The 60,948-nt window shown below is 41.0% G+C and overlaps 4 protein-coding genes across 5 annotated transcripts; 3 read left to right on the top strand and 1 right to left on the bottom strand.

The window, feature by feature from the left end:
- The first annotated feature begins 639 nt into the window (after positions 1–639).
- Positions 640–2,751, top strand: LOC120566989. The gene is made up of 6 exons (XM_039813757.1): positions 640–682; positions 828–1,157; positions 1,688–2,044; positions 2,131–2,260; positions 2,473–2,524; positions 2,629–2,751. Exons 1-6 carry the CDS (start codon positions 640–642, stop codon positions 2,749–2,751), a joined length of 1,035 nt encoding a protein of 344 aa, XP_039669691.1.
- Positions 2,752–10,726: 7,975 nt separating this feature from the next.
- Positions 10,727–13,097, top strand: LOC120566987. Its single transcript, XM_039813755.1, has 6 exons — positions 10,727–10,769; positions 10,915–11,244; positions 11,780–12,148; positions 12,235–12,360; positions 12,675–12,736; positions 12,833–13,097. The coding sequence occupies exons 1-6, from the start codon at positions 10,727–10,729 to the stop codon at positions 12,953–12,955; spliced, it is 1,053 nt and encodes a 350-aa protein (XP_039669689.1). The 3' UTR covers positions 12,956–13,097.
- A 4,114-nt stretch (positions 13,098–17,211) lies between these two features.
- On the top strand, positions 17,212–19,255 carry LOC120566982. The gene is made up of 6 exons (XM_039813751.1): positions 17,212–17,254; positions 17,414–17,740; positions 17,873–18,229; positions 18,316–18,432; positions 18,814–18,875; positions 18,979–19,255. The coding sequence occupies exons 1-6, from the start codon at positions 17,212–17,214 to the stop codon at positions 19,093–19,095; spliced, it is 1,023 nt and encodes a 340-aa protein (XP_039669685.1). The 3' UTR covers positions 19,096–19,255.
- A 3,853-nt stretch (positions 19,256–23,108) lies between these two features.
- Positions 23,109–36,108, bottom strand: LOC120566981. Of its 2 annotated transcripts, XM_039813749.1 has the most exons (9): positions 35,898–36,108; positions 35,720–35,789; positions 35,136–35,240; positions 31,022–31,169; positions 30,469–30,813; positions 30,045–30,383; positions 27,630–27,746; positions 26,725–26,771; positions 23,109–23,514 (listed from the first exon to the last, which is right to left on the bottom strand). In XM_039813749.1, the coding sequence occupies exons 4-9, from the start codon at positions 31,062–31,064 to the stop codon at positions 23,389–23,391; spliced, it is 1,017 nt and encodes a 338-aa protein (XP_039669683.1). In that variant the 5' UTR covers positions 31,065–31,169; positions 35,136–35,240; positions 35,720–35,789; positions 35,898–36,108; the 3' UTR covers positions 23,109–23,388. The 2 variants fall into 2 exon arrangements, with proteins under 2 accessions (XP_039669683.1, XP_039669684.1); XM_039813750.1 differs by lacking the exon at positions 35,136–35,240 and having other exon boundaries at positions 26,725–26,768.
- Between the last annotated feature and the right edge of the window lie 24,840 nt (positions 36,109–60,948).

The following is a 60,948-nucleotide window of genomic DNA, read 5'->3' as shown; positions in this document are numbered from 1 at the left end:
AATCTTGCCCAACGCATATTACAAAAAAGACTAAAACTAACACTAAAACTAAGCATTTTCAAAAATAAAAACTAAACTAAACTAGGAAAACCGCTTTAAAAACTAATTAAAACTAAACTGAATTTGAAAACAAAAAGTAAAAATGAAATAAAAATAAAAACAAATGAAAAATGCAAAACTATAATAACCTTGCTGGTGATGCTTTGTTTTCTGACATGAAGCACAATGTAACTCATTTGACAGCTAGTCTATGCTTTTGTAAATCCAGTTTCCTTTTTACACATTTTACAATACCTTTGGTCCAACACCTTTTAATGGAGTTTCATCATTTTTTGATTTGTTATACCTATCATGGAATTTGTTGTCAAATACAATTTCACAATTGTATCCAGTAAAAACTACTAAGGCAATCTGCTGTCTTTAACCTTTATTGGAAGTGTGTGAAGAGAAGAATGAGGTGAAATGCTTTACAAAGGTCAGGATGAGACCAATGTGACAGGAAGTGCACTTTTGAATATTTATTCTGTGATAACCAATCAGATGCATTTGACAGTGTGACATACATTATCATGGCACTGAGACATCACCCTTTTTCTCACTGAAATGCCAACAATTATTCTAACAAGACCCAATGTCAAGATGATCCTGTTATGGGTTACACTGCTTGTTCTTCATCAAGGATGTAAGTGCTACTTTATTCTGTGCAAGTATTCAGTTAAAAATGTGCATGCCAACTAGCATATGGAGGTTTTGCATGATACATGTTATACATCATCCACTAATTGTCATTTATTTTTTCATGTATTGTATGTTTTCATTTATTTTAGATGCGCTAGTTCCAGTTACCACAGTTCGACTTGGTGAACCTGCAACCTTCACGTGTGCTCTCCATTATGAGGAGATTTACCATCAACAGCTCAACTGGTACAAACAGAGTGCCGGGGAAACTCTGAAATTAATTGTGACAAAGCGTGAATCTACAAAACCTGAGTATGCACCAGAGTTTTCTGAATCAAGATTGGAAATAAAAAATGATAACAATTTTAGCAACCTGACCATTCTGAGGACAATCCAAGAAGATGAGGGAATGTATCACTGTGCAGCCACAGAGTGGTTTACAAGTCCTGTATGGAGTGGGACATATTTGTTAATAAAAGGTAATTATGATCTACTTTTCTGGAGTTTGGCAAATGCCTCAGACACTGATCCAAACCTTCACTGTGGTAATGTTTAAGAAAAATAACTGTTGAAGGATCACAAACCTGTTTTGAAAGAATCTAAAAACTTCCCATGTCAATCCAAGACACAGGTCATCTAATTATTTCCAAATGTTTGTGAATACCTGATTGTCGCTGTGTTTGTGTTGTATTAATTATTTGACGAAATAATCTTTTCAACCACTTAACACTAAACATGTTCCTGTGTTTTGTCCAAAACATCCTCATATCTAAACGTCCAAATTCAGAATAGGTTGATTGTCAATGACTCCCGTAGGTCCAATCATTGTTTCAACAACCGTATTTTACTCTGAGAACACATGCACTGGACTAAAAGGGCTCCAAATTTTCTATATTTCAGCAAAATATCATGTCAAACTACTAAAGTCGCATTTGAGATATGCTTAAATTCTACTTTGCCTTCCAAAATGTGCTTTGAAATCCTTTTAACACAGTTTTGTATGACGCAGGAAACACTCAGAGGACATCATACTATACTGTTGTTCAGTGGCCGACAGTATCTGATCCAGTCCGTCCAGGAGACTCTGTGACTCTCCAGTGTTCAGTCCTCTCCGACTCTGGGAACAAGACGTGTCCAGGAGATGACAGTGTGTTCTGGTTCAGAGTCGGATCAAATAAATCTTATCCGGACATCATCTACACTGATCGAAGAAGACATAATGAATGTAACAAGAGATCTGACACTCAGAAGAGTTGTGTTTATCGCTTCTCTAAGAACATCAGCTCCTCTGATGCCGGGACTTACTACTGTGCTGTGGCCACATGTGGGGAGATATTATTTGGAGATGGAATTAAACTGCAAATCGGTATGATTCTGTGTTCAACACTGGAGGTGATATTCAAAAATTGTTAATAACATCTTCACTAATAGGTTTTTTAATTTGTTTTCTAGAGCGAACAGCAAGTGTTGAATTTATTGCGCTGGTGATAGCAACAGTCTGCTTGGTCATTTCTATGACTGGAAACATTGTTTTCATCTGTTACCGAACTTCAACACCAGTATGTTCACAATTTAAAGGTAAGTTGTGTTGACTGAGTCAGGAATTTTTATTCGCCGATGGTCTTACTTAAAAAGTTTATATAGTGTAGAAAGTGTAACAGACAGGACATGACGAACCTCAACTTCATGTTGTTGGATTAAATAATAGATAACAGTAGAAGTCAGTTATTTTCACACATTATTATATTATTATTATTAGTATATAAGATTTCTTTTATCATTTGGAATAGAAAGCGCCTCTTCCCAAGCAAGACATGACAACTCAAGTCAATCAGTACACGATATTGTAAGTAACGATACCAAATGACATTTGTTGGTATTTCATGAACATAATTACTCACAGCACCATTTAACAACATTAATACAATCATCCTTTTATTTGCTGCACAGACTGAAGATGGACCTGATCTGAACTACACTGCATTGCATTTCTCTGGAAAAAAACCTACAAGAGGAAGAAAGAAGACAGAGTTGAAAACTGAAGAAAGTGTGTACTCTCAAGTTAAATGCTGAATATGAATGTGTCTATAAAATCGTAAAGGTTGGTTTAGAGTACTGACCTCTTACAATGATGATAATTTTAAACGTTGTGGGTTCCCCTCTAACTTTTTTGAGAGTGAGGTGTTTTATACATTTACCATTATTTGATCATTGCATAATTGTATGTGTCTGTATGTGTTGTCATTCTTCTATCTTGGAAATGTTAACCTTTAAAGAGTAAGATCCTTTTTGTTAACATGAAACAGCCCTGAAATTACTATCGCCAAACCCACTGTTCCAACAATAACCATGCTGATTTGGTTGAAATAACACCTTGATTCACATTTATTTATTTATTACACATAAATGTTAAGCACTAAAGAGTCACCATATTTTTGTTGTACTACACATTGCTGCAGCTCCTCTTTTCACCCTGTGTGTTCAGGTCTCTATTTTAGCTACAGAGTGAGACATCTCACTTCTGTACTATCTTTGTTGGAATTCGCACATGCGCAGTAGCTAGGTAAGGATCACATCAGCTAGCTAGCTGTTTCTCTAACTTCAGTCAGTACAAGGCAGGATTAGCCGGGAGACTTCTTCTAAACAAGGGCCCCACTTCCAACTTTGCGTGGAATACCTGCAGAACAGGGACATGTAAGTGGTTCTTTTGTAGATTATGGTGAACTGTGTATTATGTGTGTTGTAGCAGTATTTTGCCATTGAGAACGAGGGGGCTAACCGCTAGAATGCTAGCACTAACATACATTCAGAAACCTGTATCTCACTCAAAACAGCATGGATGGTTTTTTTTCAAAGTTTGTATGCGTGTGGAAGCACAAAGACACAAAATAACACCCCAAATCTCAGAAAAAGTGATTTTTTTTTCATAATATGGGCACTTTAAAGTCCTCTTGAGTATTTCCTGCATCAAACAAAACTGTGTTAAAATAGAATAGAATGCCTTTAATTGTCATTATACACATGTACAACAAGATTAAAAGCAACTCCTTTTCCAGAGTCCACATGTACGTAAAAGAAATGTAACAACGTGGAATAAAATATGGTTTTATATAGAGTGTAATATGCAGTGTGAAGTAATAATATTGCACAGTAATGAAATTGCACAGAATTATAAAAAGTTTACGATCTCAACAAATTTTAAAATATTAATAAGGTTTTAAGAATAGTTCAAATGTAACATGGATTTGATGTAATACGCAGAAATATTAACAAATACATTTTCCAGGACATTAATTAGATAGTTAACCTCAACATTGACTAAACAGAGTAATATACCTAACACAACATTTTGATTGGATATTTGAAATGTATTGTACATTGTATGATGAATTTAGAAATCTTCTCCAAAAATGCTTGGTGACACAAATTCAAGTTGTTTTTCTTAAGAAACATAAACACAGTAAGCCAGGGGTCCCCAAACTTTTTTCTGTGAGGGCCAAATCATTTTCTATTTCTCTAATGGGTGGCCGGGTCGGTCTGTGACAAAAAGTTACATGGGCAGGAGTGACTAACAGTATTATTGTGGAGATTCTATTATGATTTTAAATATATTTAGTATGCCTCCTAAATCTAGATTAATGTTAGATTATTATTTTGTTATACACTGTACAGACAAATGAACATTACTTTTCAAGAGATATATAGCCTATTAAAAGAGCATTATTACTATCATAATGAAATTGTTTCATATTTATTGCTATTGAAATCAAAACATACTTACATTTAGTGTGAACTGTGGGCTTGCTTCTGGCTGGTGAGATGTCCAATGTCAGGTTCAATTCCTGTCACAGCCAGTCTCAAAGACTGATGCAAATGTTTATCAGTTAGTCTTGATCTCAGGGGAGTTTTCATCAGTTTCATACGTGAAAAGGTTTGCTCACAGATATACGTGCTGCCAAAAAGTGTGGACATCTTCACTGCATGCCTTTTGATTTTTATTTATTTATTTATTTATTTATTTATTCGGGACAATGCACATTAATGAACAATCTAACATTTCTGTAAAGACTGTAAATGAGCCAGGTTATAGCATAAATGCTAATTTTCACCTGTAGTCCCGAGGCAGGAAAACAACAACATGCCGATAATACATAGGTGAGAATATGACAATATACAATATCAAACAAGGAACACATTAGCACACATTCAGACAGATTACATTACATCAATAAAATTAGTCAAAGTGATGACATAACTGGGAACTCTTAAGAAATAGTTTAAAGTGCTTTTTAAATGTGCAATAAGTTGGACATTCTCTAATGTTTGTTGGGATGCTGTTCCAAAAGTGACCTCCTCTGATAGACAGAACAGTTTGTGCAAAGGTAGTTTTTCTAAGCGGGATCTCTAAATCTCCTCTAAATGAGGCTCTGGTACAATATCCTCTGTCAGACCTAGGTTTAATGAATGTAGAAAGCGAAGGTGGAGCAAGTCCATGAAAAACTTTATAAATTAGACAACAGTTTTTAAAATGAATAAAATTTCCAAAATTGAGCATATTGTATTTTCCCAAAATATTACACTGATATTTGGGTATGTCTCGTTAGGGACGGCAGCATAGAATTCAATGAGACTGTTGGGTTTAAATGTGTCTTTCAAAACATCACAATTCTGTAACTCAGCCAACTCAAAATGAAAAGAAAGCGGGGCTTTGTCAATGTCGACAGCAAAGGGGTTCTGGAAAAGGCGGATTTCTTTAGCGTGGAAATGTAGCTCACACTATCGCACAACAAACTCCGCCTTAAGAATTTCCAGCGCTTCCACGGACTTTTCACCTGGGAATGGGGCCTCTGGTTTCTCAGCTGAGAGGCGTTGGGTAGTAGGGAGATGGGTGAAGTCTTGTTTTTGCACTTGTCCCACCAGCAGTGCTAGTTTCACCTCCAACGCTTTTATGTGGGCATACATGTTGCATACTAGTTTCCCCTTGCCTTGGAGCTGCACGTTGAAGCCGTTTAACATTTCTGTCACGTATGTTAAAAAGGCAAGGTCCCATTTCCATTCTGTATCGATCAGTTCTGGGACAGTTTTGCCCTTTGTCAGAAGAAAGGCGTTGATTTTGGGTAGCAGCTCGTAAAAAACGCCTCAAAACTCTGCCCTGGCTTAACCATCAGACTTGTGTGTGGTAAAGCACATCTCCGTGCGCAGACTCCAGCTCGGAGAGAACTGCTTGGAACTGCTTGTGTTTAAGTCTGTTTGCTCTGATAAAGTTTATACAGACACTAGCACATTCATGACAGATTCCCACTTTAGAACTTTGCAGCACAGAAGCTAACCGTACAGGGGATGGATGTATGGATACAGGGCCAGGCAGCATGATGGAGACAACCGTAGGACAGAGAACACTACAGGCGTGCTTTCACCTGCGACCCGATAGCTGCTGGTTAGTAAATACGCAGGAACATCAAAAGTGTGAGAAGGTGTGGAATAAAATGTGTATTGATACTGGGATGTCTGCGTGAGTCGATTGACTTCAAAAAGTTCGTAATTTTTCTCGAAGCGAAGTTCAAAACACCTGTTCATTTATGTCTTCTTTTTTTAAAATCAACTTTTTATTATTATTATTTTTTTGAACATACAGAACAGACAAATACTACTGAACAAGAACAACAACCCTCTCCCACCCCACCCTCTGTGGTCTCAATAAAACAAAAACAAACAAATAAACAAAAACAAAAAATTGAAATCACACCTTGCCTAGTCGCTCTCCTCTACTTCTTGTGATGCATTTTTCCATAGGTCTATAGTCGATGATTTGGCTTTGTTAATCCTTGCTGTAGAGAGCTCCAGCATAACTACTGTATGTCCAGAAAATACGCCAGCCACTGTTTTACACAAAGCATGTGGGGGGGAGCCAGCCCTGAGCTATCATTTTTTTTGGTCGCAGTTGATCCGGCTAGCCACATTTTTTTCTGTCTCCCAGGTAGGTGTAATTTAGAGTCATCATTAAGTAACAAAACAATCGGGTCAGTAAGAAGTCAACATCCAATCACATCAGATATTATTGATGTTGTTTTATTCCAAAACTCATGCACCTGTTCACACTCCCAGACCATGTGCAGGAAAGTTCCAGTTTGTTCAGGTTGCCAGAACGTGCAATAGGGAGTAGGAATGGCTTTAGAGACGTATCTCTTCTGAGGCGTCCAATATGTCCTATGGCATATATGTTGAAGTGGATCTGCTGGTGATTTGGGTTCTTGGAACAGGTGGGAAATGTTGTCCCAAACTGTCTCCCAATTAATTACGTTCCCCTCCGAGCTCAGCTCTCGCTCCCATTTCTTTACTACTGGGAGTTCTCCTACGGTTACTTGCATCAGTTTAGCATACAGTGCCTTGCGAAAGTATTCGGCCCCTTGAACTTTTCGACCTTTTGCCACATTTCAGGCCTCAAACATAGAGATATAAAACTGTAATTTTTTGTGAAGAATAAACAACAAGTGGGACACAATCATGAAGTGGAACGAAATTTATTGGATATTTCAAACCTTTTAAACAAATAAAAAACTGGAAATATTGGGCGTGCAAAATTATTCAGCCCCCTTAAGTTAATTAATACCTTTGTAGCGCCACCTTTTGCTGCGATTACAGCTGTAAGTCGCTTGGGGTATGTCTCTATCAGTTTTGCACATCGAGAGACTGACATTTTTGCCCATTCCTCCTTGCAAAACAGCTCGAGCTCAGTGAGGTTGGATGGAGAGCGTTTGTGAACAGCAGTTTTCCGTTCTTTCCACAGATTCTCGATTGGATTCAGGTCTGGACTTTGACTTGGCCATTCTAACACCTGGATATGTTTATTTGTGAACCATTCCATTGTAGATTTTGCTTTATGTTTTGGATCATTGTCTTGTTGGAAGACAAATCCCGTCCCAGTCTCAGGTCTTTTGCAGACTCCATCAGGTTTTCTTCCAGAATGGTCCTGTATTTGGCTCCATCCATCTTCCCATCAATTTTAACCATCTTCCCTGTCCCTGCTGAAGAAAAGCAGGCCCAAACCATGATGCTGCCACCACCATGTTTGACAGTGGGGATGGTGTGTTCAGGGTGATGAGCTGTGTTGCTTTTACGCCAAACATAACGTTTTGCATTGTTGCCAAAAGTTCGGATTTGGTTTCATCTGACCACAGCACCTTCTTCCACATGTTTGGTGTGTCTCCCAGGTGGCTTTTGGCAAACTTTAAACGACGCTTTTTATGGATATCTTTAAGAAATGGCTTTCTTCTTGCCACTCTTCCATAAAGGCCAGATTTGTGCAGTATACACTGATTGTTGTCCTATGGACAGAGTCTCCCACCTCAGCTGTAGATCTCTGCAGTTCATCCAGAGTGATCATGGGCCTCTTGGCTGCATCTCTGATCAGTCTTCTCATTGTATGAGCTGAAAGTTTAGAGGGACGGCCGGGTCTACGTAGATTTGTAGTGGTCTGATACTCCTTCCATTTCAATATTATCGCTTACACAGTGCTCCTTTGGATGTTTAAAGCTTGGGAAATCTTTTTGTATCCAATCCGGCTTTAAACTTCTCCACAACAGTATCTCGGACCTGCCTGGTGTGTTCCTTGTTCTTCATGATGCGCTCTTGCGCTTTACACGGACCTCTGAGACTATCACAGAGCAGGTGCATTTATACCGGAGACTTGATTACACACAGCTGGATTCTATTTATCATCATTAGTCATTTAGGTCAACATTGGATCATTCAGAGATCCTCACTGAACTTCTGAGAGAGTTTGCTGCACTGAAAGTTAAGGGGCTGAATAATTTTGCAGCCACTTTTTCAGTTTTTATTTGTTAAAAAGTTTGAAATAGCCAATGAATTTCGTTCCACTTCATAATTGGGACCCACTTGTTGTTATGTGTTGATTCTTCACAAAAAAAATAACAGTTTTATATCTTTATGTTTGAGGCCTGAAATGTGGCAAAAGGTCGAAACGTTCAAGGGGGCCGACATATTTCGCAAGGCACTGTATATCCTGGACACTAATCCTCTCACAGGAGAATCAACAAGCCATTCAATGATTGGGTGCATCTCAAGACTGTTTCCCCATGGTACTCTATAACATTTTAGGGCTGATCTTAAGCGAAGATAAAGGAAAAAGGATGTCCTAGGGACCTCAAAGCTAGCGCTCAGGCCTTCAAAACTTAACATACCCTTCATCATTGAATAACTGGTCTACAGTATAAATACCTCAGTCACTCCACTGGTTATAAACAAAAGATTTGTTACCAGACATTAAGTGTATGTTGTGCCAAATTGGGGTATTCAAATGCCACTTATTGGTGTAGTGTAGTTGCTCCTCCACCTGTTTAAAGTTGGTCAATGTGTTGGTGATAATAGGGCCATAGGCTAGCATACACTTTTTTGGACACACACCTGTGAAGGGAAGGTCTTGCAGTCTTAGACTTCCAGTGAGGTTTTGCTCTATATCTCTCCATGGGACTGCAGATGAGGGGTCCATCCACACTCTGAGGGCCCATAGCTGAAAGGCTCTGTTATATACTTTAAGGTTAGGGAGGGCCAGGCCTCCCATGTTTGCAGTACGTTGCATGGTAGAATATTTTAGGCTGGGTTGTTTATATTTTAGGCTGGGTTGTTTATTATTCCAAATTTACTGCCGAATTACAGTATCAAGTTTCTTCCAGAAATTTATTGGTGGGGGTAAGGGGATCATTGTACTTAAGAAATTCACAGGAGGAACTATGTTCATTTTAACCACAGCAATCCTGGACCGTAGTGATGCCGGCAGTGCAGACCAATTGCCTAGATCCCTTTGAACACTACTTAGTATAGATTCATAGTTGTCCTGGACAACTCGCTGTAGCGATGCGTGAATGGTGATGCCCAAATATGTAATTTTGCTTTGGGTTGGTATTGTGTCAGTAATAACTGATGTCACATGTCTGTTGTTCAAGGTTCAAGAGAGATTGCAAATAGCACAGGAGATAGCAGGCATCCCTGTCTCGAGCCCCGCGCGATGGGGAATGGCTGTGAATGCAGGCCATTGATTGAGACTATGGTTGTGGGATTCGCATATAAAGTACGTACCATGTCAATGAATTTGGCTCCCAAACCAAGCCTCTCCATTACTTGCCACAAGTAGTTCCACTCTAGGCGGTCAAAAGCCTTTTCCGTGTCCAGTGACAAAACTGCTGCCGTTGTTGGAAGGTTTTTGACTTCTTCTATTACATGGAGTAGTCTGCGTATATTGTCTGCAGCTTGAAGCTTTGGTATACATGTATGTCTGCACTTACTGCAGAGTCTTGTGTAGACTGTTTGCATATTTGTGCTCACCATCTGTACATTTTATGTACTGGTGTTATTGTTGAATACATTGTGAATACATATTTCTAAAATTGTATGATGTTTTTGTTGAGTTATTATTACACAATACTTTTTCTGACCTTTTTGAATCTTGCCCCTGACAAATAACCCATATTACAAAAAAGACTAAAACTGACACTAAAACTAAGCATTTAAAAAAAAAACTAGAAAAACCGCTTTCAAATTAAAACTAAACTGAATTTGAAACAAAAAATACAAAAAATAAAAACTAATGCAAAACTATAATAACCTTGCTGGTGATGCTTTGTTTTCTGACATGAAGCACAATGTAACTCATTTGACAGCTAGTCTATGCTTTTGTAAATCCAGTTTCCTTTTTACACATTTTACAATACCTTTGGTCCAACACCTTTAAATGGAATGTCATCCTTTTTTATGTTATACCTATTATGGAATTTGTTGTCCAATACTGTCGTCACAATTTCACAATTGTATCAAGTAAAAACTACGAAGTGTGTGAAGAGAAGAATGAGGTGAAATGCTTCTCAAAGGCCAGGATGAGACCAATGTGACAGGAAGTGCACTTTTGAATATTTATTCTGTGATAACCAATCAGATGCATTTGACAGTGTGACATACATTATAATGGCCCTGTGACATCACCCCTTTTCTCACTGAAATGCCAACAATTTTTCTAACAAGACACAATGTCAAGATGATCCTGTTATGGGTTACACTGCTTGTTCTTCATCAAGGATGTAAGTGCTACTTTATTCTGTGCAAGTATTCAGTTAAGAATTTGCATGCCAACTAGCATATGGAGGTTTTGCATGATACATGTTATACATCATACACTAACTGTCATTTATTTTTTCATGTATGGTATGTTTTCATTTATTTTAGATTCGCTAGTTCCAGTTACCACAGTTAGACTTGGTGAACCTGCAACCTTCACGTGTGCTCTCCATTATAAGAAGATTGGCCGTCCACACCTCGACTGGTACAAGCAGAGGGCCGGGGAAACTCTGAAATTAATTGTGACAAAGCGTGAATCTTCAAAACCTGAGTATGCACCAGAGTTTTCTGAATCAAGATTGGAAATAAAAAATGATAACAATTTTAGCAACTTGACCATTCTGAGGACAATCCAAGAAGATGAGGGAATGTATCACTGTGCATCCACGGAGCTGTATACAAGTCCTGTATGGAGTGGAACATATTTGTTAATAAAAGGTAATTATGATCTACTTTTATAGAGTTTGGCAAATGCCTCAGACACAGATCCAAAACTTCACTGTGGTAATGTTTAAAAAAAATAACTGTTTAAGGATCACAAGCCTGTTTTGAAAAAAATCTAAAAACTTCCCATGTCAATCCAATTAAATATACAGACACAGGTCATCTTATTATTTCCAAATGTTTGTGAATACCTGATTGTCGCTTTGTTTGTGTTGTCTTAATTATTTGACAAAATAATCTTTTCAACCACTTAACACTAAACATGTTCCTGTGTTTTTTCCAACACATCCTCATATCTAAATGACAGAATAGGTTGATTGTCAATGACTCCCGTAGGTCCAATCAATGTTTCAACAACCGTATTTTACTCTGAGAACACATGCACTGGACTAAAAGGGCTCCAAATTTGCTACATTTCAGCAGAGTATCATGTCAAACTACTAAAGTCACATTTGAGATATACTTAAATTCTACTTTGGCTTTCAAAATGTGCTTGGAAATCCTTTTAACACAGTTTTGTATGACGCAGGAAACACTCAGAGGACATCAAACTACACTGTTGTTCAGTGGCTGACAGTATCAGATCCAGTCCGTCCAGGAGACTCTGTGACTCTCCAGTGTTCAGTCCTCTCCGACTCTGGGAACAAGACGTGTCCAGGAGATGACAGTGTGTTCTGGTTCAGAGCCAGATCAAATAAATCTTATCCGGACATCATCTACACTGATGGAAGAAGACATAATGAATGTGACAAGAGATCTGACACTCAAGACACTCAACACAAGAGTTGTGTTTATCGCTTCTCTAAGAACATCAGCTCCTCTGATGCCGGGACTTACTACTGTGCTGTGGCCACGTGTGGGGAGATATTATTTGGAGATGGAACTAAACTACAAATCGGTATGATTCTGTGTTCAACACTGGAGGTGATATTCAAAAAAATTGAATTGCATCTTCATTGATACATTTTTTACTTTGTTATCTAGAGCGAACAGCAAGTGTTGAATTTATTGCACTGGTGATAGCAACAGTCTGCTTGGTCATTTCTATGACTGGAAACATTGTTTTCATCTGTTACCGAACTTCAACACCAGTATGTTCACAATTTAAAGGTAAGTTGTGTTGACTGAGTCAGAAAGTTTAATTCGCTGATGGTCCTACTTAAAAACTTGATATAGTGTAGAATGTGTAACAGAATTATAGATATCAGTAGAAGTCAGTTATTTTCGCACATTATTAATACATTAATGTATGAGCAGACGTGTGTTACGTTGAGCTTTACCTTTGCAGTACACAACATCATTAATGAAAGATAGTTTACAGTTTTATTCATTTCTTTTTATTAATTAAAACCTGTTGCCAGCTGAGGAACTTTATTGAAAACTTAGATTCAGTATATAAGATTTCTGTTTTCTTTTATCATTAGGAATAGAAAGTGCCTCTTCCAAAGCAAGACATGACAACTCAAGACAATCAGTACATGATAATGTAAGTAATGATACCAAATGACATTTGTTGGTATTTCATGAACATAATTACTCACAGCACCATTTAACAACATTAAGCCTTTTATTTGATGCACAGCCTGAAGATGGATTTGATCTGAACTACGCTGCGTTGCATTTCTCTGGAAAAAAACCTACAAGAGAAAGGAAGAAGACAGAGTTGAAAACTGAAGAAAGTGTGTACTCTCAAGTTAAATGCTGAATGTGAATGTGTCTATAAAATCGTAAAGGTTGGTTTAGAGTACTGACCTCTTACAATGATGATCATTTTAAACGTCTAACCTTTTTGAGAGTGAGGTGTTTTTTTAAATCATAGCATTTACCATTATTTGATCCTTGCATCATGTTATGTATCTGTATTTGTTGTCATTTTTTTTTATTCGAAATGTTAACCTTTAAAGAGTAAGATCCTTTTTGTTAACATGAAACAGCCCTGAAATTACTATTGCCAAACCCACTGTTCCAACAATCACCACACTGATTTGGTTGAAATAACACCTTGATACACCCATTTTAATGTGAAAATATGCTGGCTCTATACACATTTATTACACATAAATGTTAATCACTAGAGAGTCATCGAGTCTCCTGGACGGACTGGATCTGATACTTTTGGCCACTGCACAACAGTATAGTTTAAAGTCCTCTTGAGTTTTTCCTGCGTCAAACAAAACTGTTAAAAGTTTACAATCTCCACACATTTTTAAATATTAAAAAGATTTTAAGAATAGTTCAAATGTAACATGGATTTGATGTAATACTTTGCAGAAATATTAACAAATACATTTCCAGGAAATTTAGATAGTTAACCTCCACATTGACAAAACAGAGTCATATACCTAACAAAACATTCCGATTGGATATTTGAAATGTATTGTATATTGTATAATGAATTTAGAAATCCTCTCCAAAAATGCTTGGTGACACAAAGTCAAGTTGTTTTTCTTAAGAAACATTAACACAGTAAGCGATTCCAAAAGATTTTAAATAACAGATCACATATTACCTTTTAATGACAAATAGGTGCTGCTCCAAGTAATCTCAGTCCAGTCTTTGAGTGCACAGTGATACATTCCCTCATCTTCTTAAATTGTCTTAAAATCATCAGATTGCTGTTACTTTTCAACTATTACATCCAATCTCAAGGCAGAAAACTGTGGTCCATACGCTCTGGTTTACATGTTTCTGCAGTTTCACAATTAATTTCAGAGTCTCCCCAGCACTCTGCTTGTACCACAGGTGTCTATCGTTGAAGTAATTATCAGGCAAAACACGTGAAGGTTGCAGGTTCACCAAGTTGAACTGTAGCCACTGAAATAATAAATGACAATAATGTATAAAGAAGCAACAAGGTCAATACGTGAACTATCACACATCCAGTTTGAGTGCAAATATAACATGAGAAAATATTTAGATTCAATAGCACACTCACATCCTTGATGAAGGAGAAGCAACGTAACACAGAACCCAATCATCTTGACACTGTATCTTGATAGGAAACTTGGTATTTCAGGGAGTAAAGGTGAGATTATCCTGTGAGTCAGAGCATCAAATGCATCTTATTGGTTAACACAGAATAACAGTCAAAGTTCATTTCCTGTCACACTGGTCTAATGTATAGCATATTACCTCTTCTCTCTCTCATCCATTCAATAAACTATATGATGTTCATAAAGATTCCCGTTTTTCTGAATTTCAGGACCAAACAAGTTATTTAAATTTTTACCAATTCATGCAAATACAGTATGTCCTGTTAACTGCTGTTATGCTAAATCATAAATGCTACATCACTGCTCCTGCAATGACAGATATCCCTTCTTACTGAAGAAAACAATACAGAGTCTACAGCCATGCCAGCAGCTATGTGAGGTTGTACATGCATGCGTTGAAAACATATACATCTGTCATGCTGCCGTCAGATTCCTGCACTGATTTAATGAACAGAGGAAGAAGACTTTAATCTAATATTATGCAGCTGTGAATATGAGATACTGTTGCACAAGAATCAGACAGGATTCTGAGATGTCTTTTCGGTGCAACGTCTGAGACTCCACCAAAGTGGGTGAGTGTCCACCAAAAATACCGACAACTTGGTTTGCACCAACTCATTTAAATCAACTGTTTCTGTCTCTCCTCTGGCCTGGGCACTTTGCACTGAAGTACTACACAGCTAGGAAATGCAAATTTCAAGGTTAGCAAAGTACCAAACTGTCAGAGTGCTACTTTGGCTGGACGTTGTACTGCCACAAAAAAAAAAGCCCTAAGTAGTGGCATGGTTCTATGGATGGCAGTGTCAAACTTAGTTTTCACAGTATAGACTAGCTATATAAAAGAAGTGGACGTGGTCACCGTGAGGTCACCCATTGGTTTGTGGACTACTGTTTTTTAAGCCTTGTATGCCATTATTGGCGTGTTATAAAGACGCATACTCACTTTTTAGTGTGTTTATCAACGCCGTTTGGCCTCAATTGACTTACATTACCTTGCGTTTTGCATGTGAATGTAGTAGTATGAAAGGACACAGGACTTTCACCCAGGAGAGCGGGGATTGCGTCCCGCATGTGGCATTTCCTCGCTCTGTTGTTTGTGTAAACCCAACCCCGTTCTTCTTTTCTTAAACTCAAGCCCATTCTTCTTTTCCTAAAACTCAACCGTCGCTTTCTTCTTTTACTAAAGCCAACCCCGTTTTTCTTTCCTAAACCCAACTGGTTCTTCTTTTCCTAAACTCAACCATAGCTTTCTTCTCGCGATAACACGTTGTTCTCCCGATAACACGGCAAGACGGCGATAACACGCCACACGGCATGTATGTTTACGGCCACTGTATACAGCGTAGACATACACACGGATAGCTCAAAATGCGTACAGATAACACGCCACTTGGCATAAGAAAATCAACGTGTATGTTTACGCGAAGTCATGATGTCATGTTGTGAGTTTAGCCATATTTGGACGAGAGGGTGGAGCTGAGGAGGAGCAAGGGGTGGATCTGGCTGGGAACCCAAGGACACTGTAGTGACTTGTCACTAACAAAGTAGCCACGCCCTAAAACATACCCTTCTATATTGCATATTTTACTTTTAAATTGGAATTATAATTTACAAAATGAGCATCATGCATTTTTTAAGACTTCAAATTAGAGATTAAAACCATAAACTCATTAGGAAAATGTTTACTAAGGTAATAAATCAAGTGAGAAGTAGGGTCATTTTCTCGTAGATTTCTACTGTATACAATCAGACTTTTTTTTGCACAAAGACCTTCAAAGCACACATCAATATAGGTTGTTTATTCCTACCCTCTAAAACGACCCATAGGAGCGTTTCATAAATAAGCACCCCTAGAGGGAACAGGAAATACGACTGACAGGAGCACTTTCCATCCTCAACCACAGAAAGTAACGGCTTTTGAACGCGTCATTAGCGTGAGTTGTGGTTGGGTTAAGGCACAAAAAAAAAATCATGGTTTGGGTTAAATCATTGACATTTATTACGTTACTTTACTTCAGGTTATGCACTTTACGCAGAACGTGACAAAGTTTCCTTTTTTCTGTAAAGTAAAAAAATGTACTGTTCACAGGAATTAAACCCCGGTCTCCTAGGTGAAATTCCCGTTATCACTGCCCCAACATACCTTATGCAGAATTGGGCACGCTTTACTTCGTCACCTCACGTCTTGTTGCTTTGCTCCCATCATAATTACTTTGTCACTGGAGGGCGCCACCACGGGCAGTCTCTTTTGCAACAAGTGGAGTTGCTCCTTGCTGGCCATTAAAAAGAATGCAGCAATAGCGGGACATATTAGCAAGAATTGGTATACATTGATTTGTACTGTATAGGTAGGCAGTGGTATCCACGAGTGACTACCTTTTTAAAGGGTGTACATGCAGTTGGCATACAGCCACAATATATATAAACAGCATGCCAGTAAGAATCATACATGCTGGTCAATCTTGGAGCTGATGCTTAATAGAGATGCAACAGAGGATACCAAGAAAATAACTTTAAATATGTCTTGCAACAGTCAAAGTCAAAGTTGATTCAGAAAAAAACAGAAGAAGCACTTGGTACCACAAGCAGCAATAGCAACCATGTTAGTGCTGTTAGTGCACCATACATAATACTACATTTTATTAACACTAAAGGAAAGGAAAATTATCGTTTCAGATTCAAAATGCTAAGTGACTATGCCTTCTAGAAATAAAACGCGAAATAATGTTGAATGTTAAATAAAGAAAACATTTACATCAAATAGTTGATGGATGAGAATGAGAGGTATTACACTTCACACAGACCAGGTCAAAGCCAGTGTGGCAGGAAATCCATTTTGATCTTATGTCTGTTATAGCCAATCAGACACAAGATGCATTTGATGAACTGACCTATCAGATTCATCTCAACTCCTTCACTCATAAAATAACCAACAAGTCTCCTCACAAGACACAATGTCAAGATGATGATGATCCTGTTGTGGGTCACACTGCTTCTCCTTCACCAGGGATGTAAGTGCTATACAATAACTGAATATTTTATAATTCATCTGTATCTACATGCAATCTATGTACAGTATTGTACTTTGTGTATGAACACTTTACATTTTTTTTAGATCTTTACACATATCATTTACTGTTTAATGTCTTGTACATTTTAATTTAATCTAGATACGCTGACTCCAGTGACCACAGTTCATCTTGGTGAACCTGTCACCTTCACATGTGTTTTCTCTAATAAAGAGTTGAGCAGCAAAAAACTCCACTGGTACAAGCAGAGTGCCGGGGAAACTCTGAAAGCTATTGTGACACTGTGGAAATCTACACAACCTCAGTATGCACCAGATGTTTCTGAATCACGATTGGAGGTACATTATGAGAAGAATGTTAGCAACCTGACCATTCTGAGGACAACCAAAGAAGATGAGGGAATGTACCACTGTGTTGTAATGGAGTGGAATGATAATCAGTGGAGTGGGACATATTTGTTAGTAAAAGGTAATAATGTGATCTACTTTTATAAAGTGCCATCAAGCGTGTTGGATTTATATTTGAGATATACTGTACCTCAATGCTTCTTAAGCTTTCAAAAGAGATCCCAAACTTTTAACACAGTTTTGTATTACACAGGAAACACTCAGAGGACATCAAACTATACTGTTGTTCAGCGGCGGACAGTATCTGATCCAGTCCGGCCTGGAGACTCTGTGTCTCTTCAGTGTTCAATCCTCTCCGACTCTGAGGACAAGACGTGTCCAGGAGATGACAGTGTGTTCTGGTTCAGAGCCGGATCAGATAAATCTCATCCGGACATCATCTACACTGATGGAAGAAGACATAATGAATGTGACAAGAGATCTGACACTCAGAAGAGTTGTGTTTATCGCTTCTCTAAGAACATCAGCTCCTCTGATGCCGGGACTTACTACTGTGCTGTGGCCACATGTGGGGAGATATTATTTGGAGATGGAACTAAAGTGGAAATTGGTATGACCTGGCATTTAGTAATGGAAGTAATCCTCAAAATATGTCAATTACATCAGGATTGATATGTTTTTTTCTTCTTTTTCTAGTGCAAAGAACACATTCCGAATTTGTTGCAATGGGGATGTTAATAGTCTGCTTGGTCATTTCTGTTGTTGGAAATGTTGTCCTCGTCTGTAACCGAAAAGTACATGAACAATATAAAGGTAAGTCTTGTAAGAGTATAACATTGTTGCAAAAATCAAATTCTCCTGTTACATTTTAAACATGTTGATCATATGTTACATTTACTTGTGCATTTTATGTACAAGATCGGACAAGCTTTTACAATAGAGGTTAGGGCCAATGGAGTTTTACATGAACAATGGCAGCACTTTTTCTAAAGAAAAATATGTAAGTTTCCATCGTGCTTATTGTTTATTTGTGTACATCATTAAACTCAGCCTCTAGCTATATTTTATTCAAATAATTAAAGTAATTTTTTTACCCTTAGGGTTTTTATTTTATTATATTATACTTGTACTGTATTAAGTGAATGTATCTCTTAAATATTTAATAGTATGATTTATTTTATTTATTTCATTTAGGAATTGAAAGTGCTAATTTAGAAGAACGACATGACAACTTGCGCCAACCAGTACATGATACAGTACGTGATGATACCAAATTAATTATTCCATTAAAATATTGTATATTTATATCACTATATACAGTATATATACATAACCGTAACTATTTTATATTCTGCACAGACTGGAGATGACGACAGATTAAACTACGCTGCGCTGAATTTCTCCGGGAAAAAAACGAGAGGAAGAAACAAGAGAGAGTTTGCTGAGGACAGTGTGTACTCTCAAGTTAAATGCTGATACTGTTTATAATGTTGAGCATTGACTCTGAACCTTACATCATGTTAGGTTATGTGCTCACATTTGTTTTTTGTTGTTCTACCATCTCACCCTAAATATTAAGCCAGCTCAATTGCTTTATTATTGACGATATTAGTAATATCAAAGTGTTGCATTTGATACATATAATCACATCGCAGGCTTTTAATTGTGTTAACATCAAATTTACTGTTTGTCAAATGCTCATTGTGTTAATCTGAAAATATTTGTAAATTTATGCAAACAAAAATGTTTCAATTAAACAGCTCAAACCGTTTTCATGTGTAAATTTGGTTGAAACCAACTTATGAATGCCAGCAACCGGAGAGAGACAGAAGAGCTAACTTAAAGTGCCTAGGTACTGCACATGTGCAACTCCCAACAAAGATGGAACAGCAGTGAGATGTCTCACTCTGTAGCTAAAACAGAGAGCTCAACACACAGGGTGAAAAGAGGAGCTGCAGCAATGTGCAGTACAACAAACATATTCTGGTATAACCTCTAAATACAATAATGAACCTGTAAATGAGCATAATATGAGGACTTTAAGGAGAAATCTGCTAAAAGACTAAAACACATTCATTTTGGCAAAATAAAAAAAAACATGTATTTGAAAATGGCAGCATTTGGCAGACTATAATATAGACAATGTAGAATGAGAAAGCAAAGTATTATCATGATCCTGATGTCTGTATAAAAGATAAAACTTGACAAAATTGCTACAAAAACTCTGTTGCCCTTTGAAACATAAACCAGATTGAATGCTTATCTTAAAATTAGGTTATCATGGTTTCATTTCTAAAACAAATTAATATAATTTTTTGGACCTAGATACATCCTCCCTACTTAATAACCCTAATTTTATGAGTGAAAAACACAGCTACATTGTCTGTTACACCTGCATTAAAATGATTCTTTCCTCTAAATTGCTGTCATGTAATGTCATGTGAAATGGGTTAAGTGATAATCTATAGAAAATGATCAGTCAAATAGCAAATAGCTGTGTAGAGCATTTTATAGTCTTCGGCCATTTTCTGTATGGTTCAGTCACATCTATATTACGTTTTAGTGAATAACCAACAGCAGCTAATTAACCTACTGTCCATTGCACATCACCTGTAAGGTTTCTTGACTGGATGACACACACACACACACACACACACACACTCATAAGGTGAAAAACAATACCAGCACCACTGTCGCAGCTGGTAAAAAAGAGTGGATGCTAAACTTACACTCACCATGCTAATGCTCTGTTAGATTAGTCAGTTGGCCAAAACAATCAATTACAGGTTTAAGGGGACTTCCATGGTGCATTATCTCTACACAAGCTAGTGTTAAAGGTGCACTGTGTAATACTGACAGCTAGTGTTTAAAAAAGTTACTGCAGTACAAATTCAAAATACAGGAGAGAGTCGTCCCCCCAGACTCAAAGTTCATGGAGGTTGCCAGGCTGAGACCGCAGCATCCATAGTCTCGCTTTGCTAGACCCTCCTCCAAAGTGTGCTGAAGAAGTATCCACAACAATGTGGCTAGACGCTTGTCTCACATAGCCAGACATTACTTCACAGCACAGCAGAGTAGCTAACGTTAGATGCTGGCTATATTGACAGCCATAGAAGCCTGTGCTGCTCACGCGGAGCTCTGTACCCAACTGACAGACACACAACAACCTCGCCATCCTCTCCACCCGACAGTCAGACACACTTCCTCGTCTTAGAGTTACGGTAGGAACCGCTAAAAATAAGACTACCTTGCTGTCCTCTCGACCTGACTGAACACACTTTATTGGCTTAGAATTACGGCAACAATCGCTAAACACACTGCAAACTCACGGTCCTCTCTTCCCGATTTACAGCCCCCTCTCTTGGCTTAAAATAACTCACCGTTGTCGGCTACAGCTGCTGAACAGGCTACACGTCGTAAACAGCCGTGGCCCGCTTGCCTGGTCCTCCGGTAACATTAGCAGGGTTAGCATGGCAGCAACCCGATCCTGGCTGTCAAACTGGGCAGTCGATAACAACACACAGGCCAAAACACACAAACTGGCATTAGCATTTTTGTCAGAAAAGATAGTATTTCAACTTAGCGTGTTTCCTTAAATCTGATGACACATTAGGGTCATTTGGGGATTTATTACAGTAAATATATTACAACTTGGACCTTTAAGTAATTGTTTATTTTTTTATTTTTTGTTGTCGAGTTTGTTTTTAAAGCTGAACCTATACCTAACTGTTGAACCGTAATAATCTTTTCCTCTATCCCTCCCTCTTAATCCTTTGTTTCCGTCAGTGCGTTGAAGTCTCCCTTGAGAAATGTGAAGATTTTCTGCTTGACTTTGTGAGCAAATCTAAGTGGCTTAGTATTTATATCCCTCCCGTATCCATACAACTCCATATTACCGACTTAGTCCACTCCAGTTTTGACTAAATCCAGTGCTTACCTTAGAAAAGTAAGGTTCCCATATGAAATCATCATGTTGGTCGCAAAGTTCTTGCTCATTAGACATGATGACAAAGCAAAAGGTCGTCTTTTTTCCTCTCCTGTTGATTATGTATGTTGCATTATTTCCTTGATATTAGATTTTACCTCAGGCTTAATTAACAGAACTCTGTTCGTAAATTTGCTCTGATATTAAGAATTGTTTGGGCAGTATGCCTACACCCTTCCACATACACGGGTAACAAAAGGAAAGTAGTACTATGCCAGGTATACGTTTGTTAAATAAGTAGTAGCAATACAGATCTGCTGCATTTTGTTTATTTCTATTATTATTATTATATTGTGCCTGCGGAACCATTGACTTAGTGTATTTTATGAACAATGATGTCTCCTTTGTTTCGTTTTATGTCCTAACAGTCTGCTGCCGATTGTGTGTATGTATGCATGTGTATGTGTGTCTGTAAAAAGGACGCTGACGCACCCAACTTCCCATTGTAAGCCAAATCTACCTTCGGGTATAAATAAAGTTACCTTGACCTTGGTTCATTCAGGGTCTCGTTCGGTGGGTACTATCTAGCATCTACCGTAGGAGAGCGGATGCAGCTCCAGAGCCGCAGGCAGGGAGGAAAAAAATCCTCTCCAAATTGTTACTCATCTGGCGATTCTTTCCTATGCTGTGACACAAGTGTGTGGATTAAACATTAAATTGTCAAATTTGACCTTTTCAGCTGTTGGCTCTTTTTGCTTTGTAATGTTACTTTACTGCTTGCTTGGCTATTACTGAAACACCTCAACACAGTGAGTCCACGACTTTCCGTAAATTGGTTAATACGGAAATTTATACAGACGTTAGCCTTTTGCAACGGCAATGGTAAACATAAAAATGTCCGCAGCTCTGACCATCCTGCTATGTTGATTTCAGTAGTAATGTCCTATTCTATATGGTTTGTTTATTCTACTTCCTACCATTGTTGCTCTCACTACATCATCTTACAGCGCAGGTGACTCAGCTTACCAATGGATGACAACGGCCTACTGGTCCAACTAGAAGTGGTTAAGAAGCGAGCTTGGGACCGGGAGATCACCGGTTCAATCCCCAGACCGACAGGAAAAAAATCTGGGTGCGGAAAGTGAATGAGCAGTGCTTGTCCCTCCCTCATTACCACCACTGAGGTGCCCTTGAGCAAGGCCCTTAACCCCCAACCGCTCCAGAGGAGCTGCTCAGTGGCCAGCAGATCAGACTGTGGTTGTACTGGGCAGCTTCCAGGTATGAATGTGTAACTGTGTGAATGTCACAGGTCGTCGTCGTTGGAAATGATAAGTTGTTCTCAATCTACTTACCTGGATAAATAAAAAAAAGTGGAATAGGGCCCCACTGCCTCATATCTATGGTAGTGATAACAACTGATAACACCCATTCAATCGGCTGATAACATTCAAAGCAGGCAGATGATCTTCTTTGTCCTTGCATATTAACCCAACATAAGCCTGACCCTCCTACTAATTGAACATCAGGTGTATATTCTGTCTCTAAAATCACAGTATGAAGAACATAGATGGATTTTCTCTTTAATGGTACACATATTTTGAGTGATTATTCAAGATTAACCTCACAAGTAATAATAATAAAACAAACAAAATATTAAGAATAATGATAAAAAAAATGTTTTTGGTTCATCCAGGCAACATCACAAAGCATAAGTGCTGTCTCTATCCTTAACAAATCTCACTTATTAAACTATTAACAATATAATTACTACAAATATCTCTCTTCTCATCTCATACACCTAAACACAAATCAAAGCTGCATGAAAATCATTTGGTTATAGTACTTCACTGAAAGTCTGCTGTGCCAGAGTACAGACAGTCTTGTGGTAACTCCCTGGTATTCTTCAATCTTTTAGCATTTCTTGAGGGGAAATCCAGTGCTACGTAGTTCAGTGCTGCCGCTTCAAAATCCTACAGAGGATAATTAAAATTGTTAGATGTTAAAGCTGTTTTACCACAACCAATAATAATTGGATTTAATATAACCATTAAAAGCTGTGGCATCTACTAGGGGTGAAGGAAAAAATAAAAAATAAAAATCGATATAGCATAGTACGCAATATTTTCCATGGCAATACTATATTGATACACAGACGCCAAGTATCGATCTTTTATTATATATGTGTTGGTCAGTTTGTCCGCTTGACAATCCCATTTTTCAGCAATAAAATTGAAGTGAGATGGTCAAACAGAGAAATGTATCTTTTTAGATAAAACAGATGTTGACAAAGTTTCCTTTTGGGGACATAATTTGAAATTGGGAAAATTTGAAGTTGGAAAAAAAGGTATTAAATTGCAATATATCGCAGAATATTGCAATATGTTTAAAATGGCAACAATATCATATCGTGACAAAAGTATCGTGATGATATCATATCGTGAGGCCTCTGGTGATTAGAGTTTCAATTCTCTGCCCGAGCCCGAGCCCGAGCCCGAGCCCGACACGGGCTTTCCGCCACTATCCTCGGGCCGGGCCGGGCCGCGGACCCTTGATCAAGCATTTGTGTTTTTTTAATCATTACTTTAGCCTAATTGGGTGGGGAGAAAGCTATGCCATAATCAGAACTAGTATCTATTTAGGCCAAAGTAACAAATGTGTCCAAAAAGTTACACAAGTTGGACTACAGTTACAAAATGCAACATGTGTCATGCGCGGAGTCTCCTCCTCTCGCACACATCACACCGGGGCTGCGGGCTGTATTGTGGAGCTTCAGTGCAACATGGAGCTTGAGGATGTAAAGAAAAAAAGAAAAACGGGAGAATTACCTTTTGAGCAAGTTTGGAGGAAAGGGTGAGGCAAGCGGGCAAGCCCTCACAGAGAAATACGTTGAGTTTTTTACGTTTCTTCATTCAGATCCATTTGCGATCCGTTCCATTCTGATTAAACAAACAGCGCAGTTTACATGCTTCGCTCCTGTTGCATTATTCATTAAGATCATTTTAAACAGATTTCTGCAGTTCAAACAACTCTGAATTGTAGTTGAGAACGTCAGTTATAACGGCCCACGGATTAAAAAAAGTGTCGGGTTGAAATCGGGCTAGGGCTCATAATTCCAGTTAATGTGTCGGGCCGGGCTCGGACACAACGTGCACGGGCTCGGGCAGGGTCGGGCTTGATTTTTTGGGCCCGAACGAAGCTCTACTGGTGATTCCCAGTGTCCAATGTGCTGTAAAGGATCCAAAGATTGTTGATTTATGTTCTAACCAAATTGGTGAACCAGGAACACATCTTTAATTAACAAGCTGCAATTTACATTAATTTACAACAAATATTTGATGGCTAGAGACTGCCCTCCCAAACAAAAAGAGGATCAGACCTTTTAGCAAGTGCACAAAAACAACATAATGTTTATATTCAACTGACAAAGCCTTCCAGCAGATGCAGTATTTATGACTGCTTTCCATCAGGAGCAAAGGAGGAAGTAGAGTGATGTTTAAGAGCCACAGTCTGCAGATGGAGGAGATCACAATGTTCATTTCCCATTTCCAACAAACAGTCATTGACTACGTTTACAAGCTTTCGGGTTATGGTCGGGTTAAGGTCACTATTCGGGTTTCTGAAACATTCAGAATAACCCGTTTACATGCGTGAGCAGAGAGAGTTACTCCTACATGGAATTTGTAATCAATTGGCAAAATCCCGACGTAAACGGTTAGCGTCTGGACGTAGCCTACGGACAACCTTAAGACGCAATAACTTCTCGGTCACCTTCTTATAAATCTCACTATTTCGGTACTTTCTGCCGTCAACAAAAGACATTATATTCATGGTTTTTACCACACTAATAAAGAAATTGGTTTCCCCCCGGGCCAAAAGTGTGCGTGCTGTGCGCGCGCCCTGCAATGTTTACCTCTACTTCTTGTTTACTTCCGGTATACTGCGCGCAGGTTTTCTGCATTGACATATATATAACTATATTATTATAGTATATAATTATTATTATAACTATGTTTTCTGGCGCATACAAGAAGTTCCTCTACTCAAAAGACCAAGATTCCTTGCGAATAGAACATGCGCAGAACACAAATCAATGTTCCTTTTGATGGGGATATGCCGATACGCGTTTACATGACCAAAATTTCGGGTTAGAAAAGGGGTAACCCAGGTAGCATATTCGGGGTTTTGCCGGTGTTTACATTGCCGTGCGCGACCGGGTTATTGCTAATACTCCGGTTTTGAACGGGTTATTGGATGCATGTAAACGTAGTCAATGTTATTGTCTTTTTAACTATAACTAAGATAGTTCCATAATATTATCCATGTGTTTATAATTTTAATTATGACAACAAAAGGTCCCCTATGACCTTAACTTTGGAGGCCTACTAATTTAAACTCAAACCAACTCGAACAAAGTTGTTTTAGTGGCTTAAACTTACCAAACCTTACCACAAGATCAGAAAACCTTGTTATTTCCTAAACTGTGATGTTCAGAAAATAGATGTCTCGTTATGAAGGCCATGCACCAATCATATAGTCCTTTGATTTAAGGGACTTTTTGAATAGATGCTAGGTGTGATTAGTTCCTGGACAATAATTTGATACCCCTTCCAGCCCTTTCCAGAGATCATTTATTTATTTATTGTAGCTCAGACCACAAGATTGGTGGTTCCATCCCCGGCTCCTCCAGTCACATGTCAAAGTGGCTTCGAGCAAGACACTGAACCCCAAGTTGCTGCAGAGATTGAATTTCACTTCTACTGTACGATTGAAAGTGAAGAATAATAGTTTCTTCTTCTCAAACTTTAAACAAAAATGAATGGGAGCTGCCCATCTCACCATGTTCTGTGTGGCTTTTTTTTTGATTATTTTTTGGGCTTTTCCACCTTTAATTTTTGACAGGACAGCTAGGTGAGAAAGGGGAGAGAGAGAGGGGGGGGGAAGACCTGCAGGAAATCGTCACAGGTTGGATTTGAATTCTGGACCTCTGCGTCGAGGCATAAACCTCTTGGTACATGTGCACCTGCTCTACCACTGAGCCAACCCGACCACGTTCTGTGTGTTTTTAATCCTGTAAATCAGCCTTCACTTTGCCATCCATGACATGTATCCAGTGTAGAATAACCACACAGGCTATTATGATTCAATTCTAGTCATGCATTAGATATTAAAATTATATTTACCACATTCCTTGGTTGATCCTCATATTGAGCATGATTGGAAGCTTCTACTGTTAATAAAAAAACAAAACAAGACATTACTAGAAATAAAATGATTGTTGTCTTCTTACTTTAATGTTCCTCAGGACCGCCAACTACCCAGTAACAAGCTGGTCACAAAACATTCAACATGTTACTGGCTTTCATTGCATTACTGAGTGTAGTTTAAAGGTGCCCTGCCACACGTATTTCATTACTTTGTGGTAATGTCTGAAGTTCTACCATGGACTCTGTAACATTTTTGTGGAAAAAATGCCTTGGTTACCTTGTTTCAAGCCATTCTAGCGTGGTATAGAAAGGCTACAGGAAGACTCAGCTCGATTTCTGCCAGTTCTCATTAATATTCAACGACCTAAGCTGCTTGACTCTGATTGGCTAACAGCTAGCCAATGAGAGCCTGGCTGTCAGAATCCTTTACCTAGCCCAACTGGGCGAGCTAATGAATAGTAATGAGCTCAGGCAATATGATGTCAGACTGACCAGCTTTTGTAATTGGCCTGATTTCTCTGCTTATTTATTTTCAGTGGCTAGAGCTGACAAAGGAGGTAGCAGTTCATTTTCACATTCACAACATAACACAAATGGACCTAACATATTTAAGAAAATGCAAGTAAAAACGTTTTTGTATGGCAGGGCACCTTTAAAAAACACACACAAGGACATAGTAGTAACCCTGATGCTTATTTAAACATGCAACTGTAAACAACCTATCAGTGCTGGCACCTGACTTTGTTATCACACACACACACACACACACACACACACACACACACACACACACACACACACACACACACACACACACACACACACACACACACACACACACACACACACACACACACACACACACACACACACACACACACCTTTGCAATGTTTACAAACTGGCTTTTGCTTTCTGAAGATGATTAGGGCAGCAATCACAATCACACAGCCCGCCAGCACCGTTCCAAGCACAATGACGAATGGGCACAGCTCTTGTCCTAGAATGAGAAAAACAAATGCACAAAAGAGAAACGTAATTACTATTAACAAAAATGTTATGTAATTGTTTTTACGTGGTTATTATTAATTGCAGTTGTAATTCACTACAGAGTAATTTTTATTCAGATAGTGATAAACTGATAAGCTTCACTTAACTACTTATTTTGTATTTTGAGGACTTGTTTGCATGACATTTCTTTCTATAACAGGAAAAAACTGAAAGCAAAACCAACCAATTGTTCCACAGCACCAATGACTTATTGTCCAATTGACAAATGTTACTTTTAGCTACACTAGCAGCATGGCTCTATAGATGGTAATGTCGGTCTGTTGGTTCATTGGTAAGCCTACACCACTTTGGTTCAGCCTGAAACATCTCAACAACTGTTGGATGGATTGCCATGAGATTCTGTACATTTCATGGTATCAGGAACCATGTAAGGGTGGCTGTGTCTCAGGAGGCAGAGTGGATCATCCATTCATTGCAGGGAAAGTCTATATCCACGATGTTTCACTTCCGGGATTGTTCCGTTGCCGACGGAAATTCCGCCAGATTTCACTCTTTTCAGCCAGATGTCCGTGTTTGTGTTGGAATTTTAATCTTCAGTTGATTTATGAGGACTATGGTTAACTGCTCCTCAGATATCTGCAAGGTAAATCCAGACAGCTAGCTAGACTATATGTCCAATCTGAGTGTTCTGTTAAACGACCAGGGCCTGAAATTAACACCCAACAACCAGCCAAATGCGGGTGAATTTTGCAATTGGCGGTAACATTGTAACACTGTCAATCTACCTGCCACATTGACAGGTAGCCAATCAGGGGCCCGCATCACTGGAATACATTGATTGACAGCCGGGGCCCCCTATTGCATTTTCATTACTCGCGACAATCAGTCCCACGTGCACCCCCTGACCAAGCGGGAATGAGAACGGGTCAAATAAATTTCCTTGTTTCTGTTATGAAGATGAGACATGTGTGAATCGAACATCTCACATTTACAAACAAAACATACAGCGAAAGACCGTGCAAAACATTTCAGACCGTCCTGCCAACATGTATACATTTTTACATCAATGTACGCTGTAACGATTTTTCACTATAAAGTCGCTGTTTCAATCCTGTCGGCTCTCTGCAGCGGGCGGGTCTGCTGCTCCGTTCTCCCCGCGACTGGCGCGCCCACGCACTCTCACTCTCTCACTCACACACACACGGTAGATGCAGGAAAAACCGCAGATGAGACGTACAGGATGACCTAAATTGAGGACAGCTACGTTATTGTAAGTGCAATGATAAGTTAAAGTCCAATAAGTACTTTATCAAACCGTATGAATGTGTCCCAGCCCAGGTGTGTGTGTGTGTGTGTGTGTGTGTGTGTGTGTGTGTGTGTGTGTGTGTGTGTGTGTGTGTGTCCCAGGCCAGGAATTAACTAACAATGTCAAGATCAACAAGCCACTGACAGTGACAGATACAGTATGTTCATATTTGATTCATTCAATAAATTATAATTTTTTGTCTTATATCCACCAGCCATTTTCATATTATACCAACATTTGCAGCATCCTGAGCTTTTTTGGTAAGGTTCCTAGGAAATCTCAGCCAGAGTAATTAATTGATAGTAATAATTATTATTCGCCCCAAAACAAGTTTCCTTTTTATTTTTAAAGAACTATACAAAAAATGTAAAATTTTTGCAACTTTCACTGTCTATGTGAATCCCTATGCAGGATTATCAGTAGTAGGCTACCATGAATAGGACAGGATAGAATCATAGAGACACAGCAAGTCCTGTTTTTCACCTTTATGAGGCAAAAAAAAACAAAAAAACTGGCTGGTAAAAAATCCACCTGCCACAGTGGCTGGTGGTCAAAAAAGTTAACTTAGTACCGCAGGAAATGGAGAGAAAACACACAAACACACATACAGAAATAACAAAGACAGGAAGTGTGGTGGCAGCTAAACCCCAACCAAAGGACAGCTCTATGTACAGTGGGTGTTGCCATTACAAGTCCGCCGCAAGTATCCTGTAAATACTATGAACAATTCAGTGGTTTGTGACCCTTTGAAACTCACCACCCTTCATCAAACATGCATACAGTATTTCTAACTGAGAGCCCTTCAAGCTGATCTAATCTGAATCATTTATTTAGAGGCCTGAAGAAAAAAAAAGGCCTAAAATACATTTTACAGGCAGAAGAATGTTCTTGTTTCTCTTTCCTATTACAAACACTATACTTAGAAAGCAACAGAAAAATAATCAGTTGATGCATTATGATTTAAATAATTTAAAAACATACTTGTCTCCACTTTAGTTCCTTCACCAAACAGGATCTCTCCACACGTGACCACAGCACAGTAGTAAGTCCCAGTATCAGAGGAGTTCTGTATAGTTTTGGACAGACTGTAGACACAACTTCTTTCCTCTTCTTCATCACTGTGAGTGTAAATGATGCCTGGATGAGATTCCCCTGATCCAGATCTGAACCAGTACACACTGTGTTCACCTGGACACTGATCTATGTTTCCTTTTGTCTTGGAGAGAAGGGAACACTGGAGAGTCACTGAGTCGCCCGGCTGGACCGACTCTGTCTCCGGACTTTGTTTCACATAGACAGCTTTCTGCAGGTTTTTATGATCTGTGTGATTCACAAAAAGGCGGTTAATGGATATTTTAGTATCTACAAAGCAGCAAACAAGGTCACAGAAATGAACATACTTTACCATTCACAGCCAAAAGTATGCCGTTAATAAATTCCATTTGGTATGCCGATCCTGCTTGACACAAGTATGTTGCTTCATCTTCTTTGCTTACATTTGTGATGTTGAGAACATGCTGATTGTTCACAGTTGTTACTGTGAATCTTGAGTTGGTAAATGGTTCTTGAAGTGTTATTTTGTCAAAAGTTCCTGCTGCAACTGTTTGGACCATATGTCCAAACTTCAGCTTATACCAGTAAAACAACCCGGCTTCAATCCCAGAGACTGAACATGTCAGAGACAAACTATCTCCAAGTTCAATCACAGTCAAAGAGATCTGATCAGGAACCTCTGCAGTTTGAATCAGGGCTAAAGAAAAGAGACAAAAACTATGAAAAATGTAACAGAAGACAATTAAACACAAATAGAACTTACAGTACAAATGTACAAAAGGAAAATAAGAAAGTACATAAATACAATCCAAAAATAGCATTTTGTCATATTTGTACACATTATTCAAAACAAACTTTTTGACAATAGTACTCATCTTAAAGTAGAAAACTAAAGTTCCACTTACACAATGTACTTAGAAGAATCAAAGCAGTCAGTCTTCCGATCATTGTGGTACAGAGCTCTTCTCTTGCACAACTGATGTCTTCCCACTCAAATGGAAGATTTAGTCACAAGGTGATCAAGGTTTACAAAATGGAAATCTTACTGATTGGCTGAAACATAGAAAATGCACTTCCTGTCAAATTTTCAGTGAATCTAATATGTACAGTTTGTTGTTTTACACGGATAGACTAGCTAATAAAGCAACATAAGCATGACTGAAAAATTTATTATATATGATTATATATAGTAAAACTGTATTATCTATGATTTTTTTATGCTAATAGCCAACGGAAAATAGCCTGGAGTTGTAGACACTAGAGACGTCTGCTTGTATTCATATTGTATTATATATGCATAACACTAATTATTTATTCCTACAAAGTCATAGAGTAGTATCATAGCAAAGGCAGCAATGGGATGAATTAAAAACTAAAGACAGGATATTTATAGTACTCATAATGATTTCAACTGATTACATTAAACAATAATTTGATGGATGATGCATATTCTTCATGTTGAGATTTTGTTTTGAGTTTTTTAGTCAAACCAATGTGATGGGGTTTAGAGAGCTCAGGTTAAAAAAAAAAAAAAAAAAAAAGAAAAAGCACAAAGCCGCCTGGAAGAAATGCATGTTTAACATTTAGAGTAACGCTCTGCTCTGCATGTTACTTAATATCTCTACTCCACTACATTTATGTGACAGCTACAGTTACTAGTTACTTTACAGATTAAGATTTTGAATACAAACCATTTGATCACTTTAAAAATGTGGGCATGAATCTATAATAATGATCCAATAATACAGTACCCTTTGTTGCTAATAGTTACGTACTTTTACTTAAGTCCTATTTGATAATGACTTACTTAAGGAGTATTTTTACAGTGTGGTATCGCTATTTTTATCTTTGTAAATGATCTTAATACTTCTTCCACCACTACTGCTGCGAGCAGGACGGCGACCTAAACTTCCGCCACCCTTGTTTGAACTATACAGAGATCTCTGATCTCTAAAGCCAAAATGAAATACAAACACCTAATTTGTTAGCTAACATGTGTCTGGCTTGACATTTGCAGTCAAACACTTACAGTAAGTCTCATCTACAGATGAAGCCACAAGTACTAAAGCAATTCTGAGACGTGAGAAATGGTGGTGGAGGGAGAAAGAAAATAGGCCGCCAAGTGCACAGATTTTCAGAGTGCAGACATATGCTTTATGCAATTTAAAGTAGCAATGTGGAACACAGCTTGGTGATATAGTGTTGATGCCTTTTGAAATAATACACCCTAGCCTAAAATACGGGTCACAATTTCCACACAGTCAGTAGGGCAACAGACTGGGCCGGTATTTTATCTCTACGTTAGCGGCATGGCTTTGAGGATGGCAATATCGGTCAGTCCACTACTTTGGTTCAGACTGAAATAGCTCAACAGCTATTGGACAGATTGCCATTACGTTTTAGACACACATTCAGTCCCAAGGGAATGAAACCTATCAACTTTGGTCATTTGACTTTATCTCTAGCGCCACCATCAGGTCAAAATTATATAATAAATAATTTGTCCAGTACTTTAGGGTTAATCTTACGAGATTCCCATCAGCCTCAGTTGTAGCCTACTGTGTTTTGTGCTAGAAAATGTGCCGCTAGGGGTCTCTCAATCAAAACAATGGATGTAAACACAGACTTTTGAGGACGTCGTGAAGTAGCATTATGGGGAGTTGTAGTTTTCATTGTTTAACACAATTGCAGATTAAAATATATCTGTTCATGGATGGGTTTATCCATTACAGTTTTATCCACATTACGTTTATTCATTTCATTCTGATAAAATAGCTGCAGTTTCCCCCACATAATTACGTTTTCTTGATTCGATTTGTGGTTGGTAGCTAGCTAGCTAGTGGACCAGTTAGCAAACAAGCAAGTCAACATTAGCCAGCAGCTAAAACCACAATATCATTTTATATTTCACATTCGTGTCACTTTTTGGATGTTTTCAGCACCGGGGGGGAAAAGGGTTTTTGTGACATTACTCAACATCTTCGAGGCTGGCCGCCAAGTATCAAGGTGAATTTCAGCACAACACTGAAGCCAGCCAGACTCCAGGGCGTCGGAGTCACTTTGTTACTGCAGTTAGCATCATTATCACCTGGCGCTGGAGTTTGTGCTGGCTGGGTTCGGATTGCTGTAAGTTAATAATAGTGGCTGGCTGCTGGATATGTCATGTCCCTGGGGCTGTTGTCCACTCTCAACCCGAGTGAAGTCCCTTAGCGGCAGGGAGTGAGGCCGAAAAACCAGGGTTGGAGAGCTGGCTAAATAAGCATTAGATTTGTGATCAAAACAATTATATTTAAAATAACTTGTAACAATGTTGTAACCTTATAAGTTAACATTCCCCACCGTGCATTAGCATCAACATGAATCAAATTTATTAATAAATAAGATCCCAGCTGTATTACTGTTGTAAGTGGCATGTAATCAATGACAAAATTATGCTGTGTAGCAGAAAGCTGTAATACGGTTACTGAGTATTATTCTGTGACATTGTATGATTTACAATTACTTTCAAACGTATCATCTGGGTTCCCGTGTTTCGACGGAAGTTAGAGGAACCAGAGGGGTCAAAGCTTTTAGGACGCCACTGACAGGCGACTAAATGAACATCCCATGTCATTAAAATAAAATAGATTTCTCTGGGTTTGAACATTGTTGGAAACATTGAGTGTTAGTACACAACTCAACAAAATAACAAAAGTATAGTCGTTTTTAGACATTTTAATGCAGAAATGTTACATATTGTACCTTTAAAGGGGTGGTTCAGAATTTTGGACATAGGACCTCATTTCCAAGTTAGCCAGTGTTTTATTTATCAATGGAGACAGTTTAACACTTTTCATCCAGTCCTTCCAGTTGCAGAGTTCGCTGGTGTCAAGCTAGTGCAAGTCAACAGTATCTGCTAGCCTGCCATTAAAAGCGGTGTTACACATTCCACAGTACACCTGAGGCAAATAAATTATAACGCCAGACTATCGATGTAAATGTTTGTTGAGAAAATAATGTTAGAAATAAACTACCCTTGCATCTCAATGATCGCATTACATTTTGAGGGACTAGTTTCTCAGCAGCGGTGGAATTTTACTTAGCTCCGGTTAGTAGTACTGCGGCAAAAAGTAAACAAGCGCACTCCAGTCGGGAAACCTAGTAGTAGCCTAGTAAATTGGCATTGAAGAATTTGATTGGAAACTAAGGACTAGGAAATTATGTGATTTGGTGTGCATTTAGAAATTGTAAAATTAAATCAAACAGATGGGCACAAAAAAGTTTCCACAAATTTCCATTGCGAGATCCACAAAAGGAACCAACTGTGGCTTCTTGCTGCTGGCTTGGACATCAAGACACCGGTGGAGACTACTCAAGTGGCAAATTTGTAGTGATCATTTCAGACCACTTTAAAAAAAAAAAAAACACGCAATCTAAAGGACCACAAGTCACTGACCACGAATGCGATTCCATCTGTCTTTCTAGATGCACCAACAGCTACTGATGAACAGGTAATAACTTTTGGTAGGCTAGTCTAGCTAATAAAGCTAGCCCCCTTTTCATAACACTTAAGCACCACTGTAACTAGATACAGCCTCACACAGCTGCTAGCATGGTTGTAGACTAGCTTTATTGTTAACTACACAATCCGTCACTTTTCTTAATCATTTTTATTTCAAAAATGACAATGTACATGTGGCGGCGTGGAGGCTCTCAATGTGAATCTTAGGTTGCTCGACAACGCCACCTTGGGAATTGCACCCAAGGAATAATTTTTACACTGATCAAAAAACACAGGTTCGTTCCACTCAACAGGCAAGACACGTGGTTCCCAGTTTACAAAAATAAAAAAATAAAATAGTAAAAAATATATATTTTTTTTTTTTTTATCATAAAAATTTGCATTCATCCCAAATAAAAAGAAAAGGAACCTAATCAGGGGCTGATGCCTACTGGTGGGAAAGAGCAGGTGAAGGGGAATTGATAAAACTAAATTAAAGAAAAAAAGGGTTCACCCAGACACACGTGACAGTCACACACAGTGATATCAATACATCCATGGATATCACCAAATCCAAGGAAGCAGGGCACACAAGGAGGGACACCACCACCCACGTCCCCAGCACCACCACCAGACTGCAGCCACTGAGAAGGACAAACAAAGGAAGTTACAACAAAAATTAACCCCAAAATATATACAACAAAACAGGAAATGGTTCACAAAATCACCTTAACAAAACAATTCACTTAATCAAAACAATAAAGTAAAGAAAAAATAAAATAAAAATACAAACTAAGGGATTAACTCCACAGTCATTCGGCTAAAATTAAAGAAATAAACTGGTTAAACGTGTGGTGTCGGCAGTCCACCATGCTAGCAAACTGTAGCCCAAAAGCCAACAACAGCAGCGCCACCAAGCAGTAGAGACACGCTGTGTAGTTAGCGGCAAAGACAAAGCTTTATATTTAGCAGCAGAGACAAAGCTGAGTAGTTAGCAGCCGAGACACAACACCACCTATAGATTTCGGCCAGCTGATGAGCGTTCCCGGTCAATAAACGTAAAATTAGCATAGCTAAGCTACATTAATCAAGGCTTTTAGGGGCTAGATTTAAGGCAGCATACCTGTTTTCAAAGTCAAACCTGCACAGGGAGAGGAAGGGAGAGAAAGACCCACACGGCAGCGGACATCTACCTGTGACCACACTAGCATTAGCTACAGGATAGCATTCGGTGTAACACAGAGAGAGAGAGAGAGAGAGAGAGAGAGAGAGAGAGAGAGAGAGAGAGAGAGGACACTTACCACCGCTCGAGAGAACCAGGAAATAAACGGAGCACGGAGCACTCGGTCGCTGCTCTGCAGTGAAAACACGCAGGCTTTAAGCATGAGGACACAGTGATAAATAAAACGAAACGAAGCAATAGCCGCAGCAGTGGCGCGGCGCATTACCTGCACAGACAAACACCTGACCCACAAATTATGCATCAGTCGGAGCGCGAGAAGGAGGGCCGTACTTATCTACTGCCGCCCTAGTGGTCAGCAGGCACAATTAACTGCATCAAGACAACCCTATTTCTATGCTGCTACATACATAACATTCAAAACAAATCAAAATGTACCCAAGTTAACTAAAAGGCTAGTTTTCATCGGGCAGTCCCCTTGGCTGATGTTGTTAGGCATCCTAGAATAATAAAAATATGCTAAATATTTAAAAACAAACGGCATATAGATATAATAGGCTACAATAAAAAAAAAAAAAACATGAGCTGACAAAATCCAAATAGCAGATGATTCAATCACAGTATGAGTACACTAATGTTAAAGGTGGCTAAAAATAGTATCCCTGTTGACATGTCGGTATGTGCCGTGACACCCCAGACTTCACCATGCAGGTGCTCCGACCAACCTTAAGGTTGTCGTGACAACAACATGATCCCTCACTGGCTTCCCATTATACAATGAATTTTAATAATATAATGCACGGCCAGCAGAAAACATACAGCAAACAGAACATAAGTCACTGTTTTTGTGGGCAGCTGCTTTTTCCCTAGCCCCCTCTGTCTAACCTGAGAAGGCCTGAGTTTAATATACATGTTATTTAAGATTAATTGATTTGGTTCTTGATTTGGTAAATTTGTCAATATCCTCATAATAATTGTTTCTAAAATTACGGCTATGCAGGGGACTATGGTACAGATACTCTTCCAGTATCAATATATAACATTTTTAGAACAACTCACACGCTACATACTGTATGTGGTCTAAATAGAAATTTGTCCTTGTAGGACTCAATCACATAAAGTTAAAATGATGTTTCTGTTGAGGATTCCTTTTGAAATAGAAAGCATGCAATGAACACAGAGACCTGGGATTTTCGTTTTACCTCACACCTATAAAAGCACGTAGCTTGTGCTTTGATGATAAAAGGCCGTTGTATATGCGTCCGTTGGTGGGCTTTACCACTTCAGAGCAGATATGTCATCTTCTCATCTCAGGAACTAAGAGAGATGCAAGACTCTGCCTACATGTTACATAAAGTATATGATAGCACAAGATCAGTATTTTTACTCTGATCTGTGATTTTTAAATTACACTTAACTTATCATGTTTACACAGTAATTGAATATATAAATGTCAAGTCTTATACTTGTACTGTATGAGGCAGAATTTTCAATATACTGTCAGTTGAGTAAAATGTATAACTGGGCCTGGATTAAAGTGAATCAGTTGCCCAGTACACGATACTTGTTTCCATATACAGGTGATTTGAACCAAACTGCTGTAAATTTGTGCACAAGATGTATTTTAGATTTAGATTACTTATTTTGCTACAAGGGCACAATGACAAAGCAAACAACAGTGCTGTACAGTTGAAAGTAAAATAAATGCACAAAAATTATTTTGCTTTAACAGCACAAAATGTAAAACGTCGTTTATGTTATCCAGTTTCTCCTATTGAAATACAATAAATAGTAATTGGGTCAATAAGGAAATGTGATTTGTTCTTATCGCACAAGAAAGATTAGTGGCTTCCTGTATAGGTGCATTAGAATACTGCAGCTTTTATTTTTTGGTGGAAACAAAAGAGCTTTGGAAATAGCTTCTAAAATGTTAAAAATAGATTTCACATGTAGCTATTCAAAAGTAGTTTGTTTGAATCAACACAAGTCTTTTATTCGCATCACTGGATGCCTGTGAAACAACAAGCAAAGCCACATGCAGCAGCTGAGCTGTGAGATGTAGGCTGCGGCCGGCAATTTCTTTGCTTTGACAGACCGCCAAGCATGTTTACTCAGAGTGTACATGAGTTTGGGCATCAACAGGATGTGTAGCTAGGGCACAAAAAGCCTCCGTAAGCTAAATTTAGTGCAAACTGTTAACATGATAGTTTTGGTTTCTTCCTTCCTGGATGTGCACTCGTTTAGTTCAATCAATGTCTAAAAAATAACCGCTCAACTCCATGCAATCACAATGTTTTTAGATTGTAAATCAATGTATAAACTTTTTTTTTTATTAAAAATAAATTTGAACCAAGTTCAGCATCACAAATATTTCATGATACGTTTTGTAACGTTTTGTTATGTGATCAAAGTCCTAAAGTGGAGGTTAAAGTAAACAACATTTAACATGTGAAATAGAAACAATTGAACTTGATGTCACTGGGGTCTCAAACGATGATATTCACTAACCTTTTATTGTATGTGGTTGAGCAGATAAGAGAGAGGACAAGACCAACGATACCACCCACCAGGCTAAATACTGGCCGATGTGGTGGGACACAAAAAAAACGTCTTCAAACCAGACACTTGGTTAAACTGAAGAACTTTAGTTTCATTCAGTATTTAAACTAGGTTATCATAAACCCTTTCGTTACTAGGCCTGGCAAACTCGATTCCTTCATTCTGGTTATTCTGATTCACTCACTAAACTGATCCGGGTTGTGTGAGTCACTTGAGTCACTAGAGTCACTATTGAGCTATAGGCGAGCTTGCAATGTTTCAGACTGTCTGCTTGACCTAATTGCATTTTAACATACTACATTTATACACCAAACCTACAGTAGGCCTAGCTAGGCTACGTGCAGAACATTGTATGTTATTTCAGAAGTGAAAGAATGGCTTTTGTTGTTGATTTGCTTTACCATGAGCTCGAGGAGAGACTTCACTCGCTCGTCTGAATCAGATCCACTCATTACAGCGTAGCCAGCTGATACGTGGGATTGACTGACTCCCACGAGAACTCACGAGTCATCGACAACTCATGAGTTGTCTGAGAGGCGATTCGAGGCGAGCTTGCAATGTTTCAGACTGTCTGCTCGACCTAATTGCATTTTAACATACTATATTCATACACCAAACCTACAGTAGGCCTAGCTAGGCTACGTGCAGAACATTGTATGTTATTTCAGAAGTGAAAGAATGGCTTTTATTGTTGATCTTGACTGTTATCATTTTAGATTGAATTGTAGTAGGACTCAACTGATCCGAGGTAATGATACTAGAGACTCGCGACTCAAACAGGTTTATTCGTTACTCTGTCCCAAAGTTAATGTCCTTTCCTGGACATAAACATGAGTCTCCACAAAATGTATGGCTTCCAAAGCTCCAGGTTGTAGACTGGGCAGTTTAAACTTTGTATCGTAAACTTTGATCATAAATATTAAGCTACAGCCAGCAACCAGCTTAAGCCCAAAGACTGGAAACAGGGAAACACAACCAGCCTGACTCTGTACAAAGGTTAATAAAATCTGTCTACCAGTACCTCTAAAGTTTGTTAATTAACAGAATATGAAGTGTAGCTGGCTCTTTCCCCCTGTTTCCAGTCATTGTGCTATGCTAAGCAAAGCTAACCGACTGCCGGATGTAGCTTCATATTTACAATACACATATGGTTATAAATCTTCCATTGAACTCTCTGCAAGAAAGCAAATAAACATATTTCACAAAATGTCAAACTTTTTCTTTGACTGTTTCACATTATTACTGCAAGTTCAATAATATTATTTATACAACTAAAAGGGCATTCAGAGAGCGCAGACCTTCGCAAAGACCTGCAACCGCAACCACTATAGGCCAATATATCTGGATATATTTCCAAAACTATAAGAACTATTTTTTTCTTCGCCAATTTATTTAGCCCCCTTCCGACAAACTAGCATTACATGATTGGTACCAATAGATTCTTTCGGTCCTTAGGTCGGTAAAACTGAGCCCACTACAGCCTCTCAAAGACAATAATGAATGTTTTGACCACTATTTAACTAACCTATTTACCAGAAAAAACAGCAGTCAGAACCACAACGTATGTTGCAACCACCATTAAACTTATTGCATAATGCACAGTTTGAGGGTGACGCTGTGTAACACTAATACTATAAATACAACGTGATAATCACACAAACTGAACGTCGCCACTAAGGCTATGTTTACACGGAAACGATCTGAAGAGAAGCAAAAATGTGCGTTCGCGTTATCACTTTTATTCTGCGTTTCGAGGCGTTATGGAGGGGAATATCACGCACACAGATGTATGGACACACAGATGCACAACTCAGGTAGTACGTAAAATGTCACAAAAACAGTTTATTGGAGACTCACAAAACTCACAAGCAGGAATTTTCAAATCGGCAGGCAAACGGGGTAATCCAAAAACAGGCAGAGGTCAAAATCCAGGGAAACAACTAATTCACAAACAGGACACTAGGAAAACGCTTTGAAGGCTGAACACAAAAGGAAGCAGACGATCTCGCGACTGGGGTAAGGGAAAGACTGACCTTAAATACACAAAACAGGAGAGACAATGAGACACAGGTGTAGCACATTAGGGCGGGGACATGTAATCACAATGGAGGGAAAAAAAGACAAACAGGAAGTAACTAAGAACACTAACAGAAACCTTCAAAATAAAACCGGGACATGGAAAGAATCTACAACAATGAGAACCAAAACGTAAAATAACTTGACACAGGAGCAGGCATGACAGTACCCCTCCCTCAAGAGCCGACACCCGACGGCCCAAGATCCGCGAGGATGGAGGTGATGAAAGTCACGAATGAGATCAGGGTCCAAGATGTTGCTGGACAACCCATGATCTCTCTTCTGGTCCATAGCCCTCCCAGTCCACAAGGTACTGACGCACCCCTGCCGCGTTCCCCTGACGGCCAGAAGTTTCTTAACCGTATACAGGACCCCCATCGATGATGCGAGGAGGAGGAGGGCCGGAGCCTCAGGAACCAGCGGACTCGCCAGAACCGGCTTGATTCGGCTCACATGGAAGGTGGGATGCACCTTCATGGTCCTAGGAAGTGTTAGCCTCACAGAAACAGGATGAATAACTTTCCTCACAGGAAATGGACCAACAAAACGGTGTGCCAACATACGGCTCTCGACGCGGAGGGGAAGGTCCCGGTACTGAGCCAAACTTTCTGACCTTGAGTGTAGGTAGGAGCCTTGGATCTCCGACGATCCGCAGCCGCCTTTGTACTCGGAAGACTTGTGAAGCAAAACTTGGCGCCGCCCTGGTCCACGTCCCCCCGACAACGGCGAACCACGGCTTGGCTGCCGGAACCCCCACCTCACGTGTTCCAGCGCAGAAAAGATGGGGGTTGGTATCCGTAGACACACTCGGAATGGAGTAAGACCGGTAGAGGAGCAGGGCAGGGTGTTGTGGGCGTATTCCACCCAAATCAGTTGCTTGCTCCAGCTAGCTGGATTCCTGGAGGACAGGCAGCGAAGACCCACCTCCAACTCCTGGTTCAGCCGTTCAGTCTGTCCGTTGGACTGTGGATGATAGCCAGATGAGAGACTCACGGTGGCCCCAATGATACTGCAGAACGCCTTCCAGAATCGTGGAGACGAACTGGGGTCCCCGATCTGACACCATGTCCTTGGGAAGTCCATGTAGCCTGAACACATTGGAAAGCATTATCTCCGCCAACTCTTTGGCAGAGGGTAACTTGGGCAACGGAACAAAATGAACCATCTTGGAGAACCTATCTACAATGGTGAGGATAGTGGTGTTACCCTCAGAGAGAGGCAAACCTGTGACGAAGTCCAGCGATATGTGAGACCACGGTCGAGAGGGAACAGGAAGCGGATGGAGCAATCCAGCGGGGGGTCGATGAGAAGACTTGTTCTGGGCACACACTGGACAAGCTGCCACGTACTCCTTCACAGTATCCACAACCCCAGGCCACCAGAACCGTTGACGCACCACATAAACGGTTCTCTTCACTCCAGGATGACACGACAACATACTGGAGTGGGCCCAATGGACCACTGTAGACCTGAGCTCAGGAGGGACAAACAAGCGGTTCGGCGGGCAACCGACCGGGACAGGTAAGTTAACAGTAGCACCTTTGACTCTCTCTTCCACCTCCCATGAAACAGCACCAATAACGCAGGATGCAGGAAGGATTGTCTCCTCCGACTTGGGGACTGAACCAGGGTCAAACAGACGAGACAAGGCATCGGGCTTGGCGTTCTTGGAACCAGGACGATAAGACAGAGTAAAGTTGAATCTAGCGAAGAACAACGCCCACCTGGCTTGCCGAGAGTTCAGCCGTCTTGCAGACCGTAGATACTCCAGGTTCTTGTGGTCAGTCCAGACCAGGAAAGGAAGCTCCGCCCCCTCCAACCAATGTCGCCACTCCTCCAATGCCACTTTCACGGCCAGCAACTCCCGGTTGCCAACATCGTAGTTCCTCTCTGCAGGAGACAGTTTATGGGACAGGAAAGCACAGGGATGCAGCTTACCATCCGAGGGAAGGCGTTGGGAGAGGACCGCCCCCAGCCCAACATTGGATGCATCCACCTCCACCACAAACTATCGGCTGGGGTCAGGCATGGTCAGAACCGAGCGCTACAAAAACGTTCTTTCAGGGACTGGAAGGCAGAGTCGACTTTGAGGAGTCCACTCGAACCTAGTCTTGGAAGAGGTCAGTTTATGCAATGGTGCAGCAACAGAACTGAAGTTTCTCACAAATTTCCCGATAGAAATTAGCAAACCCCAAAACCGTTGAACCTCCTTGCGAGTAGCGGGGACAGGCCACTCCTTAACTGCCTTGACCTTCTGGGATCCATGGCATCACCCCCTCAGCCACAACATATCCCAGAAAGGACACCCTGGAAACATGGAACTCACACTTTTCTGCTTTAACAAACAGTTCATGGTCAAGCAGTCTCTGCAGAACAGCACGGACATGTTGGACATGGTCATCAGGGTTACGGGAGAAAATCAGAATGTCATCAAGATACACAAACACAGAAACATTCAGCATATCTCTGAGGACGTCGTTAACAAAAGCCTGAAAAACAGCAGGAGCATTAGTCAAACCAAACGGCATAACTAAATATTCGTAATGTCCACTAGGAGTGTTAAAGGCAGTCTTCCACTCGTCCCCCTCCCTAATCCTAACCAAGTGATAAGCATTTCTCAAATCAAGCTTGGTAAAGATAGCAGCACCTTGCAAAAGTTCAAAAGCAGAAGAAATCAACGGGAGGGGGTACCTGTTCTTCACTGTAATGTCATTGAGTCCACGATAGTCAATGCAGGGACGCAGCGACCCGTCCTTCTTTCCCACGAAGAAGAATCCAGCGCCGGCTGGTGAAGACGAGGGCCTGATGATACCGGCCTCCAGAGCCGAGTCGATATAATCCTTCATGGCCCGTGTCTCAGGTGAAGACAAGGAGTATAGACGTCCTTTCGGCGGTGCGGACCCAGGAAGCAAGTCAATGGGACAGTCATATGGTCTGTGTGGCGGTAAGGCAGAAGCCCGAGACTTATTGAATACCTCCCTCAAATCCATGTAACAGGAAGGAACAGAGGAAAGGTCAGGAAAATCCCCCTCCGCAGCAACCTCCGCGGTCACCGAGGGAACAACAGGAATCACCTCCACGGGGCCGGCCGGAGAGGGTACCGGGTCCATAGCCACCCTGGCCAGAGTAGGCACAGAAACGACCCCCACCGACGCACCTGCTGGTCTGGACTGGAAACACCTACTGGAACACTCCGTCCCCACCCAGTAACAACCCCCAAGGTCCAGTCGATGTGAGGGTTGTGTTCACGGAGCCAGGGAAACCCGAGAATAACTGGGGACAGAGAGGAATCAACCAACAAAAACGAAAGAGTCTCCGAATGCAGGTCAGGAAAAACCAGAGCCACAGGAGGTGTGCGATGAGTTACCTGCCAGAGTAACCGGCCGTCCAGCGCTGTAGCCTTCAACGGTGTGGGTAGTGGAATCGAAACCAGTCTCAACTCCTTCACCAGGGAAATGTCCATGAGACTGGCATCGGCCCCGGAATCCACCATAACCTCCAGAGACCTGGAAATCTCCGTGGAGGAAACAGTCACAGAAAACAATGGACGAGAGGGGACGTTAGTAACAGTATGGCTCACCAGGATCCTCTCCCGCCCTGGTGAGCCTCTCCTTTTACTGGACACCGCCCGATGAAATGACCCAGCTGTCCACAATAGATGCAGGCTCCCTCTCGGAGTCTCCTCTGTCTCTCCTCAGGAGTGAGACGAGCCCTTCCCAGCTGCATGGGCTCCTCCCTCCCAGCCGGCTGCGGGAGAGAAGCCACCGGTTGAGGCGGTAGTGAAGGAGAGCCTGTCTTGCCCGAGAAGCCCCCACCGGGAAATCTCCGCGATGAACTCTTGAAGGCGCTTCTCCCTCTCGCCCATCATAACCGTTTGTCAATTTTAATGGCCAGAGCAATGAGAGCGGGCCGAGGTCCTCTGGCAGATCCAAAGCCGCCAGGTGATCCTTTAAAGCACTAGACAGGCGCCACAGGAAGGCATCCAAAAGAGCAGTCTGATTCCATCCACTCTCAGCTGCCACCGTGGCGGAATTCAATGGCGTAGTCCGCCACCCTCCGCCTGCCTTGACGGAGATTCACCAGCACCCGGGCGCTTCTCTGCCTGGAGTGACATGCTGGAAGATCTGAGTAAATGCCTGGGTAAAGTCGGCAAAAGAGTTGCACAGGTGAGAATCCCTGTTCCACTCGCAGTAGCCCATGCCTCTACCCGACCAGACAGATGAGAAATCAGGTAAGCTACTTTAGCTCTGTCTGTGGGATAATGGACCGACTGGAGCTCATAATGCAATCCACACTGTGTTAAAAGGCTCAACAGTCACCAGACTCACCGGAGAACCGTCTCCGGCCGGGACAGATGAGGCAAAGCAGAGTGACTGGCAGGCGGCTGGACCGATGAAACAGCAGAACCAGCAACCACCGTGGGCCCAGCAGTAGAAACCGGACCCATGGAGCCTTGAGAAGCAGATGACGTGATGCAGACTTGGCTTGGAACTGCGTAGTCAGAAGGGAAACTTGATCACCAACGGTTTCTGGAATCCCAGCTGACGCCTCCCATACCACTCAACTCCCGTTGAATGGTGGACAGCACTTCCTCAAACTGGTGAAGCCGCTGCCCTTGAGATCGCGAGGATTCTGTACCTTGTTTGAGTCGTGGAGTCCATATTGTGGTCAGATCATACTATCATGCACACAGATGTATGGACACACAGATGCACAACTCAGGTAATGCAAAATGTCACAAAAAATGTTTATTGGAGACTCACTAAACTCACAAGCAGAAGTTTCCAAATGGCAGGCAAACGGGGTAATCAAAAACAGGCAGAGGTCAAAATCCAGGGAAACAACTAACTCACAAACAGGACACTAGGAAAACGCTTTGAAGGCTGAACACAAAGGAAGCAGACGATCTCGCACTGGGGTAAGGGAAAGACTGACCTTAAATACACAAAACAGGAGAGACAATGAGACACAGGTGTAGCACATTAGGGCGGGACATGTAATCACAATGGAGGGAAAAAGACAAACAGGAAGTAACTAAGAACACTAACAGAAACCTTCAAAATAAAACCGGACATGGAAAGAATCTACAACAATGAGAACCAAAACGTAAAACAATAACTTGACACAGGAGCAGGCATGACAGGGAAATCTGCGGCATATGGTGACGCTAAAAGTGTGTGAAATTCGATGTAGTATGCACTCCAGGTGACTAGTGGCACTGCCACCACACCACCAAGCACCACCTGTAGAACATTCATTCTACTTTCTCCTTAGTAGTAAAACAAAAATGCCGGGAACAACAAAGCTCGTTGAGAGAGATGAGTTGCATGTTTGTCTGTGTGCCACAATTGCCGTGATAAGCCACAACACACCCCACGACACTACCAATACCTGGCCTCGTGCCCCGCTCGCTTGAGCGAGGCAGCGGGAGAGGAGAGCCCTTCCCTACGCCACTCGCCTCTCTCTTCATCCGTAACGTTGTCGCCTGCTCTGGCTCAAATGATAGCTACATATGCATCGAACTATAACAACCTTTCCACATTGTTATATTTAAATATTGAGCCATTACATTGAAATTTAACAGGAGCCTATCATTTCTGTAGCCTACTCGTAACAAGAGACGCCTTTTTTTTGTCTCTCTCCACACCTCTGTCTTCAGACTTTTGCTTTTACCCTTTAGACGGTAACGGACGGTGGAGCGTTTTTAAGATTTCCACTCTGGAGGGTGGTTTCACTTTTTGCGTTTTAAGCCCCAAAAACGCCCGCCGCCGATAAACGAAAGGCACATCCGATAAAATATTTTTTGTTTTCACCCGAGGCATCGTTAAACAGGGCCTAAGTGTCTGTCTGAGGCCTCCCTGGTCTATACATATATATAGTTGGTGCAGTGGATAGGATGTAGGATTAGATTCAATGTAAGTTGGGGTCCGGGGCCTTCTTGCTAAGGTTGACTGCAGAGGGGAAGAAACTGTTTTTGTGGCAGGAGGTTTTGGTCCTGATGGACCACAGCCTCCCTCCAGAGGGGAGAGGTTTAAAGAGTTTGTGTCCGGCCTGAGAGAAATCGGCTACAATCTTTCCTGCCCGGCTCAGCATCCTGGAGGCGTACAGGTCCTGGAGAGACTGCAGATTGCAGCCAATCACCTTCTCAGCAGAGCGGATGATACGCTGCAGTCTGCCCTTGTCCTTAGCAGTGGCAGCAGCATACCAGATGGTGATGGAGCAGGTCTTGATGGCAGTATAGAGCTACCTATAAAGTCGTGGTCACACCCAGTGGAAAAGTCACAGCACACCACTGGTTACTAATGCAGTGTGAAAAAGTGAAAAATAATTTGTGTATCTGCTCCATGATTCAGATCTGCTCCAACATTTAATGGGTTTTTCCTTGGCCCATGCTACACCCTTCTAGCATGTTTCATGAAAGTCAGGCAAGTAGTTTTTCCTACTCCTACTTTTCGTAATCCTACTCACAGACAAACAAACAAACAAACCAACAAACAGATAAACCCTGCCAAAAACATAACCTTCTTGGCGGAGAGTATAAGTAGTAGTGTACCTACTATTATATTTAGTAAGATTCATTTCAATATAACCTACAAAATCAGTAAGGCTTGCAGGTGTTATTCTTGTAGACACAAAGAAGAGACTTAAGTAAAAGTCAAACTACAGGTCAGAGGAAAAGACGTGTGAACAGAAATCCATCCGACTGCTGTCACAAAGACATAGGTGCGACCAGTAAATGAGCAACGCTCCCTTTTCTCAGGAACAAGAAAATGTCCCCCAACTACTGCAGTGGAAACACTCTGTGGTATCACTGCCCAGAGATGTGTGTGTGTGTGTGTGTGTGTGTGTGTGTGTGTGTGTGTGTGCACATGTAGTTTTATTCCACTTTACTCGTTGGAAAAGGCTTTAAAAAAGTGTTGGTCTCCTGTTTTGAAATTAAAACTAAAATCTAGACAAGACAAAAATAGCCACAGTGGATTCAAACAGTCTCATTCTGACCACACAACCACACCACACTGCTGCTGAATTTTCCATTTATCATTGTTTGCGTGTGTGCATGCGTGCGTGTGTGTGTGCGTGCATGTGTGTGTGTGTGTGTGTGTGTGTGCAACTACACAACCTGGTTCAATGCATCTCTCCTTGTTCTTATACAAAGTTAATGTTTAATTGTGCACTGTTCCTGTAGAATAAAATTACATCAACCAAATAATCTTAAATTACTACATTATTTTAACTAGATAGTAAAACCTCTGCAGGTTCTCCTCTCTCATTCTGTCCTTTCTTTCTTTTAAACATCCATTACAAAGAGACAGGAAGTCTAATGTGATGCAGTGGATGTGATGCAGCAGAAAGTATGAGCCAAACTCTCACCAATGTCACAGTACTAGTACAGGATGTGTCATAAATCTTAGCCCAACAATTCCCCTGAACTTGTTTCTTACCAAACCTAACGCTAACTCATGTATCATAAGTTTTATTATAGAAACCATGTGTTGTGTCCATTGCAGACATCAGTTAATTTACAATAATATGTTTGGTTTGAAGTTACTTTTAATGTTTAAATTTCAGGACAACAACACCGTAAACCATAATACCATAACAACTGCTACTACAGCTTTTATAAATACTTCTACATTACAACATAAAATAGATGAATAATATTAATGATTGTTGTACTCAATTGGCAAGTCACCTGCAGATCTGTAGACCTGACATATTGGACCAACCCCATCTTCTGTTAACAAAAACTCTGGTGCCACCTAGTGAAACAATTCACCTTTAATGTCATTAGCCCTACTGTAATGTATCCTGTACTGCTTTTTTGTAAAAATTCACATTTAATTATGTGTTGTGTGAAAATGTTCATTTTTATTGTGGCATTCATGTTTTCAGTGTGTGGCAACGTGTTAGTTTATCCACCTTAAAGGTCAGTCCACCTTAAGCCTGATTAGGCTGCAATAGGCACCAGGGGTCTCATTTATAAAACTGTGCATATAGGATCCTTACTATAAGTGTAGCGCCCAAAAGTCCAAATTGGCGTATGCCGAAAAAAAGTCTGATTTATAAAACCATGTGTACGCACACCTGTAAGCAATGTTCCCTTTATAAATCACAGATTGCCTACAAGCCTGCGTACGTTAGAGCTGAAGATCTTTGCCTGAACCCGACGGGACCCGACGGGTTCTGTCAGGTTCGGTCTTAATTTCTATTATTTTACACGGGCTCGGGCCGGGCTCGGGCTTGCGCTTCGGGTTGCATGGTAAATGAGCGGTCAGCTGATGCGTTTCGATTAGCGTGAAAATGGATCCTGAAGAGGTGAAACGGAGGTTGGTCTCTGGAGGACTTAGCCTGTTTCTTTGTTCCAACTTCCAAGTGGCCTATAGCCTCCGTTAGTCATGAATAAATTATGTTAAAACCTGTATAAATGACTCAGTTTTTACGAAAGACAAAGGAGCTGTGTGCGTGCGGCGCAGTCTCTTTTTTTCTTTCTCTCCCTTTTCCGGCGAGTGGTGCGTGTGCCCGCTCGCGGTGTGAAGCGCGTGTCCACGCTATTCTCCGACACTCTAATGACTGTTGATAGACAGCCTTTTGTAGGCCTACAGTCGGGCTGTAAACGGGTTCGGGCTTTTAAAAAGCTGTCAATCAAAATGTATTTGTCGGGCTCGGGCCTTTTCGGGCCGTAGCCTACTTTTAAGGCCCGATTACAGCTCTAGCGTACGTGGATCAGCCTCTTATCCCGCCCTGTACACGCCCATTTTTAACCATAAATAGTCAATGTAAAGCACCTTGTGAATGCTGATCAGTATGTTAATGACCCTTGCAGTTGTTCTTTCGTTACACCGAATAATGCCAAATCATGACGACTGGCGGAGAAAAACAAATAAACAAACAAAAAAACTCTCAGACGCTCGGGAATTGCTGCCAATTGAATTATAATATCGGCCTGTTGTCGCACAGTGTAGGGAAACCGCATCTATAGACTACCTTTATTAATAAAATATTCCAAAACAGCAGGCATTACGGCACTCGGGGACAGCTTCGATATACCAGACGTATATAAGAGTTAACAGAACTATATATTATATCCATACAAGCCTTAGTGATGAAGTTGAAGATTATATATAATATTTATTTAAAAAAACACTTAGCTGTCTGACATTTCCCTCTGGAAACAGCCGGTTTCACCCACAGTGGCGAGGACCTGTATTTGGACCGGGATGGCACGGTTCCGGCGTCTTGCCCTCTACTGGACCCAAGTCAGTACATAGATCCAAGAGCGAAGCTATATTACTATTACAGCTATATTAGGGAATTTAAATCGGCTTATACCATGGTCTGGGTGAATACTCAATTCTGATTGGCTGCAGGGTGTCCATTAAAAAGTGATATAGGACACCTACTTCAGCGGAGGCTGCGTGTCAGACGGTTCACGCCTCGCCGTCGTCCATTAATACCTGACAATGGACACCTCGTCGAGCATTAACTCTTACATATGAGCCAGTCATCGTATGTTTCCATCCAGACGTTTTTATCCGAATTAAGTGATATCGAATGAAAAATGCGTAAAAGTTAGACAGAAATTGGTAGATTCGCAAGATTCGCGGGTTTGCGGTTCAATAAATCTTAGATGAAACGTGTAACTTACACAATAGGCAGCTCTATCTAACCGTAGGAAGATAGACAACAAGCTACAACCCGGTTTTTATCCGAAAGAACCGTCTGCATATGTGGATAAATACAATGCATCCCTGTGAGCGTTATGCTTTCAGCCGAGCATCTAGGGACCGTCTACAAAGTGCAAAACCGAAAGTGGATACAAAGATAAAATTCACCAGCTTCACTGTTATTGAGCCTAGCTCTTCCAAAATCACTCCACACATCTAGGGCCTCCCTCTGAAAATACTACACCGACTAATTTTTGAAAATATGGCTCAGCCTATTTTAAATGAATTTTTATTGGAAAAAATTCAGTACCGTCAATGTTATTGAGTCTAGCTCTTCCAAAATCACTCCACACATGTAGTGTCTCCCTCTGAGCATAGTACAGCCGCTAAGGTTTGAGAATCTGGCTCAGCCTATTTTTAATGAATTTTTATTGGGAAAAATTAAATACCGTCAATGATATTGAGTCTAGCTCTTCCAAAATCACTCCACACATCTATAGTCTCCCTAGCAACATACTACACCCACACATTTTTGGACAGCTGGCTCAGCCTATTTATAATATATTTATTTTGGAAAAATAATTCAATAGCTTCACTCTTATTGATTGTAGTGCTTCCCAAATCACTCTACAAATACAAAGCCCCCTGCTGGTTGTACTACAGCACTTACTTTTTAAAAATAGGCACATCATTTTGGTGAATATTTTGGTGAAAAACCTTTAATATACAATATGTGTGGATTCAGTGTGGAATCTGCACAAGATTGTTTCACACACAGTGCCTTGGAGTGACAGCAGCACGAATACCAAACAAAATAATAATAATTCCTTCAGTTTCAAAAGGGCCTTCGCCGCTGTCGGCGCTCGGGCCCTAAAAATTACCCCTTGGGATTGTGTGTTGTGTAACAGCATTAGCTAAAGATGCTGTAGGTGAGTTTGGGTTTTGGTCTGGATAACTAAAGGATCCAAACTTTCAACTACTGCCACAATGGTAATTGTACACAAACTGCATATAAGGGAACAGTAAACCCACCCAGAAAAGTAAACAAGAGCTAGACAATTTGTATTTAATGTGTTTTTCTATTATTCGCATTATTAATACAGATCTGAGATTATTGTCTGTGTGAAAATTAACATTGTGGATGTGTTCCTTATGAATGAATGTGATATTGATTTTATTTTGTTCTAATAATATTAATAATAATAATAATGTATACTTTATTATTATAATGTATAATTTATTAATCCCGTAAGGGGAAATTCCAATGTTTTCACTCTGTTGTTATTACACACAGGTCTGAATTACACACACACATGCTCAGTACCTATACATGCACTAATTGAGAGATGAGTATATATATATATATATATATATATATATATATATATATATATATATATATATATGTGTGTGTGTACTGTATATATTTGTTTTTACACGAAGTTTTTGTTGCAGTACAACTACCTTCTCTGGAGTATTTTGTCAGACATTTTTCTATGTAATTATAACATTTCTTGAGATAAATATACCCAAAAATTATTTTAGTTAGTATTTTTGAAACGTAATCATCATAGTTCAACTATTAGGTCAGCAGTTATAGTGAGGTAAATATGGAAACACTTCTCTTTGTAATAATTAAAGTATTACATGTTTTTAGCAATCCTTAAAATTATCCATCCATCCATCCATCTTCTTCCGCTTATCCGGTGTCGGGTCGCGGGGGGAGCAGCACCAGCAGGGGACCCCAAACTTCCCTTTCCCGAGCCACATTAACCAGCTCTGGCTGGGGGATCCCAAGGCGTTCCCAGGCCAGGTTGGAGATATAATCCCTCCACCTAGTCCTGGGTCTTCCCCGAGGCCTCCTCCCAGCTGGACGTGCCTGGAACACCTCCCTAGGGAGGCGCCCAGGGGGCATCCTTACCAGATGCCCAAACCACCTCAACTGGCTCCTTTCGACGCGAAGGAGCAGCGGCTCTACTCCGAGCTCCTCACGGATGACTGAGCTTCTCACCCTATCTCTAAGGGAGACGCCAGCCACCCTCCTGAGGAAACCCATTTCGCGCTTGTACCCTGGATCTCGTTCTTTCGGTCATGACCCAGCCTTCATGACCATAGGTGAGGGTAGGATTGAAAACTGACCGGTAGATCGAGAGCTTTGCCTTCTGGCGCAGCTCTTCTTTTCTTACAACGGTTGCGATAGATTAGGGCTGCATGATTATGGCCAAAATGATAATCACGATTATTTTGATCAATATTGAGATCACGATATTATACCGATTATTTGTTGATTTAACCAAAACAAATTTTATTGTCACATAGGCTAATTATAACTGCTTTTACATCCATATTGTGCAACATTCCTCCTTTATTGAAGGATACTGTGAATGAGTATGCCATTTCAGCTGTTGTGCGACCGCTTTCCACACATGCATGTTTGCCGTAAGGTATCTACCTGACGAAATAGCAACGCGGATTTCATTGGCTCATTACACTGCTACTTACATGTCTGCGTTGCGCTCTGATGCTCCGAAACCCACGTTAGAGGCAACATAAACATCGCTGCATGTCACGCTAGTAAACGCTAATAACACGTTACACAGCAGGTAGCGTTAGCCTACCGTTAGCTACCATAAACACTAATAACACGTTACACAGCAGGTAACGTTAGCCTACTGTTAGCCACAGTAGTAACTGGATTAAACACAGCTAAAATGCTGACAGCTAAACGGTGTAGTGTGACTGTATTTCCAACAACGGGACGTCAAACAGTCTGCTGCTAAAGCTATTAGCTAACAGACACAAATTAGCACTATGGTCATTGCTGTTGTCTGAAAAACAAAACCAACAGGACATAATGTCGCTTACTGGTAAACTGGTAAACATTGTGTCCGGCTTATGATGACCGACTGCTACCTGTTGTGGAATATTCCTCACGTCTCTGTCCTCTGTGACTGTCTACATCTAGAAACTAAGCTGCGCGGTGCAGGCAGGGAACAGCTCTGATTGGCTCACAGAGGCACGTGATCAGACAGTGGTTTATGGAGCGCTAGAGTGGCTTTGCAAAAACTTTGATAAGGAGCGTTCTATGACTCATTTTAAATATCGCTCGATCACGCAAATTTGATCGTGGGAAGCCAAAATCGAGATTGTGATTAAAATTTGATTAATTGTGCAGCCCTACGATAGATTGAATGTAATACCGCACCCGCAAGCCAATTCTCCGACCAATCTCCCGCTCCATTGTCCCCTCACTCGAACAAAACCCCAAGGTACTTGAATTCCTTCACTTGGGGTAAGGACTCATTCCCTACCTGGAGAAGGCATTCCATTGGTTTCCTGCTGAGAACCATGGCCTCAGATTTAGAGGTGCTGATCCTCATCCCAGCCGCTTCACACTCGGCTGCGAACCGATCCAGTGAGTGCTGAAGGTCACAGGCCGATGATGCCATCAGGACCACGTCATCTGCAAAGAGCAGCGATGAGATCCCCAGCCCACCGAACTGCAACCCCTCCCCACCCCGACTACGCCTCGATATCCTGTCCATAAATATTACAAACAGGATTGGTGACAAAGCGCAGCCCTGGCGGAGGCCAACCCTCACCTGAAACGAGATCTGGTCCGTTGTTCCACGACCAGGACGGAATCCACATTGTTCCTCCTCAACCCGAGGTTCGACTATCGACTGAACCCTCCTTTCCAGCACCTTGGAGTAGACTTTACCAGGGAGGCTGAGAAGTGTGATACCCCTGTAATTGGCACACACCCTCTGGTCCCCCTTTTTAAAAAGGGGAACCACCACCCCAGTCTGCCACTCCTTTGGCACTGTCCCAGACTTCCACGCAGTGTTGAAGAGACGTGTCAACCCCTCCACACCCAGAGCCTTGAGCATTTCTGGACAGATCTCATCAATCCCCGGGGCTTTGCCACTGTGGAGTTGTTTGACTACATCAGTGACTGGGAAATCGACGACAATCCCCCGTCATCTTCCAGTTCTGCCTCTAACATAGAGGGCGTATTAGTCGGATTCAGGAGTTCCTCAAAGTGCTCCTTCCACCGCCCTATTACCTCCTCAGTTGAGGTCAACAGTATCCCCTCCTTACTGTACACAGCTTGGATGGTTCCCCGCTTCCCCCTCCTGAGGTGGCGAACAGTTTTCCAGAAGCACTTTGGTGCCGACCGAAAGTCCTTCTCCATGTCTTCTCCAAACTTCTCCCACACCTGCTGCTTTGCCTCTTTCACGGCAGAGGCTGCAGCCCTTCGGGCCCTTCGGTACCCTGCAACTGCCTCCGGAGTCCTCTGGGATAACATATGCCGGAAGGACTCCTTCTTCAGTCGGACGGCTTCCCTGACCACTGGTGTCCACCATGGTGTTCGTGGGTTACCACCCCTTGAGGCATCTAAGACCCTAAGACCACAGCTCCTCGCCGCAGCTTCAGCAATGGAAACTTTGAACATTGTCCACTCGGGTTCAATGCCCCCAGCCTCCACAGGGATGCACGAAAAGCTCCACCGGAGGTGTGAGTTGAAAGTCTGTCGGACAGGGGCCTCCTCCAGACGTTCCCAATTTACCTGCACTACCCGTTTGGGCTTACCAGGTCTGTCCAGAGTCTTCCCCCACCCCCTGACCCAACTCACCACCAGATGGTGATCGGTTGACAGCTCCGCCCCTCTCTTCACCCGAGTGTCCGAAACCCATTATAAAATCGATCATTGACCGTTGGCCTAGGGTGCTCTGGTACCAAGTACACTTATGAGCATCCCTATGCTCGAACATGGTGTTCGTTATAAACAATCCATGACTAGCACAGAAGTCCAACAACAAACAACCACTCTGGTTTAGATCAGGGAGGCCGTTCCTCCCAATCACGCCTCTCAGGTGTCTCCATCATTGCCCACGTGTGCGTTGAAGTCCCCAGCAGAACAATGGAGTCCCCCACTGGAGCCCCATACAGGACTCCACTCAAGGTCTCCAAGAAGGCCGAATACTCCGAACTCCTGTTTGGTGCATATGCACAAACAACAGAGTTTTCCCCCCCACCACCCGTAGGCATAGGGAGGCGACCCTCTCGTCCACCAGGGTAAACTCCAACGTAGCGGCGCTCAGCCGGGGGGTTGTGAGTATCCCGCCCGGCGCCTCACACCCTGGGCAACTCCGGAGAAGAAAAGAGTCCAACCCCTATCCAGGAGTATGGTTCCGGATCCGAGACTGTGCGTAGAGGTAAGCCCCACCAGATCTAACCGGTAGCGCTCCACCTCCAGCACCAGTTCCAGCTACTTCCCCCACAGAGAGGTGACGTTCCACGTCCCCAGAGCCAGGGTCTGCCGCCCAGGTCTGGTCCGTTGAGGCCCCTGACCTTCACTGCCCCCCGTGTGGCAGCGCACCCGACCCCAGCGGTTCCTCCCACAGGTGGTGGGCCCATGGGCTGCCTTAAAATTATGCATATGATTATTTTTGAAAACTACATGTTATAGTACAACCAGCAGGGGGGGTGGGGGTTATATGTGTGGAGTAAATTTGGAAGCACTAGGCTCAATAACAGTGAAGCCATTGAATTTTCCCCCAATTAACATATATTATAAATAGGCTGAGCCAGATTTTCAAAGAATAGCGGGTGTAGTATGTTCAGAGGGAGGCCCTAGATGTGTGGAGTAAATCTGGAAGCACTAGACTCAACAACATTGATGTTATTAAATTTTTTCACAATAAAAATTCATAAAAAATAGGCTGAGCCAGATTCTCAGTATGTTCTCAGTATGTTCAGTGTTGGGAAGGATACTTTCAAAACGTATTTCGTTACAGAATACAGAATACATGCCCACAAATGTAATTTGTAACGTATTCCGTTACGTTACTCAATCTGAGTAACGTATTCTGAATACTTGGATTACTTCAGGATTACTTCCACATTGAATTGCGTTTTATAAGTGTAGGAATGCAGCTATCACATCCAGCTTACTAAACAGGCCTATAATGGTGTGTTCTTTTTATTCCAACTAGCTGAATGTGTACCTAAACAAGCAGATAGATTATTGTATTGGTAGTCCCGAACTGCATACTACAAAATCTAACCGCAGTCTTACTACCACGAGCTAATTTTAGCTAACGTTAGTAGAATGTCAAAGCAGCCAAGTTGCTTTAAACGGCTCTGGAGCTAGTAAATCAGCACGTAGAATGTAACGTCGCACGTCAACGTTAAAATAGCAAGGTAAACCAGTAAAACTACAGCAGACTACTACACCTGGCTAATTAAAAAAAGCTTACTTTAAGATGCTTCTTCAGGTTGGAGGTGGAGTAATTTGACGCTGAAAGGAGGTTGGTTGCTGGCAAGCAGAGGTTGCACTGCACAGTTATATTTCATTCTCCCTGTTCGTTCTTTAATGTGAAATGCTGTTTGGATTTCCAAGATAGAAACTTATTCCTGCCCTGGCTCTGTCGGCGGTTCCAAATCCATTGTGACTGATCACGCAAATAGCTATTTTTTCGATTTACATCGGGGCTTCTGGAAAATGCATAGAGTTGCCTTAATTTAGTCAGAGTGAGTAAACCTGTGAAACAGAGAAGTATCGTCATGTAATCCATTGATTTCAACAATGTAACTGTATTCTAAATACCAACGATTTAAATTGTAACTGTAACGGAATACAGTTACTCATAATTTGTATTCTGAATACGCACCGTTACATGTATTCCGTGTATTCCCCAACACTGAGTATGTTCAGAGATACACTACATGGGTGGAGTGATTTTGGAAGAGCTAGACTCAATAGCATTGACGGTATTGACATTTTTCACAATAAAAATATATTATAAATAGGCTGAGCCATAATTTCAAAACTTAGCAGGTGTAGTATGTTCAGAGGGAGGCCCTAGATGTGTGGAGTAAATCTGGAAGCACTAGAATCAATAGCATTGACAGTATTGAAATTTGTCACAATAAAAATATATTATAAATAGGCTGAGCCAGATTTTCAAAATTTAGCAGGTGTAGTATGCTCAGAGGGAGGCCCTACATGTGTGGAGTAAATCTGGAAGCACTAGACTCAATAGCATTGACGGTATTGACATTTTTCACAATAAAAATATATTATAAATAGGCTGAGCCAGATTTACAAAATTTAGCAGGTGTAATATGTTCAGAGGGAGGCCCTACATGTGTGGAGTAAATCTGGAAGCACTAGACTCAATAGCATTGACGGTATTGACATTTTTCACAATAAAAATATATTATAAACAGAGGTGTATAGTCCAGGTGCCAGAAAGTAGAAATCCTGTCCAGCAGCTGTCCCAACCATCACTGAACCAGCTCCTCTACCAGGTAGATGAGCTCGTTAGTGAAAACACCTGTTCTAGATGTAGAGGCAGATCCAAAAACATGGCAGGATTTTTACTTTCTGGCACCTGGACTATACACCTCTGATTATAAATAGGCTGAGCCAGATTTTCCAAACATAGCAGGTGTAGTATGTTCAGAGGGAGGCCATAGATGTGTGGAGGGATTTTGGAAGAGCTAGACTCGATAGCTTGACTCTATTGAATTTATTTCCAATAAAAATATATTATAAATAGGCTGAGCCAGATTTTCAAAACTTAGTGGGTGTAGTATGTTCAGAGGGAGGCCCTAGATGTGTGGAGTGGTTCTGGAAGAGCTAGGCTCAATAACATTGACGGTATTGAAATTTTTCACAATAAAAATATATTATAAATAGGCTGAGCCAGATTTTTAAAACTTAGCGGGTGTAGTATGTTCAGAGGGAGGCCCTACATGTGTGGAGTAAATCTGGAAGCACTAGACTCAATAACATTGATGGTATTGAATTTTTTCACAATAGAAATTCATAAAAAAATAGGCTGAGCCAGATTCTCAAAAAGTGGCGGGTGTAGTATGTTCAGAGGGAGGCCCTACATGGGTGGAGTGATTTTGTAAGAGCTACACTCAATAGCATTGACGGTATTGAATTTTTCCCCAATAAAAATATATTATAAATAGGGTGAGCCAGATTCTCAAAACTTAGCGGGTGTAGTATGTTCAGAGGGAGGCCATAGATGTGTGGAGTGGCTCTGGAAGAGCTAGGCTCAATAACATTGACGGTATTGAATTCTTTAAAAATAGGCTGAGCCTGCTTTCCCAACATAAGAAGGTGTAGTATGTTGGAAGGGAGGCCCCAGATGTGTGGAGTAAATTTGGAAGCACTAGGCTTGATAAGAGTGAAGCTATTGGATGTTATCCCCAGAAAGAATTCTTTAAAAATAGACTGAGCCTGCTTTCCCAACATAAGAAGGTGTAGTATGTTGGTAGGGAGGCCCCAGATGTGTGGAGTAAATTTGGAAGCACTAGGCTCAATAACAGTGAAGCTATTGGATGTTATCTCCAAAAAGAATTCTTTAAAAATAGGCTGAGCCTGCTTTCCCAACATAAGAAGGTGTAGTATGTTGGTAGGGAGGCCCCAGATGTGTGGAGTAAATTTGGAAGCACTAGGCTCAATAAGAGTGAAGCTATTGGATGTTATCCCCAAAAAGAATTCTTTAAAAATAGACTAAGCCTGCTTTCCCAACATAAGGAGGTGTAGTATGTTGGTAGGGAGGCCCCAGATGTGTGGAGTAAATTTGGAAGCACTAGGCTCAATAACGGTGAAGCTATTGGATGTTATCTCCAATAAAAATATTTAAAAAATAGGCTGAGCCTGCGTTCCCAACATAAGAAGGTGTAGTATGTTGTTTGGGAGGCCCCAGATGTGTGGATTAAAGTTGGAAGCAGTAGGCACACTAACGGTGAAGCTATTGGATGTTATCTCCAATAAAAATATAAAAAAAATAGACTGAGCCTGTTTTCCCAACATAAGAAGGTGTAGTATGTTGGTAGGGAGGCCCTAGATATGTGGAGTAAATTTGGAATAGCTATGCTCAATAACAGTAAAGTGGTTGAATTTTATCTTTGTATCCACTTTCAGTTTTGCACTTTGCAGACGGTCCCTAGACACTCCGTTCACAGGGATGCATTGTATTCATCCACATAAGTAGACGGTTCTTTCGGATTAAAACCGGGTTGTAGCTTGTTGTCTACCTTACTAAGGTTAGATTGAGCTGCCTATTGTGTAAGTAACACGTTTCGCCTATGATTTATTGAACTGCGAACACGCGAATGTTGCAAATCTGCCAATTTCTGTCTAACTTTACCGAATGTCCCTTACGACAAGCCGTGGGACGTCCTGCGGAGTAAATGGAAGGCGCTCAAACAGCGATACACGGCTCAAAAAAGAGAGTTGTCTCGCAGCGGTGCCGGAGGGAAAATAAAAGGCAAGTTCCACCTTTTTGATGAGCTGGATCAGATCCTAGGTCAAAGGCCCATCGTAGCTTAGCTTGGCTTCTAATATTAACAACAACTACTACTTTTGTCTAGCAAAACTTTGTTCGCAAAAGTTCGCTTGAATGCTGTGCGATTCAGTGCAAAAATGAATGGAAACACCTTAAAATGTCTCAAATCAATTCGATAGACCAATTTAATCGCAAAACAGCATGTGACGTTATTACGCACAGCTTTTTATTCGCTTTAGAGCTGTTTGATGGAAACATACTTTCACCAGCTTTATTCGCATGAGTTTTTTTTTTACCGAACTTCAGATGATTCAATTGACAAGTGGATGGAAACTGTCTCCTGACAGCAGAGGGGCTGGAAAAAAAGCCGAAATAACTCGGTAAATGGCAGAAATACGTTGTTCACTTGTGGCCATTAATGACACTTTAAAAGAGAAACGAAAACCTGAAGAATAAATAAAAATGTTGTGCATCGTCATGTTTCCTGTATTGAGTATCATTGCCAAACATAACACTATAGGCTACCTTTTAAAAGCGAGGAATAATATCCTGTCTCCTTCGTATAGCCCCCAGTTGGGGTGGGCTGGACACTGCTCTCTGGGCATCGGGTCATCTGGCTCCATCACTACATTTATGGCACCCAGTTTTCCTGCGCGATGTTGTGCAGAAACAATGTTGCAGACTTTTTCTGGCATGTATAGTAGGGTTCCCCCCGCCCCCGCTGATGCAAGACAGAGCCATCTGCCCATCCGATGGAGCGCTCCACCGTGGCACGTGCGCGTACGTGTGCACTGTTGTACCGGCGCATAGAGGTCTTCTAAAAGAGCCAGATCTTCCATTGCTGATAAGTGATCAACTGATGACTTCTTCTTCTGTTAAACTGATTATATGCTGCACCGCAAGTCCACACTAACTCAAAAACTTGCGTACACGAGTTCAGACCAGACGTGAGGTTTTTCGCAGCCTACGCTCACGTTCAAATTGATAAATGCCGAGCTTTGTGTAGGAATCGGCGTACGCTCGTCCTACGCCTGTTTAAGGTCGTACGCACGTTTCATAAATGAGGGCCAATGTGACGGCGAGACAGCGCTGATTAAATATTAAGAAAGAGTTTGGATTTAAGATGATTTGAGTTGGAGGTGGAGGTGGAACAGTTATCCCTCAGAACAATTATCACTCAATTATCACTCAGTACAATCTTCACGATATGGTGTGAAGAAATGTGCCTGAGGCATTAATACTTAAACATATTAAGAGTAGCCTAATCGTTATTCCCACATGTACTTTCTGCAGTCTGACTTCAGTTCACCACCTCACCATCTGCGTCGCCAATTCCTATTTTGTCTCCAAAATGTGCGTACGCATGGGTCAGAGTTTGCATGGAGGACCGCACATTCTCCCGTCAAGTTTGTTTTTTATAAATCACAACCTTTGCGTGGGAAGTGGCGTACGCACATTTTCAGCCCTGTTTTGTACCACGTTTATAAATGAGACCCCAGGTGTTGCGCCTTTGAGCTACTTTTTGAAAGCATTGGTTGCTTGTCTTCCCTTGATTGCC

The sequence above is a fragment of the Perca fluviatilis genome, chromosome 10, assembly GCF_010015445.1.
Source record: "Perca fluviatilis chromosome 10, GENO_Pfluv_1.0, whole genome shotgun sequence".
Classification (NCBI taxonomy): Eukaryota; Metazoa; Chordata; class Actinopteri; order Perciformes; family Percidae; genus Perca; species Perca fluviatilis.
This window is presented reverse-complemented; position numbering and strand designations above follow the sequence as displayed.

What these genes read in the sequence shown, in the direction of transcription:
- LOC120566989 (XM_039813757.1), top strand. Translation starts at nt 640, where the DNA reads ATGATCCTGTTATGGGTTACACTGCTTGTTCTTCATCAAGGAT. An exon ending in GCTTGTTCTTCATCAAGGAT is followed by an intron (nt 683 to 827) that starts GTAAGTGCTACT and finishes CATTTATTTTAG; the next exon opens with ATGCGCTAGTTCCAGTTACC. An exon ending in TGGAATTAAACTGCAAATCG is followed by an intron (nt 2,045 to 2,130) that starts GTATGATTCTGT and finishes TTTGTTTTCTAG; the next exon opens with AGCGAACAGCAAGTGTTGAA.
- LOC120566987 (XM_039813755.1), top strand. Translation starts at nt 10,727, where the DNA reads ATGATCCTGTTATGGGTTACACTGCTTGTTCTTCATCAAGGAT. An exon ending in GCTTGTTCTTCATCAAGGAT is followed by an intron (nt 10,770 to 10,914) that starts GTAAGTGCTACT and finishes CATTTATTTTAG; the next exon opens with ATTCGCTAGTTCCAGTTACC. An exon ending in AGTATGTTCACAATTTAAAG is followed by an intron (nt 12,361 to 12,674) that starts GTAAGTTGTGTT and finishes TTTTATCATTAG; the next exon opens with GAATAGAAAGTGCCTCTTCC.
- LOC120566982 (XM_039813751.1), top strand. Translation starts at nt 17,212, where the DNA reads ATGATCCTGTTGTGGGTCACACTGCTTCTCCTTCACCAGGGAT. An exon ending in GACATATTTGTTAGTAAAAG is followed by an intron (nt 17,741 to 17,872) that starts GTAATAATGTGA and finishes TGTATTACACAG; the next exon opens with GAAACACTCAGAGGACATCA. An exon ending in TGGAACTAAAGTGGAAATTG is followed by an intron (nt 18,230 to 18,315) that starts GTATGACCTGGC and finishes TTCTTTTTCTAG; the next exon opens with TGCAAAGAACACATTCCGAA.
- LOC120566981 (XM_039813749.1), bottom strand. Translation starts at nt 31,064, where the DNA reads ATGATCGGAAGACTGACTGCTTTGATTCTTCTAAGTACATTGT. An exon ending in GATTCTTCTAAGTACATTGT is followed by an intron (nt 30,814 to 31,021) that starts GTAAGTGGAACT and finishes TCTTTTCTTTAG; the next exon opens with CCCTGATTCAAACTGCAGAG. An exon ending in AGTTTGTAAACATTGCAAAG is followed by an intron (nt 26,772 to 27,629) that starts GTGTGTGTGTGT and finishes TTTTATTAACAG; the next exon opens with TAGAAGCTTCCAATCATGCT.